The sequence below is a fragment of the Amblyomma mixtum genome, chromosome 3 (assembly GCF_055824585.1).
Source record: "Amblyomma mixtum isolate Tamu chromosome 3, ASM5582458v1, whole genome shotgun sequence".
In the NCBI taxonomy this organism is placed as follows: domain Eukaryota; kingdom Metazoa; phylum Arthropoda; class Arachnida; order Ixodida; family Ixodidae; genus Amblyomma; species Amblyomma mixtum.
Genome location: NC_143014.1, coordinates 96,356,315 through 96,428,403, shown reverse-complemented (window position 1 = coordinate 96,428,403; position 72,089 = coordinate 96,356,315). Strand labels below are relative to the sequence as shown.

At 44.5% G+C, this 72,089-nt stretch overlaps 2 protein-coding genes across 5 annotated transcripts in view; both read right to left on the bottom strand.

Moving 5' to 3' along the window:
• The window catches only part of LOC149351053 (protein O-glucosyltransferase 2-like), a 31,223-nt gene extending 9,686 nt beyond the window's left edge, over positions 1-21,537 (bottom strand). Inside the window, exons 1-8 of one of the 2 annotated variants that reach the window (XM_089580238.1) lie at positions 21,060-21,537; positions 20,763-20,962; positions 18,028-18,236; positions 14,141-14,218; positions 13,788-13,960; positions 4,934-5,171; positions 2,113-2,161; positions 521-724 (exon numbers count right to left, since the gene is read on the bottom strand). In XM_089580238.1, coding sequence (XP_089436364.1) covers positions 654-724; positions 2,113-2,161; positions 4,934-5,171; positions 13,788-13,960; positions 14,141-14,218; positions 18,028-18,236; positions 20,763-20,962; positions 21,060-21,334 — 1,293 coding nt within the window. In that variant the 5' untranslated portion in view covers positions 21,335-21,537 and the 3' untranslated portion in view covers positions 521-653. Of the gene's footprint in view, positions 1-322; positions 725-2,112; positions 2,162-4,933; positions 5,172-13,787; positions 13,961-14,140; positions 14,219-18,027; positions 18,237-20,762; positions 20,963-21,059 lie in introns of those variants that run through there. The other variant, XM_089580237.1, reaches the window with a different exon arrangement.
• A 4,654-nt stretch (positions 21,538-26,191) lies between these two features.
• LOC149351052 (peptide deformylase, mitochondrial-like) lies at positions 26,192-54,954 on the bottom strand. 3 transcript variants are annotated; one of them, XM_089580240.1, is made up of 5 exons: positions 54,647-54,783; positions 49,651-49,747; positions 43,897-44,067; positions 43,682-43,802; positions 26,192-26,463 (listed from the first exon to the last, which is right to left on the bottom strand). In XM_089580240.1, the coding sequence occupies exons 2-5, from the start codon at positions 49,675-49,677 to the stop codon at positions 26,285-26,287; spliced, it is 498 nt and encodes a 165-aa protein (XP_089436366.1). In that variant the 5' UTR covers positions 49,678-49,747; positions 54,647-54,783; the 3' UTR covers positions 26,192-26,284. The 3 variants fall into 3 exon arrangements, 2 of the variants coding, with proteins under 2 accessions (XP_089436366.1, XP_089436365.1); XR_016290492.1 differs by lacking the exon at positions 49,651-49,747 and adding an exon at positions 29,063-29,163 and having other exon boundaries at positions 26,325-26,463; positions 54,647-54,952; XM_089580239.1 differs by lacking the exon at positions 49,651-49,747 and having other exon boundaries at positions 54,647-54,954.
• Positions 54,955-72,089: the final 17,135 nt, after the last annotated feature.

The window sequence follows — 72,089 nt, the reverse complement described above, 5'->3', positions numbered from 1 at the left end:
GAGAAAGTTTGTAACATCCAGAATTCCGCACATTGTGCACAATGCACTCCGGACGGGGAATTTTATGAATTCGTATAATCACGAAATTCGTATCAACCATGTGCATACCACTGAGGTTCTCCTGTAGCCTATCACTGAGATTCTACTGTAGTACCAACGCAAAAACTACAATGCAGACGCTAATAATGTAAACCAAACAGTCTCTCCCTGATGCACCTATTACTGCAACAAAGGTTACTCTGCACACTGAAAATTGCTTTTTTGCATTATAATATGAGACTCCTTTTTTGGTGAAAACAATGTAATAAAATTTAATCTTTACCTGCTGCTGCCTACAGTCACATGGGTGGCTGTCATGAGGTTGAAGCACTTCTTCCATGCCTTTAGCAACTTTGGCATGCCTTTTTAGTTTGAATGAGTATTCCTGCAAAAGCTGCGCATAATAACAGAATACATGATGAGGTAAAAGATGATCCAGTGCGAACTGCTGGGCTTCTTTCACAATGCGCTGCGCAGTATCATCGTGTTCACGAGCCCAAACAAGCTTCTCAATTAGGTCCGAGAGGTTGCGCTGAAATGGTACATAATGCACCATGGGAATGAGACGCGAGTAGAAGTGCTCATAGTACTCGGAGTCTTGTTTCAGCACCAAGCTAGACCCAGCCAGGAGGTAAGGCAGCCGATAAGCAGCCACAGTGCCGTCCACGTTGATTTGGTACTTGTACTGCAATACACAGAAAGTGTAATGAAACCAGCTGTACAGTTGTGCTAGGAAGTCGGTTAGCCAGACAACTGATGATCACAAAGCTCCTGGTCTACCATGCTTACCCCCGATCTTAAAGACAGCATATTCAAAAAGTAGTCTACAGAAATGAAATCTGCAAAGGGCATTCCTAAGGTTTGCAAACATAAGTAAAACGAGTGCCCCTTCCAAGTTGATGGCAGCTGAAGATGACACACAAGGATGAAAGTTTCGCACCTGGACACTGCAGCAAATATGTTACTCTGCACTTGTAGGACTAGGGCCAAATTACAGAACAATTACAGTCTGAAAAGAGTCGCAAAATGACCACAAAGCCCCACTCCCATTGGTCGGCACAGACCAGCGGACATATCGACCAACAGGAGCAGGGCTGATGGATCTGGTTATAACAGGTTTGTGATCTGATCATTCTGTATTTGGCTCCTGGTAACATTAATGAACTACGAAACACAGCGATGTAATGATACTTGAATTTTCTGTGCAAATAATAAAAGAAAAGCTAATTTACACTAAACTATCAAAGTGTTGTGTGTGTGTGTACATGTGTGCACATGTGTGTGTCAATGTAGTGCCTTGTTTTACAAGTTAACATGCAGAACCAACTAGCTCGCAACATACCTTACATAATTTACCTCTTAGTGACAAGTTATCAATTACAATAGCAAAGGCTGCTACTATTCTCTGAATTCAGTAATGCCCCATTCCTGTGTGGATTAGCAACGCATCTAGTTTAGAAGATATGCTTTAAGGAGGCAGCAACACCTTTTACTATACTTAAAAATCTCTTTAGTATTAGATGTATTGCTTGAGTAATCCACTAAAATTCTGATTCCTGTCAGAGGAAGTGTCACAATAAAAAGTTTCCTTTCAGGAACTCTGAGGCTTTCCCTTTTCTCTTGCTACTTCTATCACAACAAAAATAATGCATCTGCACAACCACTGTGAGGTGTTCGTGATTCTCCACCTCACGAGATAAGACTTTTTTTTTCGCGGCTATAATCTCGTTGATGCCCTCTTAGGCATGCAATTTGCAGTATCTGCAAAGCCTGCTTTTTCCGTGGCTCTGCTTCCACTGGTACCTGCCATTCATGACAGTGAAGGAGTTCAGTTAATAGCAGCCACTGCTTACCATCATGAGCAAGAATCAGCAATTGACATGGAGTGCACAAAAGACAATAGAGATTTGAAATAAACAAGGAAAAAGGCAAGCAGTCTATGAAACAAGATAGCCCATTGCTATGCAGAGAGTAGCTTTACTGGGTTAGATGCTCATTAGCATTGACTTAATTGGATGGGATATTCAGGATGAGTTTCAGAGCCACTTTAAAGCATGATGGAACATTACTTGCCCTCCTGCACAGTCAAGCACCATATTTGTTTTACTGTGTCAACCAGGCACTGCAACACGAAAAAGACTAAGTTTGAGAACAGCTGGTATGATGCTACGATGCTGCCTCTACAAAAACAAGATAACTGAGAGGAAATCTAATAAAGGCTGTCTGGCTCACTAATGACACCGGTACTTTTCAGTCACCAAGACCAAAAGTTTCAAGCTATTGGTGCAAGAATACAGAACACACAGTAAAACTTGACACTTTGGAAACACGTTCCCCTCTTGATGACGACAAGCAGCCAGATAATGGCAGCTGAACTAACATTCATTACCATCATCCTCAGAGGTGATAAGCCCACTGCAGGACAAAGGCCTTTCCTTGTGAATTGAGTCATTTGTCTTGCAGTCCTTATCCTGCAATACTTTCCTAGTCTTACCACTCCAAGTGAGCCTCTGCTCCCCTCAGTATCCACTCTGTCATTTCAAAAGATTGGTTTGGTTGGTTTTATGGGGTTTAACTTCCCAAAGCGACTCAGGCTATGAAGGACGCTGTAGTGAAGGACTCTGGAAATTTCGACCACCTGGGGTTCTTTAACGTGCACTGACATTGCACAGTACACGGGCCTATAGAATTTCGCCTCCATAGAAATTCGGCCACCGCGGCCGGAATTGAACCCGCGTCTTTCGGGTCAGCAGCCGAGCGCCATAAGCACTGAGCCACCGCGGCGGCTGCCATTTCAAAAGACCAACTGTTACTGTTGCACACATTAAAAGCCCTGCCAGTCCATTTCCTCTATTAAGTATAGTACCATGAACAATCATTTTATTTATTTATTTATTTATTTCAGTATACTGCAAGCCAGAGTTGGCCCAAGCAGGAGGGGCATACAACTAAAAAAAAATTTCTATAAGAGCATCAGCTGCAACACCGCGAGTCAGTAAACAGGACACAAATCCAGAGTCATCAAACAAGATACTAGGAGCCATACAATAAGTTCTCTAGCTCCTTCTCAAAATTCCTAGATTTACATAGACCCGAAAGAAGACCATTCCACTCCGCGACAGTATTCGGAAAAAAACTGTTCTTAAACCTCTAGTTCGTGCGAAAATTGGTGCTAATGACTGCTCATGTACATGATGTGTTCTCCTAGTGCTCGCCAGCTTCACACAATCAGGAAGATTTGCCTTCAGATTTCCAGACATGTAATTATGAAGCAGTACTAGACGGGTAACTTTTCTTCTTATTGCCAAGAACTGTAAATTACTCTTTCGAATTAATGCAGTTGGAGAGTCAATCCTTCTATATTTCCCATAAATAAAACGAACTGCTTTTCGCTGAACACGCTCCAGTTGAGCAATGTCTTTCTTGTTATGTGGGTCTCACAGTGCTGCCGCATATTCAAGTCGGGACCTAACACAAGCCTTGTATGCAGTGATTCTGGTACTGACAGGAGAGTTTCCGAGTTTTCTTTTAATAAACCATAACTTCTTTACTGCTGATGAGCAGATGTCAGCTATATGAGTGGACCAAGTAAGTTTGTTCGTGAGGGTTACTCCGAGGTACTTATAGCTTTCTACTTCTAAAATTGGATGGTTGTGAAGTATACAACTGTGAAATCTGGGCGCTTTTTTTCTTGTGATTCTTAATAATACGGTTTCGTTTGGGTTAATATCCATGCCCCAGCGCTCACACCAGTCTGCAATTGCTAGTACAGTTTTTTGAAGTGACAAGTGGTCAGAATCACTTACTACCTCTTTAAAAATTATACAATCATCGGCAAACAGCCTCACCTCTACATCCTTTTCAACAATGTCCACTAGGTCATCTATCCCATACTTCTCTTTGTGTTTTAAGATTTTGCCGATTACTTTCCTTTTCATCACTTGCTGTGCTGTGCTTGTCTCCACTTAGAATTTTTCATTAGCCTCTAAGCTTCAGCCCGATTGGTGGGTGTTGGCATAATACTGTGGTCACATTACTTTTCTTTTGAGGGATACCGGTAAGCTGCAACTCACAACCTGCTCAGTCTTCTTAGACTGCACTATGTTCCAAATAAATAAATAACTCAGAAATGCTTGCCAAATGCACTCCACTCTGACCTATCATTATTCTCCTGCTAATTTCTTTACTGTGATTACTTGCCACTCACAGACACAGTATGAGTTACGCTGCCTAATCAAACAGTATACATTTCTATGCATGTAATTTTTTTTTTGCATGATGCTGAGCCAATTTAGGTTTGTTTATTGCGGCTGTGAAGACCGCACACTATTTAAAAAAAAAATAACGACAACAACATTTGCCTATTTGTTTTTCAGATTTTTTTTTTCATACCGAACAGATAATAGATTCGATATTCAAAGGTAATTTTTTGCGTATTCGTATTTGATTCATATTTTAAAATTTCAATATTCACACACCGCAAGTTATAAGCTCTTCAATTATAGAGCAATGGCAGAGACCATTGCTCTATAACTGAAGAGCTTATAACTTGGGGTGTGTAGTTAATAAAAATAAATGTTAATAAAAGGCATAATAGCTACAGAAATGGTAACTTAAGCTCTACACAAGGTTAAGGTGAAAAAATATGGTTACATATTTGACAAGCTTTTCAGAATCCACAATTCATTGGTCATTATATGTAACCACAACTCACTTATATACCTTCACAAGTGGACACTGTTCATCTTTATAAAAATGACCCTGTGCTCATGAATCTTTCATTTAAAACAGGCTTTTAATGTGATACGGGAATCGCAAGTCTCAAGAAAACAGTTTCCAAATGTTATTTTTACAAGAAATGCATTCCAAGCAATGAAGCACATCTTGCACAAACCTCAAAGAAATCAAAGAAGGAGATATGGCTGGCCTGTGGTCCATATATGTCCATCTTGTCTCGAAAAAAAAAAAAGTTTGTGAGGGAAGCGTTCAACAATTCCGGGTGGCGCCGTGAAAGGGCCACGAGATCAAGGCGCTCCTGGCGGCTGTCACGACCCCGCCAGAACCCACAGGACTGCTTCTCTTTCCAGACTGGCCCACTGTTGCCTTGTACAGACAAAAGATCCAAAGTTACCCTGCAAGAAATAACAAGCAGCGAACCAACGAGCACAGTGACTAAAGTGGCTATGGCATACACAGCTTCATGCTCTGTATACCAAGAAAGATATACGATATTCAGAAAAAGCAACAGTTTCACAGAAGCTTATTCCACAGTGCATGAAACAGAAAAGAAAAAATTATTTCCTGCAGATGAGGTTATTTAAATATAAAAAGTATACTGGGTGATTTATTGTGTTCTTTAAAGACTAGCATTTCAAAAACCATGACAGATATCTCAGTGCAGTCTATGCAGGTGGATTGTCCAGCAAGGCAGGCATTATGTATGCGATAAAGTTAAATTAAATAATGACTATTAATTGAAATTAACTAATTAAGTTTTAAATTTTTGACTTTAGGGTGCAAGACTGTATTGTGAAATTGAAGGCTGCCAATATCAAAGGTGAGCCCAATTTTTTAAAATTTCTGAATCGGCATATGGTTCAAAATATTGGGCATCAAAAATTACACTTCTGAAGGCTTGCTAAGTTGGTTTTCCCACGCTGCATATTTACCACATTAACTTCTACAATCATATTAAATCGCAGTAACTTCTTTTATATCACAACCTACACAAATTGCATCTATATATTTGCTCCATTAAAAATTCGAGCAACATCATTTTACCCATGTGCAATATGGGAAAGCCAGCTCAATGAGCTTTCAGAAGTGTCGAAAAAGCCCAAGTTATTAACATATATAGTACATGCAGTTATTTCATCACACAAATGCCCAGAATAACTAATTTACAATGCAACATCAAATATGCAGCACTCAACCAATACAGCTTTTTTCCTTCCGGAGTGTACTTGGCAAGCTCACCACTGGTGGCAAAATTATCACTTTGCAGGCAGCTCAAAGCCTGCTGCTAGTGTGCTTGTTGTGAAGCCCTCAAAAAGCTCAAAAAGGTCCACAGTACAATATGTTAAGGCAAGAAGTTTAAAGAGGGGACATGCAGTGCAAGGCTGCCCACCATGCAGGTGAATATTATGCGAAATATTCATTAAGGCGAAAGCCTTAAAGGTGCACTGAAGAGGATTCTGAACTTGTCTTTTTGCCACGGGAACTCGATCTACACGTTCCTAGCATTCTCAGAAACTGCGACTTATTGCCCTCTGTGGCCGATTTCCCTAATTAAATCGAATTAACGTCCGGCTCCCGCCTTTATTTTTTTAATTCTTCCCTGTACGATGGGCGGAGTCGACCAACGCGTGAAGTGCCTTTACAGCCAGCGCCGTGGAGGCTTTGCTTTCGCTTTATTTTGTTTTTAAGGTTTCCATGAATAAATAGTTTCATTCGCAGATAATATAGCCGCAAAATAAGCCCGAAGAAATAAAAATACGCGCGGACTATTTGCTACTACCGACTACTACGTATTACTCCGCCAATGGCAGAGCGGCAAGCCGCCACGGGACTGGGTGAAAGGCGCTCCACGCGTTGGTCGACTCCGCCCATCGTACGCGCATAGTGTCGAACCGGCATTTTTTCGGGTTCGGTTCGGGTTCGGGTTCAGTACCGGGTTCGGCTCCAGAGGGCCATTTCGTTCCGGTTCGAACCGGTTCGGACCGTCCCGAACCGGTTCGGACCGTCCCGAACCGGTTCGAACCGGTTCAAACGGGTCCAAACGGGTTGAGGACAAAAAAAATTGAACGCAGATGAGTTTGTCAACCCTGCTATGCGTTTTCATTTTTCCGGCACATCGGTATACATAATAAAAAATGCAAAGATTTGTTTACAAGAACATAAAACTGGGCTAGCTGGTAAGAGTTCATGCTTAAGCAGCGCAATGAACAGGACAAAGGAAGACTGGAGACGACACAGACGCTGACTAACAACTGGTTGTTACATTCTAGGAAAAGTGTATGAAGGCGCAGGACGCAGTAAACAATGCAAAAAAGAACAAAGATTAAAACTAAAAAAACATACTGCGCATGCCCAGCATAGTCCAGTCATGACATCTTTTTCAATGAAATACGAAGACTATATTCCATAGTAGACAGCAATTCCCTATCTTCTGGACCTCACACAGTTGCCAAGAAAGCCTGACTCCTTCTCTACAAATTGACGGATGGTGAAGCAACACGCCCATCTGCTTCCTTCCTGATCATAAAGGCCTCCACCATGTCCCTACAAATTCGATCTGGGTGAATAAGCAGGAGACTTGTCTTTCTAAATGGGTAAGCAATGAACATTTGTTCGAACATCATAGATGGATGAAAAAGTAGCGGTGTCGTACAACTTGGCTTTGCATTCCAGCGAGTGCAACGATTGCTTACCCCGTAGATAAGACAAGTGTCGTGTTAATAACCCTGTTTGCATAAGTAGGGAGTTGGTCGAGGCCTATATGACCAGGAAGGAAGCTGATGAGTGTGTTGCCTCACCATCTATCAATTTGGTGGATAAGGAGTAAGGCTTTCTTGGCAACCGTGTGAGGTCCAGGAGATAGCGGATTGCTGTCTATTATGGAAGATAGTCTTAGAATTTCGTTGAAAAAAAACGTCATGACTCAACTGTGGTGTGCATGCGCAGTATGGTTTTTAAGTTTTTACCTTTGTTCTTCTGTTTTTAGGGTTGTTCCTTGAGTCCTGCGCCTTTATATACTTTTCCCAGAATAAAATAACCAGCTGTTAGTCAGCGCTCGTGTCGTCTCCCGTCTTTCTTTTGTCGTTTTTACTGCGTTAATTAAGCATGAAAAATTGTTTAATGCGAGATGTTCTCACTTTAGCCATTTTACTTATTGTTCGCAGCAAAGACGAATTTACGGCAAGAGCCGCAAAATGAAATGAACTCAAAATTGATGAAAATCGGCTATGTATACGCTATAATCCACCTTATGAGGTGTAAGGCGAAAAGCCGGTGGATTTTCAATCTACAAGACCCTCCTGCTTGAGCAATTTGGAAGACTCCGTTGCGCGAGTAATAGGTCTCTTTTGAAGCTTGAGTCAGTTGGGACTTTCTCGTACGCAGTGTAATTACGGGGCCCCAGGATTTCCGACGCACGCGCCCTCTACGTTCCCGCGCACTACTGAGAAAAGAAACTGCCATGTATCGGTACCTACATACAGACGGACACCTTTCCGTCGCCCCGAAACTGACTTGCCAGTCACCCCTCCTTTACTAAATGGTAAGAAAATGTGCGAGAATCCCTCCACCGCCCATCTGCCGCCCAACGAGAGCCTCGTGGGAGCACAGGCTCTTCCTAACTTGCACAACTTACCAAACATATTTTATTTAAATCAGCTATTCGACATCACCTTTGTGACTCACGTTATATATCCCGAACCCATATAGCTCAGTATCTTCAAAAACACAGCTAATCGTGGCTTCTCACTATAGTACAGTAAGAAATTACGACATTGACTTATTATGATGTCGTCAACCTCGTCTCTTCTGATAAAAATAGTATCATAAAATACGCACGCTTGGATGGGTTGAGGACCCTTCGTTTTTGCACGGACACAAAATGTCAACAGCCCCGCCGCGGTGGCTAAGTTGTTACGGCACTCGGCTCCTGACCCGAAAGACGTGGGTTCGATCCCGGTCGCGGCGGACGAATTTCGATGAAGGCGAAATTCTAGAGGCTTGTGTACTGTGCGATGTCAGTGCACGTTGAAGGACCCCAGGTGGTCGAAATTCCCGCAGCCCTTCACTACGGCGTCTCTCATAGCCTGAGTCGCTTTTGGACGTTAAAATCCAATAAACCAAACCAAACCAAAGAAATTGGCCACATGTTTGTTGCGACGTTGAGCTGCAGCATTCTTGCAAGTGCAGCATTGTGCGAGGAAGGAGATATACTTGCACTACATTGAATGTTTGAGACTTTTCCTGGGGCGCTATCAAAGGGAACCTTTGTGCCAACAGAATTTTTTGCGCCCTTGATAGAGTGATAAAGAGTGGTTAATCTGGCGTGCACCATTTGTCCGCCAATTTGTTTCACGCATTTATTTTCAAAACTACAAACAACCCCTTTCTGGCAGCTATGCTTTCTGGGCGTGATCACTAACGCATGCCAGCGAGCGCATATATTTCAGCATTGCCCTTTTGATTATCCGGTATGTAATTTTTTTTTCTTATTAGTGCATCTCCACCGTTGCCAAGAACCCGCCTTTCGTTGCTTATTTCCGTCGCTGCGAACAAGAATATGCGGATTCCAAAAAACAAAAGTGCATCAATTTATACATCCTCCTTTTGGTAATACTAGTAGTAATATCGCAGGTTTAACGTGTCGAGTAGACATTGAGGCTATAGGATAGACGGTGTAGTGGAGGGCTCCAAATTAACGGAGATCAGCTGGGGATTTTCGGCGTGCGACAGAGCACGCTGGTTTTTGTATTTTTAGAATCAGCAGCCGAGCTCCAGTCATTGAGCCATTTTTTTTTCTTTGTTGCCCTGCATCGTGAGGGGTTTTATTTAGAACCTGCTGTCTGAGACAATGAGCGCCTACAAAAGTATATGTTGCACTACCCACTGCGGTGGCTCAGTGGTTACGGCGCTCGGTTACTTATTCGGTGTATCCGGGTTCGAACCCGGCCCCCGGGGACACGTTTCGACGGAGGCGAAGCGCAAAAGGCACCGTGTGCTGCGCGATGTCAGTGCACGTTAAAGGGCAACTGCGCCACTTTTTGAGAATATCGAGATACTCAAGGATTCAAACCTATATAGGCTGTAGGTAAAACATGCTAAGTTTTTTTGCACTACCATTTAAAATAGGGACGTAATCGACGATTAAATTTTGCACTTTTCAAAACAATGGAGGAGCGCGGGGAAGTTTAGTGTGACGTCATGGAAGGTATGATTTCGAATTACCGCTGCCGTCAGCCACGCCCTGCCGTGCCTCGTCGGACGCGGCCAAACAACGTTCGGCGGGCTTTGTCTTCGGTGGCATTGGTTTTTTTCCTTCAAAGCAGGCGTTTATGCGGTGGGAATGTACCGATACCTTCGATGACGTCATCATGTGTCCCCCATTTAGCGTTGTACGCTGCGGAGAAGCTTGAAGGCCGTCCAAATTTTAATTGGCGATTACGTCAGCGTTTGAAACGCTAGGCCAAAAGGACTTCGCATACATTACCTGGAAATTTCACACATTCGGCCCTTATTCGATCGTCGATTTCTAAAACCTATGCAGTTGCTCTTTATTAAGGATCCCCAGCTTGTAGAAATTATTCCGGAGGCCTCCCCTACTGCATGTTTCTCTTTTTTCTTTCACTCCAACCTTCCTCCCTCTCTTACGGCACGGTTGAGGTGTCCATCAAGAAGTGAGACAGGTACTGCGCCATTTCCTTTCCTCAAAAACCACCATCACAACGTTGTTGGATCCTCGCGCTAATATTTCATCTATTTGTGAGAAATGACGAAAATAAAAGGAAGGCATTCTCAATCAGTGCTTAAATGACTATGATGATGATGAAAACGTTTATTAAAGCCACAATGCCTTATTTGAAGGGAAGGCTGATTGGGTCCCTAGTCCGGGACGCCATTGGTAAAAGCCGCTGTCCGTGCTCTGGCGACGAGGGCTCGTTGTTCCTCGAGGTCCGAGCTGGACAGCGCCGCCTCCCAGCCCTCCCGCGTTGGCTGATTTATGATGTCAATGCTGTCATTTTTCTGACAAGCCCATACCATGTGGTACAAGTTTGCCTTCTGGCCACAAAATTTGCACTGTGCCGAAAAGGACTCGGGCTCAATGGCGTGAAGCGTAGCTGTATTATTGAAAGACAAAATTTGCAGCCTGCGAAGGTGACATTCCTCTGATTTCCTGAGACCCTTAGCGGGCATCGGGAGACACCCAGTTTTATTGCGTGTTTCTCCTTTCAAATGACGCCATAGATATTAGAACACATGGATCACCGTGTGGTATTCGCCTACTGCCTCTAAATAATTTAGAAACTAATTTTTTCTTCTATGCTGTCCCGGTTTCATCAACCGAATGATGGCTGTGATGCGAATAAAGCTAAAAAAGGCTGTGATACGAAGGCTGTGAAGAAAGGCTGTGATACGAAGAAAGCTAAAAACTGCCCCAGCACACATGAAAAAATTGGCTTACGAAACTTGTGTGCGGTCTTTACTTGAATATGCTTCAGTCGTGTGTGCCCCGTACGCGAAAAAGGACATAATGGTCCTTGAAAAAGTCAATAGGAAAGCGGTTAGGTTTATATACGGAAAATACAAAAGGGAAGACTCTCCCTCGCAGTTAATGATGTCAAATAACATTCCTACACTAGAAATCCGCCGAAAGATTAATAGATTGGTATTCTTGTTTAATAGTTCAACAGGTAAAAATAAACTGAAGCTTCCGGAGTGCATTCAGCATCCTCTAGTGAGAAGGACTCTGAACGTTCATGAACATTCACTTACTCCCCTTTTCGCCAAAACTCACAGTATTATATACAGTTTTTTCCCTAGAACAGTGCAAGATTGGAATTCGGTACCGGAATCTGTTTTTTCCTCGGAAAATTTTTCTGATGCGTTAAATCGTCTACTTACCTGCTAATATTGCTTATATGTATGTTTTGTATCCGTGTGCTGCTAATTTGTATAAGTTTATTCTTTTGGCTTTATTCTTTTGGTATCCGTGCGCTGCTAACATTGTATCAGTTTATTGTTTTGGTATCCGTGTGCTGCTAATATTGAATAATTTTATTCTTTTGGTTACGTAACAATGTAAGTTCACTCCTGCTTGGGCCAAGCAGTGGCCTGCAGTATTCTGAAATAAATAAATAAATAAATAAATAAATAAATAAATCAACATTAGGTCACGTGAGGCACGGGAAAACTAATACAAACACTGATGCGTTGTTTTGACTCACTCTAGCACTTAAATCAGCTGACTTCAAGACCTATAATCATAACGAACGACGTATTAGCAGTTGTATTGCCATTTTATTGCACCTCACGCGACCTAATTTCCTCTACACGTCACAGCCATCGTTATGTTGGTGAAACCGAAACAGGGTCATGAAGAAATTCAAATATAAATTATTTATTATGTGTTTGTGAAATACCACGCGGTGCTCCGTGTACACCAATGTCTAACGCATCGTTTGAAAGAAGAAAGCACGCAAGCAAAAATTTGGTGTCTATAGTCCTTCATTGAGTTAGAGCAGTGCTAACAATTTGATTAAAGATTTACGCAAATAAGTAAAAGGGGAGGAATAATAGCTCAAGATTTCACATAAACCTGAAGTACAAAGAATTGGCGGTAGTACATTACAAAAGCGTCAATTAGGCATCTTCCCAGGCCCCAGACTTCCTGTAAGTTTGCTGTCACATATAATAGGTACCATTATCGCACTTCCCAGCGCAGACAGCTACGGGTGGTTAAATCTATGCGCCAGATCATCTCATTTTGTCCAGAAACAAGACGTATGCCGAGATGCAAAAAAAATGGGGCTGAACCGGGTATCAAACCGGTTCGGAACGGTTCCTTTGAATCGTTCCGGTTCTGGTTCAGTTCCAAGATGGCGAAAAAATTATGGGTTCGGTTCGGTTCCGGTTCCGGGCAAAAATTCGGGTTCGGTTCCGGTTTAGGGTTCGGTTCCGGTTCGACACCCTGCGCGGGAGAATTAAAAAAAAAAAGGCGGGAGCCGGACATTAATTCGATTTAATTACGGAAATCGGCCACACAGGGCAATAAATCGAAGTTTCTAAGAAAGCTCGGAACGTGTAGATCGAGTTCCCGCGGCAAAAAGACAAGTTCGGATTCCTCTTCAGTGCACCTTTAATGGCTCATAGTTGTCCGTCCATCCGTCCGCGATAACTGCCACACTATGGCTGCACCATGTAGTTGGCGACGCACGCGCCACTCCCTACTACACATGTGCTTGGCGCCTTGGCGGTGCCGCCGTTGTGCAGCGCTGACATTCCAGCCAACCGAGTCAGACCTCTCCTTCGAGTCGCACCAGACGGATGCCTCCCAAGAGTTCCCCCGTTTCGCCAACAACCAAGCGTGCTCGTGCTGCAGAGCGTCAACGGAAATCACGAGAGGCCAATTGGGTGGCTCGCTCACCTACCGATTCTCCAAACACCTCGAGCCACATGCGATGGAATTCAGCGAAGATACATCAGCAGGATGATTCAGCCAAATGCATCAGTAGAATGATTCAGCCAGTAAAGTCAGTAGAATTGGCAACAGAAGCGTAGTCTTTCATTCGCAAACAGCGTGCAATCAGCAACAGAGGCAGTCAAATCAGAGCAAAAAGGCTTTCGCCTCGCGCACTTTAGATCGTCAAAGTGCCCCCCTAATTTTTTTTATGCCCAACTTTATGCATGTATATTTTTGTAACACTTCGAAGCACCACTAACACTGTCATCATATCACTGATCATCTCACCAGAATTTCTTGCATGCACAAGATGCACCTTATTAAATCACCTCAATAAAATGCTCAAGAAAAGCCAATCAAAAGAGAACAATCAGTTACAACATATTACTGATTAAATTAAGGCCATCACAGTGCAAAATTGATCCAAAATTGGGTCACTGGTAAATCTTGCATTATGATGCAGTGGAAAGTACATACGTCTCTACAATAAACAAAAAACACAACCAAAATTTTGGTGTCTACACCTTTCAAACTACAAAAATATATATAACCTTACCTGCCCATCATCTCAAGAGATGACTCTGTCAGGTCATAGGTAGGCATTACAATATCAGTGCTATCTTCTGAGCCACACCATGAAAAAAAGGGGATGTGAACTCCTGAGTAACTCTTCCGTTCAAGTGGCCAATCACCAAGGTTCACAAGCATTTCAACATCTGGAAGGAGAACCTGAACAAAATTGCACACCACTTTAGTTGAACTTTCTGCCCAATTAATGCAAAACTGAAATGTTGTCGAATAGTATAAATCAATTAGCAAAAAACTCAATTTTAATTCACACTTGACTAGAATGAACTGTGCATCTCCATGTATTACAGCAAAAGAAAGAAATAAGTAAGATAAACTTGCCTTTCTAGAAAGAAACAGCAGTATCTGATCCATGAACATGTTGAATCCAACATGTTGTCCATAGCATTTTCTGTAGACCTGAAAGAAATGAAAAGTTAACAGCCACAAAATATAACCAGCATGAAAAAAGTAAATACCTCGAACTCATGGAAACAGTTCATTTAGCACTACTCTAACTACTAACGAAGAAGATACGCAAGAGCTAGTGGCTGAAGCTTCAAGGAGCAAAATGGCCATCCATCAGCCAGCCTTTGAATGCATCAATTGCCAAATTTTTTAATGGAGCACTATTCTGACAGAAAACATGAACTTCGCCCGTGAGGCATAGCACTCAATTTCTGTCAAAACAATAACAGCTAAGTTTAATGGGCAAATAAAGAAGTTTTATAAATCGATAAGCAAAAAAGGACGAAGTGTGTGAAACTTGAAAATAAAGCACATGTAAACTTTTTGTAGTAGCATTTTCAATGGTGACTTAATTGCCGAATAAATCCGCAATGGTATTAAAGCTCCTCCGCAGCACAATGATGACATCATGTATAGTGGCGCTATATTTCCAACATAAAAACATACGCCACTGAAAGTAAGCCCTACCAAATGTTGTCTGGCGCCATCAGACGACACACGGCAGGATGTGGACAAAGGCAGCATAAATCTGTTTCAGCAACAATGATGTCATCACCGAGCTTCTCCACACTTCTCCCACATAGCGAGGAGAAGCCTGAAGATCGTCGCGGCTTTAATCAGTGCTTACATCAACATTTTAAATGCTAGCAAAAAAATACTTGGCAGGCTTTACCTAAAAGCTCCATACATGTGAATGCTTGAATCTCATCGAATTTTCAAAAATCATTTCAGCTTCCCTTTATGAAAGCTTGCTCAATGTGGGGTCAGTCATGCAAACAGGACAAGATCAACTAATCTGGCATCACAGGTTATGTGGCTTGTTAACTGTGCCAGGCAGCCTTGTGACACGTTTTTCTAGGTGCGACAACTGCAAGCCATTGTTCGATAACACCACTGTCATCCTAGGTCACAGGATTAGATAGAAAGATTGGTTTTAAGCCTTTTGCAAAGTGTCAGAAAATAAATACACATGCGCAAGTACCTGTCAATCATGTTGACGAAGCGGAAATTCTACTTCTTAGCGAAGTGAAAAACCTAGACCCTCCTGACCAAAAGAAGCTAACTGAACACCCTGACGAGACCATTTCTGATGTGTTCTTTCAGTTCCTTTACCTTTACAACAGTTCATATAAAAATTAATTTCCCGTGCAATAAAATCAGCTGCTAGTTTGCGCCGTCTGTATGTGTGGTTTTTGTGTCTGGTGTTGTTTGTACTAATGAGTCAAGAGATAAAAAAAATAAAAATAAAAAAGGTAATCTAAAGATAATCTATCCATAGTTTGAAGTTCACTCTGAAGATCGCTAACCTATATACTTTTAAGCAGTTAAGGAGATCTGAAGCCTGAAGTGTTTTTCCAATGGTGCTCTTTCAGCACACTTTGAGGCGATATTTTTATGTGAAGAACAATCTGCTTGAGAAAATGAAAACACATGCAGTGTGGCTACAAAACTTTTTTTTTTTTGGAATCCCACACTCACAAATTACTACCGTATTTTCCGGTGTATAAGACGCACTCTTGTATAAGACGCAACCGCCATATATGCAGGCTGTCATTGAAAAAGTTGGTATATAAGAAGCACCCGTGTATAAGACGCCCCCCAGTTTACCCAGTTAGGCGAGTGAAGCTTAATTAAACATGATTGTGCGACGATCGCAAAATGCACCGTACCTGTGAGAAGTTCCTCCCACGTTTTAGCAAAAAAAGAAAAACAAACGAAAGAACTCTCCTTATGTCCATAACAACATTTTATTTTAACTTAAAACCTTCCGAAGTCTTCATCTTCGGATGCGCTACCAAAAAGTTCGCCCATTTCTGGAGGCAACGCGGCTGAAACATTCTCTTAGCACTACGTATGTACTACGCAAACGGAGCATACAAAGTTGCAAAGGGTGACTAAAAAAAAACGCCAGCTTGTCTTGGCTTGTCTTGACAATGGCGAGAAGCGCGATTGTCGCCACCTTTTGGCATTTCACATTACTTTTGCTTGGGGCCTCCGAAACGGCCGCGTGTTTATGACCCCAGAAAGCGTCATCCCCGCCATTTCATAATAAAGTTCACCTAAAAAGGTTGTGCACGGCGGTCCCTGCATTGAACTATTAACCGTGTTACAACCGCATTATTGGTTGTAATATTTTTTCGGTGAAAAAAGCCTGAACATGAACCTGGGTAATTTCTGAACTCGCAAATAAAAAACGAAAAATTCACATATAAGACGCACCCTTGTATAGGACGCACCAGCAAGATTTTTTTTTAAAAAGCCGCATCTTATACACCGGAAAATACGGTAATAAAGGAGTATAGACACCTTACATTAGTAGCATGTTTTCTTCTCTACAATGATGCGAAAGACACTACTATGCATGAATCACGCCGGCTTGTCTTGGCTCGTTTTGACAATGGCGGGAAACCCGATTGTCGCCATCTTTTGGCATTTCACATTACTTTTGCTTGGGGCCTCCGAAACGGCTGCGTGTTTATGATCCCAGAAATCGTCATCCCCGCCGTTTCATAATAAAGCTCACCTAAAAAAGTTGTGCACGGCGGTCCCCGTATTGAAGTATTAACGATGTTACAACCGCGTTATTGGTTGTGATATTTTTTCGGTGAAAAAAGCTTGAACATGAATCTGAGTAATTTCTGAACTCGCAAATAAAACACGAGAAATTCACGTATAAGACGCACCCTTGTATAGGACACACCAGCAAGATTTTTTTAAAAAAGCCGCGTCTTATACACCGGTAAATACGGTAATAAAGGAGTATAGACACCTTATATTAGTGGCATGTTTTCTTCTCTACAATGATGTGGAAGATACTACTGTGCATGAATCACCATGTGGTATTCGCCTATGACTGCTAAATAATTTATAATTGAATTTTTCTGTCACACTGCTTCGGTTTCAGTTTCAACAGCTAAACGATGGCTGTGACGTCAAAGCGTGGCTATAAGTCAAGTGAGGCATGGATAAACTGCGATATAATCACTGCTTCACCATTTTAGTTCACTACAGTGCTGAAGGCAGCCTTCCTCGAGAGCGAAATGACAACGAATGTAGAAGCAGCTATTATATTGCAGTTTTTTCATGCTTCACGTGACCTATAACCCCACTTTTGACGTCAGTCATTGTTCAGCTGTTGAAACAAACCAAAACAGCACGAGAAAGAAATTAGATTATAAATTATTTAGCGGTCATAGGAGAATACCACGTGGTAATCCATGTATGATAATGCCTTACGCACAAAGAAAAAACATGCACCCAAAAGTTGGGTATCTATACTTCTTTAAAAGTTGGAAACAACTGAATGGCATACCTCAAGGCAATAGCATAGCTGCCTATCAGTACACCAGTGCACTTGACCATGCTCCACTACAGTGCTATTTTTACATAGCAGCGTCTGAGGCTTTGCTCACTGTTTGGCTGCGCTGACAAATCTGAATTTTCTCAAGAGTCCTAACCATGCAATTTACTTTGAGGGCAGGCAGGCTGGGAATTGTTCAACTTCACAGAAACATTACCGAGGCATATATCTCGAAAGAAAAAGCAGATTATCGAGGTGCACTCATCAGTATGAAAGCTGCAGTCATATAACTGAAACTCACTGCCAGTAGAAAATGTGAAGTAAAATTCAGCATATTTTAAGTATTACACATACGTGCACACATATTCTATAAGCTGCTGCAACATGCTTTACACAACACATCAGTGCCACGTGAGGTCATGCACATAATTGGCTAGGTGCACAAAAGAACCGCACTGACCTTATTTTTGATAACAGCGTAATGACAAAAGCTAACAGAGCCCGGGCGGTCAAACCGACGAAGAGCCTCACGAAGCATCTTCCTCATGTCTATTTCTTCAAACTGTGACAAATCTTTACTAATCTGAGGATCCACAGCGGGGCATTCCGTTTGCAAAAGCCAGTCTTCAAAGGGAACAGGACAACAGCAGGCATCATTGTATAAGGGGCCTAAAAATGAACAGGTGAATGTATATCAGTTTAGCTCATTGTCACGCTGACTCAGACAGTGACTGTGAACACCAGAAAGATAAAAAAAAAAACTGTTGAAACCTAGCATTACCAAGTCTACACGGAATATCAAAGCATAAGGAAAAACATGAATTTCATAAAGATGGAGATTTCAAAAAATAAAGAAACATGATGTCTCAACAAATAAACTAGTTTTCTACAGAGCAAGTAGCTTACTTTGTCTTGCGCACGGTTTGCAAGCGAAAGCGTTGCTGAGTTCTCATAGCTTCTTGTGGCAATGACATGGGCGGACTTATGGACTCCTCAAGGAGACAGTTGTGAGGAGGGTTTGGTTTGGTTTGGTTTATGGGGTTTAACGTCCCAAAGCGACTAAGGCTATGAGAGACGCCGTAGTGGAGGGCTCCGGAAATTTCGACCACCTGGGGTTCTTTAACGTGCACTGACGTCGCACAGTACACGGGCCTCGAATTTCTCCTCCAAAGAAATTCAGCCGCCGCGGCTGGGATCGAACCCGCGTCTTTCGGGCCAGCAGCCGAGCACCATAGCCACTGAGCCACCGCGGCGGCGCAGTTGTGAGGAGGGGTAGTCGTATTTGCACTGTGCTTTAATGGGGTTTTCTTAAAAAAAAAGGGGGGGGGGGGGGGGGGGGAATTGTGATCTTCCCACAACAAAGTTCTTCCCAGAAAAAAAGAAAGACACAAAGGCACTTCTAAATGTAAAAAAAAAAAACTAACACAAACAGAGGAATAGTCCAGTGATATTCTTCTCTAAAATTTAGAATCACCTTAGACATCAGGCTGAAAAGTGACGTATTTGGACTCGAGCAGTAATTTTTCTTTCCACACCTCATAACTTTGAACATTACTTCTTTACTCAAAAATCTGCGGCGCCGTGGTGGCTCAGTGGTTATGGCACTTGGCTGCTGACCCGAAAGATGCGGGTTCGATCCCGGCCGCGGTGGTCAAATTTCGATGGAGGCGCAATTCTAGAGGCCCGTGTTCTGTGCGATGTCAGTGCACGATAAAGAACCCCAGGTGGTCGAAATTTCCGGAGCCCTTCACTACGGTGTCCCTTATAGCCTGAGTCGCTTTGGGACGTTAAACCCCAATAAACCAAACCAATAAAAAATCTGCTGCCCAAAGTGGGTTTCCTATATTACAATTCATACAAAATCAGCAGAGACTAAAAACAATGCAGCACATATTAATTTTTAACTAATTATAGCTTTTGGTTTCCTTTGTTTACTGTTACTTCAAAGGCACTGTTGACTGACTACAAGCAAGAAAGGTATGGTGTGTTATGCGGTGTTCTAACATCCAAAAGATGCACATGGGCTGTGAGAGATGCCATAGCGGAGGGCTCCAGATTAATTCACTTGAGGTTCTTTAATATGCGCTGACATAGCACAGTGCATGCGCATTTTTGCATTTTGCCTCAATCAAGATTTGCTCACCAAAATATGGTAAACTGCCAATAATACTGTGAAGCAATCTATTAGAAGTTACCAGTACATTCTAACAGTTTCAGTGTGTCTTTCATTGAAACGACACACATGGAAAAGTTTCCATGCACGTGCTTTAAATGAAAGGTAGCACAACACTTACAGGGACACAAAGACAGTACAACAAACACTCAAATAAGAAGTTATTTCATTGAAACAACACACATGGAAAAGTTTCCATGCACATGCTTTAAATGAAAGGTAGCACAACACTTACAGGGACACAATGACAGCAGAACAAGCACTCAAATAAGTTATTCACTGCGACAATAGCAGACAGAGTTTCATCACTGTAATTAGGAAACGCGTAGGAGCGTAAAAATATGAACACGTACGTAGTGTGAGAACAGGATGAGTGAGCTGTACTATCAATAAGTTTTATTAGACGACGAGCGTTTATACAACAACTGTGTTTAAAACATGCTCTGTCCTTGCTTTCATACTTTTTTTTTTTCCGATGAAGGTGTTAAGTCTGCAATTAAATAGGTTTGCACAAAGATATGCAACTATGGAAAAAAAGCGGGAGATGCCTGTAGGTCACATCCCATGCTGCGTGGTGCCTGACAGCCCGCACATAACAGTGACTGACATAGTGCATAAAACAGAAAAAGATATAATGTCAGCACTACATCGTGGCCATTATGAGGTAAATGTCGGCTGCATCAATAACAATACGCTGGCAATGCAAACTGAAAGGATACCAAAAATGTGGCCTTCCAGTAATGCAGGTTGTGAATTATTTTCGTGAAACATGTTTCCTGAATGTTGTGGAATAGAATCCCCATTAGCAGCATTGTTCACCACATCCTTCAACGCTGTGGCAGGATGACAAAGGCTTTATCCCCTAATTTATTCAGCAAACAATACCGGAATCCAGGCTTTCAAAAGTAATACCAGTTACAGTAAATATAAAAAATGTATTTGGCAGAAGTTTTTAGAGATGACAGAAAACGTAAAAGCACGTTGCAGACGCGCAAAATAACACGGCAGCAAATAAGTGATACCTTTAAGCAGGACAGGCGATTCCATGAGCGGAGATCCATTGAATTTGACCTCTAATTTGGCTTCAGGGCAAGTTTTGAAAAGTTTGTAGCGGACAATAAAAAGCCCATCTCCTCGACTCAGTACCTGGGTCCAAATGCTGCACACGCCTTGGGTTCCCGTGATGGTCACAGTCAGATCCCTCGACGACGCTGCCGTAAAACTGCAATAAGAATGCATCCGACGGTTCGCTCATCTTCTTCCCTTACCGATTAACCACATTTACTATACAAACCACTAGCATGTTGCAGACTGCTTACTTCTTGCCACTAGCATCGACAACGTGCACGAAGAAGTATCTTGTTGGCAGATTGAAGCACCCTCGGAGGCCCGGGCCATACACACGGGCCGACACTTTGGGTTCTGACCGACTACTCGCACCATTCCTCTCGCCGCATGCGGCTTGTAGGCGACATTGGTCCTGGGCAGCGACTACAGCTACCAGCAGTACTGCAGTGCAAACCTGCCCCACAAGCAGCATTCTGCAGTGCAGAAACGTCACGTCGCGAAAGCGCGAATCGTGCCTCTTGCCCATGTTCGTTCAATCAAATCATGACACTCCTGGGAGCACCATCCTCATGCACCGCTCCAGCGGAGGGCTCCGCCTGGACGGGTTTATCAAGGCAGCCACGACGGCATTATCGCCTTCATCACATACGCACTTCTGCAAGGATTCTCTTACGCGTATTTGCATGTGCGCTTAGCCGCCCGGCTACACGCTCTCTCTCCATCTCTCTCTCCCGGCACCTCGTGACTGACACCGCCTTTCCCTTTCCCTGGCTCCACACGAAGACGCAGACCGGCATTTTTTTTACAATCCTTCATTTTTTTTTTTTTTTTGCGTACTGATCACTGCCTGTCCGACGGTTGCGAGTCTACCTGTTCACAGTACGTCCGCATCGTGTTCATTTTTTAAATTTTTCTTTTGCCATAGTAATTTAGAGACCTTATCGTGGATGCATGCAATGTACAGAGAATTCCGTTTTTATGTGCGGGAATTTAAAAAATTCCTGTGAGCAAACTACTGGCCTAATCGAGGGCAAACTTCGCTCACGGGGTAGCATATTACGGTCTACGTTATTTGAGATGTAATTAAACGTCGGTACTTGCCTGCATTTCCTGAAATTAAGAAGAAACTGCTGTCAACTGCGAGTAAAGCTGTCGCAGACGAGAGCTATACGCGAGCCGAGCAGCTGGTTTGACAGGGCGCGCCATCTGTCGGAAGCCGACATTCGACGAGCAGACGAGCCGGGACGTCGTTTGCCTCGTCTTCCGGCAGATGGCGCGCCCTGTCAAACTAGCTGCTCGGCTCGCGTATAGCTCTCGTCTGCGACAGCTTTACTCGCAGTTGACCGCAGTTTCTTCTTAATTTCAGGAAATGCAGGCAAGTACCGACGTTTAATTACATCTCAAATAACGTAGACCATAATATGCTACCCCGTGAGCGAAGTTTGCTCTCGATTAGGCCAGTAGTTTGCTCACAGGAATTTTTTAAATTCCCGCACATAAAAACGGAATTCTCTGTATATTTTGCAGATGTGCCGACCGTTGCGTAAATCATAGAAAATTTAAAAAAAATTCTCTCGGTCTAACCACACGTTTGTTCGGGCTCAAATTTCGCACAGAGGTTGCATTTGGTGGTCAGTTTTGTTCTGTACTACATTTAGGTGGGATACTTGCCTGATTCGGTCAGAACTATTTAGAAATCCCTATCGTCTGCGGCTACAGAGAACCAAAACCGAAAGGCTTCGCAGCAACAGTTGCGCGCCGTAGAATGCTTCTCCCAGCTAAACGGGCGCATTGTTCGAGCTCAAATTTCGCACAGAAATGGGATTCGATCGGCAGAATTGTTTCATCCAAAATCTATTCTGGTTACTTGCCTGAATCGATAAAAAAAAAGTCGCATATTCGCAGCGTTTGCGGCGACGGCGAAGAAAATCAAGCTGTTCTGTCAGCAATCCAGGCTCCCTATCGCACTGTTGGCGCCATCTCGTATGTTGGCCGTGAAGATTCAGCAAAGGAGGAGGATTCGGGAGGTTTGAAGACGCTCTTTCAACTGGTTTTTTAATGGTCACAGAAAACTTAGTTTGCTGAAAACTTAGTTTGGCTAAACTAAGTTTTCTGTGACTATTAAAAAACCAGTTGAAATAGCGTCTTCAAAAAATAGTGCCTCCCACAGCTTCATATTAAGGCGAACGCCTTTAATGCCTCATACTGTCGTTAGTAGCCGTGTCGGCAGATGTGTCCGCGTTTTGACAGGTGTCCACCGAGATATGCGAGACAGTTACTGCGTAATTTCCTTTCCTCAAATACAATATTCAGTTTCTTCGTTACGGCCCCTCTCTCTCTTTCTTCTTTCACTCCCACTTCCTCCCTTCCTGTACGGTGCGGTTCGGGTGTCCACCGAGAGGGCATTTCCGTTCCTCAAAAAGCGTTGCGTTCAAAGGGCAAGGCATCGCGCCAAACGGGTGGTGGCGTTCCTCCCTTCCTGATTTTGAATTTTGGCGAGCAGTTGCCCGATCTGTGCTCTAAGCTGCTCATTTTGTCTGCGGCTTTCGACATCTACGCCGTAAGCCGAGGAGGGGGAAGTGGGCGAGGGGGAGGGAGGGAAGGGAGGAGAGGAAGCAACCCCTGCCCAGCTGCTCACCTGAGTGTGTTGTTGCTGCGTCGGGGCCCGGGCTCCGGCAGCGCCACTTGGTTTGTCCTCAATTCGACGGGCGGTGCTCACACTGTGGGGAGGTGTCTGACACTTATACCACATATGGTGTGGGCCTGCCAGCAGAACCCATCCCTACCCCCTATCCCAAACCCCACCCGAGAGGACTGGGAGGCGACCCTGTCCGGTTGCTGCACCCTCGAGGCCCAAAGGGCCTTAACGCGGCGCGCCCGGGCTGCGGCAAACGCCAATGGGGTAGCATCCCACCTAGTGGTTTTAAGGGCGTGACCCTTCAAGTCACGACCCCCAACACCTCTCCCTATGATTTAATAAATGTTTTCACCACCACCACCACCTCCCTTCCTGTACGGTGCGGGTGTCCACCGAGATGACAAAGCTGCGCCATTTCCTTTCCTCAAAAAGCGTTGCGTTCAGTGGACTGCCTGGCAGCGCTACAACACGCTGTCGCGAAGCTTAAGCGTCATTAATAAGTAGTTAATTAGTATTTAGTCATCAATCAGTAATTAGTCATTACTTCGTCATCAATTGTGTGACGTCACCAGTGTCACATAGGCAAAATGGTGCGGAAAACGCTTTCGCCTCTACGCACTTTAGACAGTCAAAGTGCCCCCTGAATTTTAAGGCGAAAGCGTTTAATGCCTCATACTGTCGTTAGCAGACGCGTCGGCAGCCGTGTCGACAGATCTGTCCGCCTTTCGGCGTCACTGCTTGAAAAACTGCGCCGAGGGTGGGAATCGAACCAGGGCCTTTGGCATTTGAAGAGGAGACGCTACCACTCCGCCACGAAGGCTCAAGGTTCCAGCATGAATAAAGGCGCATCTAGTGAATGCTTAGGTTTCATAAATAAAATAAAAGGAATAAAGGCAAGAAAAGGAAAAAAAAATAAGAAAATAAGCAAAAATAAAAACAAAATAAAATAGGATATGAAAATAAAAACAATAAAACAAAAAAGGAGCAAAAATAAAAAAAAATATGAAAAATAAAAAAGTAAATAAAAACAAACAGTGCGCCAGGAAACGCTTTTGCCTTGCAGCACTTTAGAGAGCCAAAGTGCCCCCTGAATTTTTTTTCAATGTTGCTCCCTTTGCCCGGTACGCTAGCTCTCAGGCGGTGTTGTGGGCGGATTCGTTGCCTGGAAGGGAGGAATGAGCGGGTGCCCAGATGATGCTGACCGTGTGTGAGAGGGTGAGGTCTCAAAGGATTCTGGCCGCGTGGGGTGTCACTCGACCCCAGGCGTAATTTTGAACGGCTCGTTTGGAGTCCGAGATGATAGTGGTTTGAGGTAGGGTGAGGGCTAAGGCTATGGCCGCCTCTTCCGCAGTTTCTGTATTATTGGTATTGATCGTGCCGCCACTGAGAAGGACCCCCTGTACATCCGTGACGACTGCAGTCATGGCCCGTTTTACGGCATGGTCGGCTGCGTCCATGTACACCGCTCCAGGGTCTTTGTGGTAGCGTTCGTGCAGGTGTTTGCAGCAGTCTTGGCGGCGTGCTTCGTGGTATTCGGGGTGCATGCTTTTCGGCAGGGGAGGGACCGGGAGTTTCTTTCTAATTTCCTTAGGGAGGCTTGTTTTTGGATGCGTTGTGTTCTTGTGATGTATTCCTATGGCAGCGAGGATGTACCATCCCGTTGTAGTAGTGGTTAGACGCGTATATTGCGAGTAGAGGTTGCCCTCAATAAGTTCTTCCACTGTGTTGTGGATGCCTAAAGCCATTAGTTTCTTGGTAGAGGTGCTGATGGGGAGTCCTAGAGATGTCTCGTATGCTCCTCTGATAATTGTCGCGTTCCATGGCTTAAGGCTTCATGTACGAGGCCACGTAGTTGATGCGGCTGGTGACGAAGGCCTGTACGAGTCTAATCAATTCATGTTCTTTCATCCCAGAGTGCTTGTTAGATATCCGTTTGATGAGGCGAGATGTTTGGTGCGTGACGCTGTCCAACTTTTGGATCATGTCGCCATTGTGACCATTGCCTTGAAATACCTAACATTCCTAGGATGCGGATAGTGCCAATCTCTTTAAATTCTTCATCTTCTAACTTTAGGTTTAGATTACAGGGTTGTCCGCGTTTGGTTTTGCCTGTGCGTATTGGCCGGAGCACTATATATTCAGACTTTTCTGTGGAGCATGCTAGGCCCCGCGTGCCCGCATATTGCTGCACCGTGTCAATGCCTTCCTGCAGCATGGTTTCTAACTCACCGGCGGTGCCTTGCAGTATATTTACAGTTTGTCCAATCACCAAGCTCCCGCCCGATGATGTCACGTTCACTGCTGAAAACCGCCAGTGTGTGGTGATACCATCAGCGCCATGCATTTGTTTTTGCGAGCTAATTAAAATATTAAAAACTGGAATATATGCGGTACGGCCAGTGCTAATGGCATCACTATAACTCATTCTATGCAACCAACAGACAAAACAGTGCACTGAGAATGTGTTTCGCGGCCCCTTTAATTAAATGTCAGTAGTTTCTTGTACTTTTCTTACTTTTCTTGTTCTTGAAAGACGATATTGTGCGTTAAACCTTCACATGAGCTCCGTAGCTGCTCTCCGAGCCATCGTAAGGCTTTTTATTCTTGCATCTTCGTTTCATTTTCTTGAAAAAAATATTGAAATATTGAAAAAAAAGTGAAAGAAATATAGATTTGGGGTAGCTCCTAATATATACATCCAAACTTGTGCTCCTGGCAGTAAATTCACTAATGCATTATGCAAACTTCTTTCAACAGTTCTTTGTGTTTATTATTTTCCCTTTTCCAAAGAATTTACTTCACGCTATTTCTTTAACAATGCAACAATGATCATCACTATCACTTTAATCTTGACTTGGGCAGCTTCTTAATCAAATGCCAGTAGTTGAAGTTAAAAGTTCGGGGGTCCATGAAATCAATGAACAGACAGCCTTCAAGGTGGTCCATCTCATGCTGAATGATTCTGGCAGGCCATCCGTGTGTCTGCCACTCATGAGCCTCCCCGTACTGGTTGAGACCTGAAAACAAAGCCAGGACAGCCAATCAAAAATGCAACACTGTGCATAGCACTGTCATCTACAAACACCAAATAGCTACAACAGCATCCACTGGCATATAGCCTATTGTAACAAAATCTAGATGATACCAGGACCTTCCAATACTTTTCTGGTCATGAAGCCCATGTGAAATGCTAGACCACATCATGCCACAGTGTCTATTAAGAGACAATCTTCTATATGAAAAGATTAGCATTATTTACTACACACAGAACTGGCACACCTCAAATCATGTACAGGTGCGGACATAAGTAAATGGAGCACACTACTGTCTTCGAATATTTTTCCCGAGTTGCCTTATTGAAATTTCCAATAATGGTATGCATATGCTGGTAGCGGATGTTTACACACCTTGTCAGAGAAATAATGCTTCTTCATTTTCAACAGGGAAAGTGTGATTGCAGTTAGAACGGAATAGCGTGCTCCGTTTACTTACATCTGCACGTGTACTTTTTGTAAAATGTAAATCTGTGTTACCTATCTTTGTTATCTGTAAAATGTAAATCTGTGTTATCTATACATACTACATTCTCCAATTAAACTTAGTAAACTCTTTTCTTTATGGCACTCCAAGCAGAGGGACTTCTCTCAATATGCAAAGGTATGGCTAAGGAGACCTCCAACATTGGGCGTTTAGTCCCTACTGGTGTGCCTGGATGTGCGGCTTTTTTGCTTAAAGTAATGACTACTACTCCATTTTGAGCTGCAGACTAAATTTTCAGCCTGGAATGTAATACTGAAAGGTTGTATTTTCGCCTGTCTGAGCCACAAGAACATCCAATAGCTACCATGCAAAGACGCTTCTTTAAAGTGGAATTTTACAAGCTTCATGTCCACTATATGGGTCTAAACAGTTATGAAAGAAAAAAAGATGTCACCTCGCAAACAAACAGTGGTTGCCTCTATACTCCATTTCATACATCAGGCGCAACACTGTGAAAGGTACAGAAGTGGACCACATGGAGAAGTAAAGGGAGGCGTGTTACTTCCCACTTGTTCTGTGGCCGATTGGTCTAAGGCACAAGAAAGCGTCAGCGTGCTGTCAGCAGTAAGAGTGCATTTAATCAAGCTCATGACAAATATGTCTTGTAGTAAGCCTGCAAGTAAAGCATTCACTATGTTTCGCTCACCACAAGGAACGCACTACTTTTTGGTCGCGGATGCAGGCAGCGCAAACAAGAGCGCCAGCTTTGACAGCGTTGCACCTGATGTATGAAACGAAGTATAGTACACATGTGAAACTTTGGGGAAAGCTTCTTGGATGTTCCATAAGCAGAAAAAGCCTATTAAAGCCTGAAGATACTAGCATAATAGTGCACAATCTCAATCATAGCTGGTTTAAAAGTTGAGATATGAATTAAAAAAAAAATCCTTCCCAAAGTGCATTACGCAGAATTTGTCATGTATCGGCATGAAAAAACACACCCTCAGGCAGAGGTGAATGGTCAAAACTGGTGAGCTCCCGACCATTGTTGACAGGCAGTCAGGACTGGTGACAGAAGAGGATAGAGCAATCTCTTGTGTACCACTGCATCCATTTTTGCAGAAGTGTGTAACATCCAGCAAACTACTGCATGTTACTTTTAGTGGACTTCCTGATTCACCCATTAACTCAAAGACTAAAACAGAAAGCAGTACACATTGTGCAGGAGAAACATGCAAAATGGGACAAATATTTTGAGATTTGAGACCATTGTATGAGGAATGGTCAACATTAGCCTCCTGGGATACAGCATTTTTTTTTTAAGGAGTACTGGAAACATGTTACATTCAAATGAAAGTCTGGAATGTTTTTCCCAGGTGCACGAAACTTTTCAATACAGTTTCCATCAATGGCAATGCACTACTGTAAAATACTAAGCATCCCTCCTTGCTCGAATAAGTCCACTTTTTCTTGAGTTTTTGAATTTTCACAAAAACAGAACAAGCGCATATGCAATTATGCCCCATGTCTGGGAGAAGTCCAGAAACACGGCAAAGACGCATAAGCGCCCATTGCTCGGTATCTCTGTGACACTTATCACTGAGGGAAGTGGGGGTGGCGAAGGCAGCAATGAGATTATGCAGACAATACACCAATGCTCAAGGTCAAGCAGTTTCCAAAGAAAAAATTGGGAGGGTCAAAAGAAGGAACCAGAAAGATCTAGGAATTCCATGAACATGATGAAAGGAGCATAGAAAAAGGGGAGCTAATGAACTGCAAGCCGCATGCAGTGGTGCTGACGGAGGGTCTCCAATCATGTGGTCACGTAATCTGTCGAATTACTTTCTCCCCAAGCACATTCATTTTCGTTCGTTCGTGTTTGGCTGCCATCCTGAATTTAATGACTGGTCTTGGGACCAAGCAAGGGCCCATTCCAACTTGTGTCTGTCCTGGATTTTCAAGCCTGGACCTAACAAGTACCCATCACGTAATATAATATTTTGTGATTATCTCCAAATTTTAGGTGGGCATTTTATGGTAGTCTCTGCAGGCCAACAAAGAAGAATGAGGGCAGCTGTTGATGACGCCAGTAGTGCACTACACTGGTGACCTCTTTAACAGACGCAAAGTGCGTACCCTTCAGATGTTCTGTCATCTTGGAAAACAGCCTGAAGTCAGGAGGCACGCAGTTCAGGCTACAACGTGGGTAAGGTAAAACAGCTGCTCTCATCCTCCATCTGCACACAGACAGAAACAGACAAAGAAAAATTAATTTCGAATGGCCAGTTCAGCACTTTAGCAAAGCTTCTACTAGGTGGTTCCACGTAAGATCGAACAAAGGGTGGCTGGTCAATCTCTTAAATTTATTTGAAATTTTTATATAATGTTGCCTAATCACTGGAAAGAAGTGAACCACAATTAATTTTGCCCCCTCCCCTCCATTCCAATTTTTTAGAGTCATGCGAAATTATTAATGACGGAAAGTGGAGTTCCGCACATAAGTGCTCTGCCGTTCTGGCCAACTTTGGTTATGAATTACGGTTATGGTTATGAATTAAGTTAGGTACCTGGAAACTTTATTTGTGCTCCGTTATTTTTGTCTGTCGGCAAGCTATAGATGTTTTTATAAAATTGGTCAAAATCCACTTGAAAAATGTTTCTGCATCTAGTTTGCAGGTTATGTAAAAAACGGCTTGTAGCAGAGTGGTAGTAATGGTGCATTATAATCCATGCAAACAGACCTATCAAACTGCTGAAGCTTATATTTATATGTCTTTTCTATAAAAAAATATGGTGGTGTTAACTTCAAGAAAACACAAAACAACGAAAGCTGCAGATGACAGTTAAAAAAACAACAACCATTTTTTATATTTTTTAACTTTGTCCACATGTTCTCCTTTATATCAGATTTCACAATCAATAAAAATATGCTGCATAATTTTGTTTCTCTAGTAGTTAATACCCTTCCAATCAGATCCTTAAGCAAGAATTGACAAATTATGTATATTTGTCTTCTTCTTGCCTGCTATGTCTATAGAATGCAGGATGGATTGAATCTTTTTCTTAGAAAAGGTCTGGAGTAGCGAAAAGGTGTCGGCAGCACCGAGGGCGTCAATATTGAGACGATTTGTGCTCCGCAGCTGCCATGAGAGCACGACTACTATGCATACGCCTGTGCACCCTAGACGCTTGTTTTACGAGGCATTGCTTTGAGGGTTGTTTTCGCGTCCTTAGGCAGCGTGAGCTAGAGGAAACCGGTAGAAGCTGGTCTTTTGTCCCCAGACATGGTAGCGGCAGATGGGAATAATGCACGCTCACCCGCCGCCACGGTGCTCGGCACGCCGAAGAACCACCGAAAACGTGGCTTTTTACGCTCGAAAGTCAGCATGACGTTCTTTTCGGTTGACGCCCTTCATTATTGACCAACGTTGTATTGTGATGTATCGTTTTTCATTTTATTGTATTGCATTATGTTTTGTTGTATTAACGTATTATTCTCAGTTGCATTTGCTTTGTCCCCCCCCCCCCTTATGTAATGCCTCAACAGAGGCCTTTAAGGGTAAAATAAATGATGATGATGATGATGATGACGATGGCCGCACGGTGACACGGCCCAGCACGATGATTGGAGCGATAGACACTCTGGTCCTTTCCGGGTGATCCATTACGGCAGACCTTGGGAGCAATCTTCATCAAGTTGACAGAGGATGCACCAGCAAAGCTGTGCTGGCTGATTCGAGCGGAGACTATCTGTTGCCGTCGCCGCAGTGGCTAAGCCAGACACGTTCTAATCCACTCAGGGTGGAGGGGAGCTCAGGCATAGCACTCCCTATCGGTTTTCGGATGTTCACTTTCATCGCAGATGAGCGAGAGGCGTGCTTGCGTTTTGCTCTCACTGCATGTGCTTCTCACGTATGTCTCATGGTGACAAAGTATAGCTCTGACTGAGTGCTTTGTGCAGATTACCTTTCCAAGCACAAGAAGCTCATTCCGAAGAAACAAAATTTTCGCAGCGTCACTGACCTAGACATCAAGGTTTTGAAGCAACTTCTAATATCCGAAAGACCTGTGAATGTCAATGAGACAGACTACTTGTGCTACCCGCGCTTTCGTTACTTCTGCAATGAAATATCTTCATGGAAAGCACAATTTTGTGACGACATTTTGATGACACAGTGTCGGAGGGCTCGTCAAACACCAAGCAATGCTCACCAACCTGAGAACAAACCCTGAAAGCGCAATTCGGGCAGCCGGAGACTTTGTAAGTGTTTTATCGAAGAAACTGAAAGGTGTGCACCTAATACATGTGGAGGTAAAAGACGTTGTTGCCTTCCGCAAGTTAAAAAAGGAAAAGTGGATGACAGTGCGCGCCTTCCATGGCATTCAATCTTGGCATGTGTGGCAGCCAAGGGCGTCCGCAGAACTTTTTCCAGGGGGGTGCACCCGATGTCTGGGGATGGGGGAGGCGGTAGGTTTGTAGTTGTTTTCTGGTAGGGCATAAATAATATCCGTAATTCCAAGGGGGGGCAACCGCCCCCCCTTGCCCCCCCTTCCGGACGCCCATGGTGGCAGCTATCCAAGTCACCAACAGAAGCATCCTCTGTATTGTACGTGGCACACACAGCTGGGTTTGCATGGAAGAAACGAAGCGTACAAGAGCAAAGACATCGTGCATTGTCGAATCATTAGAATAAAAGACTGCAGCCCAGAAACAAATTGTTTCTAATGAAGCAGGTCCCCATGACCTTTTCGAATCATTCATTTTGTTAAAAATTATTTGAAATATGCTGGAAATATACTGAAATATTTGAAATGTAGAAGAAAGGAAGGATATCTGGGAAGCTTCTGTATGCAGTGCATGTGCTGGGAGAAAGGGAGTCATTAGAGTTCATGCTCATTCACAGTACAATCTACTTACTGTCCTCTCTGCATATGAAGTTTGAAAAGGAAGACAGGAAAGCCATAGCATATTTTCACAATTCTTGGAGGATAACTGTCCTTCGTTTGTGTAGCTGCTTGCAGTGTTAACATGCATCACAGAATCTGGCCAGAGAGTGTAGAGCAGGAGAGCACACGCCGTCTCAAGTTCCCTGCCATACCACGATGGCATGGAATCTGCTAAACTGTCATGTGCAGATGGGAGTGAGCTGTTACATATTTCTCGAAGAGCGTGCACGTGTGGATGGAGCTCAACACCTTGATTATCAGTCCAAATGAGAATTTGCAGCGATGTGTGGGAAGAGTGGTGGTCTCCACTATAACTAATGTTTTGTCTGCTGCAATAGAGGGCACCTCTCTGTGCAGAGTAGAGAGAGAGAGTGTGTGCGTGGCTAATAAATTAAATTATGGGGTTTAACATCTCGAAGTGACGTGTAACGTCTTGAAGTGACATGTGGGCAATGAGAAATGCTGCAGTGGAAAGCTCCAGATTAGTCATTTAGACCACCTGAGGTTCTTCAACGTATGCTGACATCATGCAGCACACAGGCGTTTTCATATTTTGCCTCCACTGAAATACCACCGCTGTGGCATGAGACCGAACCAGAGACCTTGAGCTCATCAGTCTAACAACAAAGCCACTTACCGATCGTAGCGCGTTGTGTGTGGCTACTGGATGCTGTGCGGCAACCATTCACAGTGAGAACATGCATCAGTGTAGTATGCATCTTTGAGCAGCCACTTAATACTGCACAAACAATAACTGATTTTCTTGCTTCCTTCTCTCTATATATTTCTAGAGTTTCGCCTTGCTTGGCGAGATGCTGATACAGGAATTACTGGACTGCCACTGGAGCCGACTAGTGTTGTGCAATAGAAAAAGTTAAATTCTAAATTTTAATTTTATTGTAACATCTTTCAATTTTTTTTTTTCCTACATACAACAAAGCTGCAGCCATCTAGAAAAACTTATTGAATACCCCTCACATTTCCCTCCTACATACCTCACAGAAAGACAGCATAGCGTCTATCAGCACCCTTTTCTCTTCTATGTCAAGTATTCAAGCCTTGCAGCTCAAGAAACCAAGAATTATGAAAAGCAGGTAGTTTGTTGCTGCTATACACTTACAAGCACCGCACATGACTCGCCTTCCACAGATTTCACTAGTCAACCGGAGGCAGAGCTGCCCTAGCCTACTGCCCTAGCCTGCTGCCCTAGCTTCGCTAGTAAGGTCTCCCAAAGCAAGGGCAGCAGTAAGAAAGATAAAAGAGACGAAGAAATTGAGGAACTGAAGAAAATAATCAGGAGTCAAAACAATGCGATAAACAGCCTTATGAGCATGGTTGAGAATCTCAACGAAAAGATAGAGAAACAGAATGCAACCCCCAAAAAACCACGAAGTAGTACGAGCAGGGTGGCCAGCCTAACGAGAGCACTATCCCCGGCAGCCGCTAGTGCACAGTCGCCGCCAGCAAACGTTCAGGAAAAAAAGAGTGACATGGTGGTCGAAACCGTGACCCCCACCCCCCACGAAATGAAAAAACAGGGACAGCAATCCGGAACAAACTCTGGAAGAAAGGCTGGCCGAGAAAGTAGAAAACAGGCTAATGAAGAAACTAGAAAGTAGGATTGACGGAAAACTCAAAAACTTCGCAAATGAAATAGAATCCAGAGTAGAGGATAAACTAGAGAACTTTGTAAAGAGAATAGAGATCCAATTCATAAGGGTAGCTGAAGAGCTTCAACACATTAGAGAGGAAATTGCCGGCATACACGCCTGGCAAGCCAAAGCTGAGGAGGAGAATTTTGCATGGCTTCATAATGTATTGCAAGCCCAGTAGCGCTCAAATCTGGCAGTGGAACTGTCGAGGGTACCAACGCAAGCAGCCGATATTGCAACAAATAGTGCAGCAACTCGAAGACCCTCTGCTAACAATGGCTCTACAAGAAACGGGAGGTCTGGAGAAATTGCAAGGCTATCAGGTGTTTTACAGTGACAGAGGAATCAAACCTAGGGCACTGACATTAGTCAAAAGAAACGTAGCAACAACAGAGCATGACCTAGAAGAAAGGACAATAGAAAATGTTTTCAAGGAGATTTTAACAGGCAAACGAGGGGAGTCAAACACATTCCTCCTAAATATCTACAGCCCGCTCAGCCAAAGAAAGGTGAGATTAAGGCTCTAATAAATAAAGCAATAAAAGTGGCTAACAACCAAACCACTCATAATAATAGGTGACTTTCATGCTCCTCACCCAGAGTGGGGCTACCGACTGGCGAACCCCAAGGGCAGACAAATATGGGAAGATACACACAACCTAAGGCTCACACTGCTAACAGACCCGGAGTATCCCAGTAGAGAATGGAACAGCGTTAGCAAAGATACCTCGCCAGATTTGGCCTTTACTAAACACATTGCACAGGCAAAATAGCTAAACACGGAACAAAATGTAGGGAACGACCATCACCTCATAGTGATCTGAACAAACACCAAAGAAATCCCCCTTTCCAAAAGTCATGGAATGGGACAATTTCAGGGAACTCAGAGGGAAAAGAGAAGAAGTAGACATTGATAATATTAACAACTGCTGCGAGGTGATTAAAAGGGACGCAAAAAACGCAACCAAGATCATAGAAGCAAAGAAAGCCCCGGAGGTAGCAGACAGTCGCCTACTACACATGCGGGAAGCCAAACAGAGTATGGAACGCCAGTTAAAAAAGCAAGGTAGAAACAACCGCAACCTCAAAAGAAGGATAGCGAGGCATAATAAGGAAATAGAGGACTATACATTTAAACTATGCGAGTAACAATGGAACAATAAATGTGGCGAAATGGAGAGGAACATGAATCTCCCGCAAACCTGGAGTATCCTTAGACACCTGATCGAACCAGAAAAATCCAAGATGAAGGCGAGGACTAACGAGACAAAGGTCAGGCACACATGCAAAAAGGATAGCGATGAAAGCTTCATGAGCAAATGGTGGAAACCTACGTAGGGGATACGAGTAAGAGCCAACTCCCCGACTACGAAGGGGCGCCAAATGAAACCTTCACAGAGGCAGAAATTGTGAGACTCAAAACCAGAGCAGCCCCCGGCCCAGATGGGGTCATGAACAGGATGCTAAGAAACCTAGACGATAACTCCATAAGAGCCCTAACAGGGTACATGCGGGAATGCTGGGAGAAAGGAGAAATTCCTCCTCAACGGAAAACGGCCAAAACAGTCCGCATTCACAAAACAGGAAAGAAGCCACAAACAGAAAATCTCCGGCCCATATCTCTAACATCCTGCATAGGAAAACTCATGGAACACATCGCTCAAACTAGAATATCGAACTATAGACCGTTTACAGCACGTAGTTCTTCCGTTTGAGACCAGATAGCGCCACGGGTGCGCTCGGAACACGGCGTCATTACTTGCCTCGTAAGTCGCCGGCGTGTATGCCTCGACGCAGCAGTGGAAATGTGAAAAGAGAAAATACATGCTCTGTTGTGGGTTGCTAGAAGTGCGACAAACAGTTAAAGGGGCGGGATGCGATCGTTTGCGAGCTTCACGGAACCGAACTGCACAAGGACGTACTGCCCCTGTTCGCGCCCGTTGGACATCCACCCTTTCCGAACGGGTGAACGCAACACACACGTTCGCCAGCACTAGACAGCGAATATAGAAGGAAATGTCTCGATCTTGGAAAATCTGCGAGGGTAAGTGTGCAACATAGCCGCATGAACAAGCTGTCCCGCCACCGATACGTCACAAAAAAAAAATGACTTACGCTCCTATACCGCTAGTGCATATTGTGCAGTGCATAGCCGTGCGAACGGACAACGTTTACCGTCAGTTCGCGTATTACACACCGCCTTGGTGTTACTGTTGAACTTCGCTCCAAGTAGCGCGGTTTTTGTGGACCACAATCGAAATAAAGCATTTGTGTTACGGCTTCTGTGCTCTGCGGTTGGCACTTCCTCGCGGTCCATGCGAGACAGTCACTATAGAAGTGACTCCGGCTGATTACTTACAAGCAGCGAGACCTCGAGCATTTTCATGTCCGCATATCGAGCATGGAGCGTACCACAATTTTATACTATGTGAGGCTGACATAATTGTGAACTTCGTGTAGTGAGAGCTCTGCCATGTGCGCGTTATAACAATTATATCGCAGAATCCTTGTAAACGATTGCATCCAAACTTGTGAAGGCTGCTTGATGCATGGTACTGCTTACATGATTGGGTAACATTTGTTTGTTTACTTATTTTTGTCGCCTTCCTTTGTTTAGCAAACCAACAGAAAATATTTTAGGCTTCCTAAGCACCTTTAACAAGTTGTAAACAAATGAGTACGATGTGCATGTGAGCGTTTTAGAGTCTCCGCAGTCTCCGCATGCATGTACACAATGCGACAACGACCTGCGCAGCCGCAGGGTCATTAAACCTTGCTGTTTTAGATAACAACAATAAAAAAATATTAAGCAAATCCTTCAGCGGCATTCAGGCGATCCACCCGTTGCCTTGAACAGGAGGAGAGCTCAGCGGCTCTTCGCGACATGAAGCCCGATCACGTTTTCACGCCTAAAATGAACAATTAGGGTTTTCACATGTCCTTCGAAGCTTCGGACTAACCACAGTGTCGTCTTGCCACTCCTTTACAACCGCATCAGCCGAAACACTGCCTGTCGGAACCGAAACATCAAACGCAGCAGCCGTCGCGACGAGGCGTGCGTCGAGTGGTCAGGAGGCGAGTAATGGCGGCGTGATCACGTGATCAAAGATGGCAGCCCCCATGATACGCCACTGTAAAGCGTCTATATGAAAGAAGACAGTCTGTGGCCAGATGAGATGTATGGTTTCTACCCTCTCCTCAGCACACAGGATGTCATGCTGCTACTAAAGAACGACATCATTCACTCTAAAACCAAAGATGTGAAGGTCATCCTAGGGCCTGGCCTAAAAAAGGCCTTCGATAATGTTAAGCACGCAGCGGTACTAGAAGGGCTCAGCCGGGCTGGGGTAGGTCAGAAGACCTACCGCTACATAAAAAACTTCCTCACAAATAGGACATCAAGTATAAATTTTCAGGAAACCCAACCGGATGAAATACAACTGGGAAGCAAGGGTACCCCACAAAGGGCACTGCTGTCACCCCTTCTCTTCAACATGGCCATGAGAGAACTTCCCGATAAACCAAAAAGCATAGGAAAACTGAATTTACAATTCAGTATGTATGCAGACAACATTAATCTCTGGATAAATCAGGGCAGTGATACAGAGATAGAACAAAAAGTGGAAACAATCAGAATCCTAGGCCTACACATGCAGTTGAATGGGCAGAACACAATCACCATCAGGAAGCTGGAGGAACATACGATGCAGACCCTCAATCTAATCAAAAGGGTAACAAGTAAGAGAGGGGGGCCTAAAAGAGAAAAACCTATTCAGGCTAATACAGGCCTTCATAATCAGCAGAATCAGCTACGCCACGCCGTAAATAAATTTAAAAGCAGCAGAGAGAAACAAGATTGACACTCTCATAAGGAAATGCATCAAGAAAGCATTAGGGCTACCCCTATGCGCATCTTCGAAGAAACTCCTAGCCCTCAGGATGCACAATACTTTGGCAGAACTAGGAGAGGCAGTAAAGATATCACAACTAGAGAAGCTAAGCATAACACATGCGGGCAGAGCCATTCTAGCCAAAATCGAACTCAAAGCAGACAGGGGCATAGATGAAAGGGACGAAATTAACAAGGAGAACAGGAGCTGCATTAGTATCCCCCATTTCCCCCCAAAAAATGCACCCAGAACTAGATAACAAAAGGAGACAAAAGAGGGCTAAAGCGCTGGAACACACATACGGCGAAAACCAAAAGAAAAGGTTGCCTACGCAGACGCGGCAGGCGACAGAAATAAAAAATACACGACAGCCATGGTGGTGGACAGCCGGGGCAACCCAATCACAGCCACCATCATAAGGAGGACAAATATAGAAACAGCAGAGGAAGTTGCGATCGTGCTTGCGTCTGATCAAATGCCGAATATATTATAAGCGACAGTAATCCAAAATTTTGGTACAGGAAGGGTCTCTCCTCTCACAGCCAAAATTTCAAGACAAAGAAAATTGGACAGGCCAATTAACATAATCTGGACCCCCGCGCACGAATCTGTCCCGTGGCAACGAGGCTGCCCATGAGCTGGCTCGAGATCTCTACCACCGAGCAGCTCAAGAAGGGCCCCACCTGGAGAACCACGGAAGAGAAGGGCGACTAATATCATATCAAGAAGTAACTCAGCACTACAGGCAACACCGCAGGCAACTTCCCCCGCCCAGTGTGAAGCTTACTAATCAGCAACCGGTGGCGTGGAGGCGTCTTCAAACAGGCATCTACCCGCACTCAATATTAATTAAACACATTATCCCGGGCATTGAGGTTGACAAATGTAAGAAATGTGGAGCAAGAGGGACCCTCGCCCATATTATTTGGAAGTGCACACAATCCCCAGGCAGGGCGAATAAAATAGATAGTGGAGACGCCTGGGAGACCTTACTGTGTAGCCCGGACCCTGAGCACCAGCTACTCGCTGTATGACTGGCTGAAGAGGCCGCTGGGATTCAAGAAATCCAGGCCAGCATCTGACGCAGCGACCCTGTCCCCCCCAATCCCTCCTGGCTCTTATTTCTCGACGGGAAGGGGAACGTTTACAGGAGTTTTTTTAATAAATGCAGTGGTTAGCATCAACAAATCCTTGATGACTCCAAGTCAGCATTCTGCTTCCAGTACCTTTGGTACGAAACAGCTCTGAAAAGGTGCTGAACACTAAAGGCGCATTTATACTTTGCCAGAGCGTGTGCGCGGCATAGCGACGCCACATTGGCAAAAGCATGACCCTCTACACTCCAGCGGCAATGGTCGACTGGCGCGTTCGACGGCCTCCAGCACAGAATGGAACCGTCTCTATTTCACACGCCGGCCGCCACCAGCCCGACCGGACCGCTTCCTCCTCTCGTCGGGGCTGCGCTGCTTTGCGAATCTACAACAGGTGGCACGTCGAACGTTCTGAGCATGCACTTCTCCAGGCACAGTCGCTGCACTGAGCCAGAGCGGTTGGACTGTAGAAGCCGAATTTGTGCCTGATGCGGGGTTGCCAGCCTTACATGACAGACCACCACCGGTGCTCATCCCCGCCGTGGAGTATAAATGCGCCTTAAAATGCATCAGTGTTCTGCTGTGATTTCATACTTTACAGCAGCAGGACATATGGCTGACTCGCGTTTCCGTTAAACACACCAATTGCCAAAATTGCTTGGCTCTGTCAAGATGGTTTGGTTTGGTTTATGGGGTTTAACGTCCCAAAGCGACTAAGGCTATGAGAGACGACGTAGTGGAGGGCTCCGGAAATTTCGAACACCTGGGGTTCTTTAACGTGCACTGACATCGCACAATACACGGGCCTCGAATTTCTCCTCCAAAGAAATTCAGCCGCCGCGGCCGGGATCGAACCCGCGTCTTTCGGGCCAGCAGCCGAGCACCATAGCCACTGAGCCACCGCGGCGGCCTGGCTCTGTCAAGAGCTCAGGATCAAAAGATGTCAGCAACTCTAGCTATACAGACACCTGCATCAGCCATTTTGATGTCACCTTGAATGCACTTGCTGCATCAGATCTCAGCCAAGGAGCTCCAGGACAACGAAAGTGCTGATGTCCAGCCGACATTCTCGATACAACTAATGCACTAGATAGTATGTTCCTTGCAGCATGGGTCCTTACTACTGCATTCACTTGTGCTGACATATATCCACAAACTCAAACCTGGAATCACTTACACCGACTCACCACGGCAGCACCACACTTGAGCAATGGTGCATCAATGTAGGAACTAAATCAATTAATCACAGTGCAGGCATTTCAAAAGCGGACACACAGACAGCCACCAACTGACTGCTCAGCATAGCTGAAGCTGAGCTAGAGCAACTAGCTCAGCCATGGTGGCTGCAACAGAAAATCTGGATCCGGACAATACTTCATCAAACAATAAATGATGCATGTTTGAGAACTGCAGAAGCATTAAATTTGTCATCACACTTTTTCACAGGTGCTGTGAGTGCTGGAAACTTCACAGCAAGTTTTTGAAGATAGTGCACATCAGGAGAATAGTTACCAATATTTGGTCAAAGTTCAAATCCACATTCCACTAGAGCTGACAAAATGGGCTTTAGATCCAATGTATTTTTCTGAATATATTTTGTTCAATATCCATAACAGTGAATTACTATCAATGACTCGCTTTATGGAGAGCTTTATTCATGCAATAAGATGTCTCTATTAGCAAGGCACAACTGGGTTATTTCAGATAAGATCAAAAAACAGGTGGCTGGCCACCATCTACGATTTACCTAATATAACTGATCTGCAATTATTTTTGTCCAGAAAAAAAACCCCCAAAACTTAGAAGCTAAAAAAAATTTTTGATCATGAGGAGTTGGGCTCTTGCGCACTGTTGTCTGTGCTGAACCAAACATTTTGGCGGGCTCGCTGGTTCATGCTGCGTAAAGGGGCTCTGAAAGGGGCTCTACTAAAGTTGCGGTACGCCTGGGATGTCAAAGCACACCGCTTCACGAATATTGTCCAGCAAGAATTTTTTTAATGCGCCTTGTAGAAGCTGAGTTATCTGTAGTAAAAATTTAGCTCCTCTTGTAGCTCAGCTTACAGATAACTCCCTCTCCTATTGTCACTTTTGCATGCTGGAAGGTTGGTGCTCCTGCGCCGGCCCCACCTCCAGGGGCAGAGCTTTCTCACCCGCTGGAGCTACGCGGCTTATTGGCCGCAGCCATGGTACCCGCCTGTTGTCTGAAAGAACCTAACAAATATCCACCTCACAACTTGTATACGCAGGTGCGAGTGACGGACGAGGGGGCGAGCAAGAAAAAGTCGCCAGGAAGGGCTCACCAACTTTCACGTGTGATTGTGGGTTTTCTGCTGCGTGTAGAAGTGTATTATTTGGCTCAGGTGTTCATAACAACAGTGCAGTGATGAGCGAGTCGATGTGCTCTCCTCGGAAGGTGTTTCAGAGCCCCCTTAAGATAAATAAGAAATGTGGAAAGGAGACCACGCCAAAAAGATGCTCTGTGCCAATGTGTGAGTGCACATGTCTCGCTGTGTCCTGGTCTTCTTTGCATAGCGTAGTTTCTAGCGATCTATAGCATAGTTTCTATCAATCTACATCTGCCAACTTAGGTAATGAATAACTTAAAATATAAAGCAAAATGATGGAAATTTTTTGTACAGAATTACCATACCATACCATACCAGAATTATTATAGAGTGCACCCAATTATTTTTGTCACTTTTCAAGCTACACCATTTCTTCTAAAATTTCACATTTTTACTGGTAGCCAACCGGAATCCTTTCTGGTTAACATCCCTGCCTTTCCCTATCTCTCTCTCACACATTTTTACAAAGTATTAAAGATATCAATCAACAATGTTTTCTTTTTTAATTGTTGTCGTAATTTCTTGTGATTCTGCACTTTATCGAAGTATGTGCAATTATATTTTCTTATCCATTAAAGATATGTCAAGCCGCCGCAGTGGCTCAGTGGTTATGGTGCTCGGCTGCTGACCCGAAAGACGTGGGTTCGGTCCCGGCCATGGCGGTTGTATTGTGATGGAGGCAAAATGCTAGAGGCCCGTGTACTATGGAATGTCAGCACACGTTAAAGAAGCCCAGGCAGTCGAAATTACCTGGAGCCCTCCCCTACAGTGTCCCTCACAGCCAGAGTCGCTTTGGGACGTTATGAGGGGACGAGGGTCTTAAAACTTACCTTTTTATTTGTGGCTCGAATCTCATGAAATTTTACACACATATGTGTTTTTCTCTTCTGATTTCAAAAATGTAGTCATAATTGAGCTGGTGGTCTTGGATCAAACGTTATCCTAAAGTCTAGAGTGCAATTAGGCAATTTCTTACGCAGGTTTAATGAACTTTCTCACCCCATTTTGCTGCTTTTAATTACATGAGTTGATAGCCAGCAAATTCCCATACCCAATGACATTCTTACTTTTTTGTTTAGGCCACATATAAATAGCAATTTACAATTAGCTTAACAAGTTGCAGTGCAAAATATTGCGACCTTTTACTCTCGACATAGTACATCAGGATGCCATGCCTTTAGAGAAAAACGAAGAATGTCATCGGGTATGGGAACCCTCTGGCTATCAATTCATGCAAATAAAAGCAACAAAATGCAATGAGAAAGTTCATTAAAGCTGCGTAAGAAATTACCTAATTACATTCTAGACTTTGTAAGATTTAAGATCACCAGCTCAAATATGATTGCATATTTGGAATCAGCAGAGAAAAACGCATCTGTGTGCAATATTTCATGAGATTCTAGCCATAAATGAAAAAGTTAGTTTTAACACCCTCGTCCCCCCTTAAGCCCCATAAACCAACCAAAGATATGTCAGTGAATCAATATTGTTGAGAAGATAAGTTTGCATAGACTGTACTATTAAATATATGCAGCTATGGTTTCCTTTTTTAAGACCTGTATAGTTAAAAAAAAGTAAGTGAATTCGATACTGCTTAATAGATAAATTGACATCGCACGTACTGTTAAATATTTGTGGCTATAGTTTCTTGTCTGAGGCCTCCAAAGTTAGCAAAAAAAGGTTCCTGCATGCAAAGATAGCAAAATTTTAGAAAAAAAAAATTTAGAAAAAAAAAATTAGAATTAGAATAACTGAGCACACATACTCTACGGTAATCATCAATTGTTTAAAAATTTTCAGTCATCTCCTTACTTTATATTTTAAGTTACTATTCCTTGCAGTGTTTCTATGTGCTGTTTCTCATCCTGTTCTAGTATCATCAACTGGCCCAACTTTCAACTGCCACAAGAAAAGTTGGCAGAAACAGTAGTGTGTGCAGGAGCGGGAGTCCACCTATTCATGATCAAAATTTTCTGAAGTTCCAAATTTTTTTCTGTACAAAAATAATTGCAGATCTGTTATTCCCAGTCAGCAAGCAATGACAAAAAAAAAATATTAGGTAAACAGAAAATGCTGACTGCCACCCTTTGCATGATCTTATCAGAAACACCCAATGTACTGCCAGCATCAAATGAAACACAAACAAGACTAGTGAAAAAGGAGCAGCATAATGAAAGGATTTTAGCTGAGGGAGACTGAATATTAGCACTGTAAGAAAAAGAGTTGGAGTTCGATGCCCCAGCAGCTAGCGCCGACGAAGGCGAGGAAGAAGATAGGCGAAGCTGACGAAGTTCGGGTTTTGCGCTTGCGAACGCTGGCCTGCTGAGCGGCACCGCTGGGACAAGGACTGTGCCCATCCACGCTAACTGTGCGAGTTTCCACCCTGCTGAGCGGCACCGCTGGGACAAGGACTGTGCCCATCCACGCTAACTGTGCGAGTTTCCACATTACAATATATATATATTGTATTGTGGAAACTCGCACAGTTAGCATATATTGTAATGTGGAAACTCGCACAGTTAGCGTGGACGGGCACAGTCCTTGTCCCAGCGGTGCCGCTCAGCAGGCCAGCGTTCGCAAGCGCAAAACCCGAACTTCGTCGGCTTCGCCTATCTTCTTCCTCGCCTTCGTCGGCGCTAGCTGCTGGGGCATCGAACTCCAACTCTTTTTCTTACAGCACAAATGAATTTCAGTTAGATGCCACAGGGACCACTAGGTGGAAGTGTTAAAGAACTCCGCCTATATTGTTTTTGGTTGTGTTGCTGTGCTCACAGTGCAGTTATCCTGTTTGCGTTTCATCGCACACTGAAACGGATCCAAAAGTGCTTACCTGACACTTTCACTTCGTAGTATCTTGGCACATCTGCTGTGAAACCTCGAACACTCTCACATCCTTCAGGAAGCACTATCTTTTGGCTGTTAGTAACTTCCATAATGGGATTGATAAAGATCTATATGTGTAAGGACAACAAATAAGGCACAGTCAAAAGAACAGAAGAGGTTCAGGCATCTGAGCAATAAAAGTATGTGACAAAATATACAAACCTTGAGTGGAAAAACCTGATACAGACGTGTCTTTGCTTCATCCTTCTCTGCAAGCTTCATGTATTTGCTAGGGAACTCCATCATTATGATCCTTAGTGGACAGCCCACCTGAGGTGCTGATATGCCAACTGAATGAGAATTGACCATGACATTCTTCATCATAGCAATTATCTGAAAAAACAACATCACAAACTAAGTTGTACAGGTGCAAATGTAAGTAAACAGGATAAATTGATTTCTCGCTTGACTCACACAACGTACTGCAGGAATTGAGAAATGTGCTTTGTGAATGCACGTTTAATACGCTTTCTCATATAACAGTATTGATGATCACTTTTTATTTCTCCCAGAAGAGATGTGTCTGAAGTTACAACAGTACAGTGCACTCTTGTAGGCTAAAAACAAAAAAAAATAGAGAGGGCGAAACACAAGATGTGGGTGAAAAAGAAGGTAACAGGATAAGTCCTCACATATAAAGTGTATTCAGAAGTATGGTTTGGCAATGACTAGATTGACTAAGAGGCAGAAATACATGCATAAACAAAGAAAATAAAAGTCCACGTACATATGCCTAGTTCATCAAAGCGCCTTGCTGAAAGCATTTAACGTTTCAGCCCCTTGGTCAATATATTAAGTGCTGAGCCATTCTTCCAAATAAACTGGTTTTATGTGAATGCCTGCTGCACAGCTATCATAATCATCATCAGCCTGAGTACACTCACAGCAAGACAAAGGCCTCTCTTCCATATCTCTCCAATTAACCGTCCTGTGCCAGCTACAATCTTATTATTCCTGCACGCTTCTTGATCTCACACAGCTGTAGGAGGAGTCAAAGACAGCTGTATGGGAAAAGATGGTGGCTGCCATTAATGACAACAGATAATTCCCACCAAACATAACTACGTTAAAAAGCCGCCGCGGTGGCTCAGCGGTTATGGTGCTCGGCTGCTGACCCAAAAGACGCGGGTTCGATCCCGGCCGCGGCGGCTAGAATTTCTTTGGAGGAGAAATTCTAGAGGCCCGTGTACTGTGCGATGTCAGTGCACGTTAAAGAACCCCAGGTGGTCGAAATTTCCGGAGCCCTCCACTACGGCGTCTCTCATAGCCTTAGTCGCTTTGGGACGTTAAACCCCATAAACCATAAACCAAACCATAACTACGTTAAACAGAACCTTTGAATATACCAAAGAGCGTGGAACATTTAGGTTGTTGCCAAAAAAATAGCTTACAAAAAAAAAAGACTACCTCACGTGTAGCAATCTGCTAGCAGTAATTGATGACCTAAACTTCAATGATGTTCACTGAAGAAAAGCATTGTCTGGAAAAGAATGGGGGGATCGACTCTTATAAGCTGCAGCTGAAATAGTGAGCACTTAATCCCAAAAACAGAGCCAGAGGCATGCAACACGGCCAATGTTCCTGGGAGTTAATTGGTGAAATTTTTTCAGTGTCATAGAGGCAGACAGGTAGTGCATTAGTAGAGAGCCAATATACATGCAAACCACCAGTTTTGTCAAGCCAAAGAGAAATCTATTGAAGTTCAGTATTCAAACTTCTAATCAATAAACTTCACAATTGTTCATTTCTCACTACTTCTCATTGTAGGTCAAATTCATGCTTTAAGGCGTAAGCCTGTCTTGGCTGATGAGTGGAGTGGACAAAGTCGTGGACAGAAGTTGTGGAAGGCACAAAACTGTCAATCATAAGTTTATGGTAAATAAAATAAAATTTAAAAGTTGATTAAGCAACAGTTGATAAGCAACATGTATGTAATGAAAAAAAAAGAACAACTAAAATGACAAAAATAAAGATACCTAAAAATATTTTTAAAACAAAACAAAAATAAACAAATAAAAAATGGAGGACGAAAAAAGAGGACAGGGAAAGGCTTTCGCATTTTCGCTCTTAAGCAGGCTTAAGTGCAATCCTGTAATTTTTTTTTTTTTTCACTGCTTCATGGACATACAAGGCACGTAATGTCTGATAACCTTACCAAGGCAAACTTTTAACAGGTATCAGAAATGCTTTATACGGCTTCAGTATCATTTAAACACTTTATATCTATGTACTGAAAGGCAGAAGCAACTTCAGCTATTAACTATACAGCTATTTTCTTTCCCTATTTTTCCCTATTCCTTTGATTTTGAATGTTGTAGCGTCTGATTTTGTTCCAATCCTAATTCAACGCTATTTAATTTATCATAGACAAAATTCTTCAGAAAGAGAGAAAACGATTTTGGTGCATAGGCACCATGTAGACTAACTTTTTTTTGTTTAATATTCTGAAGCAATACGGACTATGAGGGACGCCAATAGAGGAGGGCTTCGGGATAATTTAGGCCATCTGGTGTTCTTTAACAAGCATTGAAATCACACAGCCCACAGGCGACTTTTGTGGTCGCCTCCGTCAAAATGTGGCTGTCACAGCCGGGATGAAACCCGGGTTTTCTGGCTCAGTCCGGGGCCCGAGAGTTACGGATGCATGCATAAGCTGGAGCTTCGCTGTGAATGTTTGAACATGGCCTTAACTAGTGAAACTCCCACTAAGTTCTAGTTGTGTGCTGTTACTCAATTTTTGCAACAGCAGCGTCATACCACTGTGAAAATTCACCACAGAATGAACAGTCCGTACGGCGAGCAGTGACGACAATGTGCAAGAGTGGTGCAGGAAGTTTAGGGAAGGCAAAACAAATGTTCGATGAAAGTGGGTAGGGATAGAGGTCTAGTGGGAGAGCTTGTATATTGAGTGGATCAAGTGGTTCACAAGAAGCATGGGCTCACAATATCTAATGAGTTCCCACAAATATTGAGGTCAGCCCTACACAACAATGCGACACAAAACCTGAGATACCGTAAAATGTGTGTGGCAGTAACCCTTGATGCTGACGGGCAGTGGCTAAAGTGGTAACTGCATCAAGTAATGTTCCTTGCGACATGACGAATGACAGCGACGACCATCACCCAGTGCCACATGGACACCCGCATGAAGTGACGAGACTTGGCAGCAGAGCGGCACATTTAATGCCCTAAGTGTGATGTCCATAACAGTGCTCCGGCCACTGTCCAAGACACACACCGCAAACAAGACCATCCAGTGCTTCCTGTGCGGTTAATCCACCCATGCACGTCGGTTTATCCCTGCCTGACATCTAGTGCTCCAATCGTGCAGTATCCTACTGTGAAACCCCCTTCGGCGCATCACTACCCCTAACCCTTTCCACAAGATTTCTCTGCCAAGCTCCCATGCAGCCTGCCTGGTGAGTGCTGTGCCCTCATTCACGGACCCCTCTCCGCTAGCTGTGAGCAGTGATCCCCGGAGAGGGTAGCAGAAGAGAGATCCATAATCATCTCCCCAACAAAGCGACCACCGCGACATATTTCAGCAGCGTTGCTCAGTTTCAGCCACTTCAATGCTCAGTCACCTCACATTATCAGACGAGTAGACTTGCGCTAGATAGGTTTTTAAGACTTTTAACATGAAGCACAATAAAGAGGCTCCCTACAACACCCTTTTCTGTCCCACAGCCCCTACCAGGCTTTCACTGAACTGTTTAGATGCATGAGTATTAATGAAGCAAGTGTCGTCAGCTTCTTCACTGAAACCGTGCAAGAAAAATGAACTTCGCTTGCAAAATATTGTGACGAAGACGAAGCTGGCAGTGACGCGGGACGGAGCGCCCGCGCTAGGCTCAAAGACCCTACTTCGCTCAAAGACCCTACAGGCCGGCTGGGGCGCTGGGCTCTTCGCCTTCAAGAGTACACATTTTGTGTCGTCCACAAGTCCGGCTGCTTGCACCAGGACGCGGATTGCTTGTCCCGTTACCCTGTCGATGCGCCTTCCTCCAACGAATGCGAGGCTGACGCCTGCGTCTTATCCATCTCGGCCTTCCGCAACATTGCGCAAGAACAGCGCTTGGATTCTTCGCTATGTTCCCTCATCGACCGCCTCACTGCCAACCGCTGTGATGCGTCCCTCGCCCCGTTTGTGCTCCATGAGAACGTCCTCTACCGGCGCAATATGCGGCCTGACGGCGCTGACCTCTTGCTCGTGGTCCCGCAACACCTGCGCCGCAGCGTCCTTGAGCAGCTTCATGACGTTCCCACGGCCGGTCATCTTGGAGTCTTCCGCACCTACGACAGCGTGCGCAGCCGCTTCTTTTGGCCCGGTCTATACCGTTCTGTCCGCCGTTATGTGGCCGCTTGCGCGCTGTGCCAACGACGGAAGACGCCCTCGGTTCTCCCTCCCGGACACCTTCAGCCGATTCCCATCCCCGAAGACCCGTTTTCCCGTGTCGGCCTCGACCTGCTCGGCCCTTTTCCGGTGTCTGCTATGGGAAACAAATGGATCGCGGTCGCGACGGACTACTCCACGCGCTACGCTATTACACAAGCGATCCCAACCAGCTGCGCAACTGATGTTACTGACTTTCTCCTGCACGACGTCATACTCCACCACGGTGCTCCCAGTCACCTGCTCACCGATCGCGGCCGCTGCTTTCTTTCCAAAGTGGTCGCCGAACTGCTCCGCTTCTGCTCCGTCCGTCATCAATTCGCCACGGCCTACCATCTGCAGACGAACGGGCTCACTGAACGTCTGAACCGTACCCTCACCAACATGATTTCCATGTACGTCTCCGACCATCACCGCGACTGGGATATTAGCCTCCCATTTGTTACATTCGCCTACAATTCTACGCGTCACGATACAGCCGGTTTCTCCCCTTTTTATCTTCTCTTTGGCCGCGATCCTTTGCTGCCCTTCGACAGTGTGCTGCCCGCCACCGCCTCCACGAGTCCTTACGCTCGGGACGCCATCGCTCGCACCGACGCTGCCCGTCTTGTCGCCCGCCAGCGGCTGTCAGCCTCCCAAGTCAATCAGAAACGACGTCATGACTGTAGCCGTCGTGAAGTCACCTACTCTCCTGGCTCTCTTGTTTTACTCTGGGTCCCTTCCCGCCGTGTGGGCCTTTGTGAAAAACTGCTCCCCCGATATACAGGCCCTTATCGGGTCGTACGTCCGGTGACCGCGGTGACTTACGAGATCACCCCGCTACATCCGCCATCCCCGGCCGCTGCACCCCGCACCGACATCGTCCATGTGTCCCGCCTCAAACCTTACAACTCGCCGTCTAGCTGGCCTGTGTAGTGCGCACCGGGACGGTGCTTTTGCCGCGAGGGGGGTCATGCTACGGACGCTGGGAGGACGACGAAGTGGTTTTGTTACGAAGACGACGCTGAGGTGCGAGCTTGTGTGCTGTGAGACTACTCCAAGCCGTCGGTCCCTTGCGTAGCAGATTACCTCTGCTGTTTCTATTGTTGCTTCTAGCCGCCACGTATCATTATAACAGAAGTCACATATGTACCTGCAGTGCCATCTGCTATTGGCTAGTCTCACTAGCCACTTCCGGGCGATGGGCGAAATTTTTTGCGAAGCCAGAACCTGACCGACAGTGGTTCGACGGCCCACAGCTCATTGCGTGAAGCCAATGTGCAGCATCTTGCAGCAAATTATTGCTACATGCAGTAAGTGCTTAACACACAGAGGTAACATTCTTTAGCATATGGTATGAAGTGCCTCAGCAGTCATGGTGATTATGTGAAGTAGGTCATACTGTGGGATAGATTTACTCTAAGTAAATTCTTGTTGATATTCAAGTTTGCTTTAATTCCAGGCCTGAATGCTCATGGGATGTCCAATTAGCAGTGATAACAACATCCAATAGGTGCTCAGTGCATTTGACTTATGAGGGTCACCTGTGAATGATGCTGAAAAGACATCATTCTACGTGTTTGACATTTGGTTCCTTGAGGTACATCCAGTCAATATTTGCGGTTTTCTGGAAATTATTTCCTAGTGAAAGAAGAGAAACCAACAGTCTTCAAATAAATAATGGTTTGCTACACGTTACTACATTTGAAAAATCAACTTTTTTAATAGTGACAAAAAAATAGTTAAGTTTGGTACTGTTCTGAGTAAGTACTCTGCCTTATGTGATAGGCAGGAAGCGGGCGATGAATAAAGCCGTAGTTTCCTGTGATTCCACGAAAAATCATGGGTTTAAGCACTCTTCATGGAATTGTGTTTAGCAGCCACATTCTCTTTTTTTGATGCTATTGTTGCAACAAACATCAAAAGGAATGACAGTATGATGGAAAAATTAATATTTTAACTTATTTGCACCAAGATAATGCTATGGGGGAGTCTCAGAACTCGAGAGAATTTTAAAAGAAATATTAGTACACTTATAATACGATCTCAAACCGTTCAGACCAACAATAGCAGAGCCCCCACCCGCTATAAGAAAAAAAAAATAAATGCAGAAAGAGAGGACACATCAGCATTATTTAACACCTTCACTGCGGCGCGGGTCACTGGTAGGTCTTGTCAATTATCCATGCTGTGCAGCCCCGAATACTGGGTCACAAAATGAACCCAAGGGTCAGATTTTGTTGTGAGGTCTAAGAAGGAAAACGTCACTATACAATCTGTTCTGCACCCATGGCTTCGTCATGGGACCCAGTATTTGTGGCTGCACAGCATAAAAAAAATGATGTGCCCCACCATTGACCCCCACGCAATGAGCGTGTCAAGGGTGAATGAGGGTGTTAAAAACTAGTTTTTTATTTGTCAACATAACTTGCTGAAACTTACCATGCAGGTATATCATAGAATGTTGATTTCAAATATGCATTTAGGTTCCAAATATCTCACCTGGAAGAAAATATACAGCAAAATAACATGCTAATTAGGCCATTTCTTACGGGCCTTTATGATAATTTTTTCAGTTCAAGCGTTTATATAGAATATTTATAGACATTTTCAAGTGTCCATCGCACAACCTAAAGCTTTCCTTTCTCCTTTAAACATGATAGATTTGCAATTAGATCAAGTGTGGGCTAATTAGTGCCAGTTTTTTCTTTCAGACTTTGTTAATTATTATAATGAACAAAATGATTTAGAGGCATTTTGTTAGCTTTAGGACATGTGGCGGGCCTTTGCAAATGTCTGCTTATTCTTAAAAAAACTTTTGTTAACTGAGAAATTACCATACGGCCCCATAAAAAATGACCTAATAAGGATACGTTATTTGATTATGATGATGATTATGATGATGATTATGACGAATTTTAATGGCGCAAGGGCATCTATGGCCAAAGAGCAGCATGAGGATATGTTATTTTGCCAAACATTTCCTTCCAGGTAAGATAGATGAAATATAAATGCATATTTGAAATCACCATAGTATGATCCTGCATGCTAAGTTTCAGCAAGACATGTTGACAAAAAGAAAACTTAATGCCCTTGTTCCCCCTTAAGAGGAGACGCTTCAAACGCGCACACCACAATGGAGCAAAGCCAAGCCTCCAGTACCATAATACATGCAGCCTCCCACAGCAGCACCCGCTGTCACTGCCACACTGGCGCTGCTTGGCGTTTTGAGCTGCCTAGCCCTGCGCCCGTTTGCCCTTGTTTGCTTTCCGTGCTTTGCTCAACTCTTTCAGTGCCTTCTCCATCTCAATGACCAGCACTGCTTTCTTTGTGTATCCATAGCCATGCTCCCCTTTGCACTTGCACACTACACACTGCCCCAACATAGTTTTAAAAAATGACACTTAATTTGAGTAGTTAGGCCAAAGACGAGTTTGGTACACTAGCACTTCAGTTTTCACTTCAGTTGTGGTGTTCGGATCCAATGTTCCTGAATGGAAGATATTTGGATAGCGATAACGAGTTAACACTCATATACGCGGAATTGGTCATTATCTACATTCATAGATAACTGGGAGTCCTCATACAACTCTTGGTGCAGCGGTTAAGTGATGCGGCTCTGTCCTGTGATCGCAGGTGCCCAAGGTTGCACTTCCCAAGCAACCTCCTGCGACCAATCATTAACAAGAAGGCAACCTGCCAGGTGTGTGTGTGTGTGTGTGTGTGTGTGAGAGAGAGAGAGCACATAAGGGAAGGGAAGGGGAATGAGGGGCTCGTTATACACGACAGAAGCCAACAGCCACAGAAACCAAGGTAACACAGGGGATTATTATTTTTTTAATACTTATTTACTTTGTGGTGTTGAGCAATGGAGAATATTACTGAATGTGTTATTGCTTAAATATAATTGATTAGCCAAGCAGAAGAAAAAACAACCACATGCCGCCGGTGGGAACCGAACCCATGACCCAATACCGGACGCGTAATTCGGAGGTCGTGGGTTCGGTTCCCACCGGCGGCATGAGGTTGTTTTTCCTTCTGCTTGGCTAATCAATTATATTTAAGCAATAACACATTCACTAATATTCTCCATTGATCAAAATAAATATTAAAAAATAATAATGATCCCCTGTGTTCCCTTGGTTTCTGTGGCTGTTGGCTTCTGTCATTATATATATATATATATATCAAAAGTAATTTCTTGGCAGCTGATTGATTAATATAAGATAAAGTAAAGTCACCAGAACTTGAAATTTGCGACGTTTCGGCTGGAGGACCAGACTTTTTCGAGTGACAATATATATATATATATATATATAGAGAGAGAGAGAGAGAGAGAGAGAGAGAGACACACAATGGCTAAATGTGGGGAATGCCCACTATAAGTGCTACTGCACTAAAAACTTGAGGGGACACTTAAGCTTTACCTTAAGGGTATGCTGCGATAGCGTTAAAGGGGCTGCGAAACACTGCCTGGGGGAATACCGGCTATACTTCAGGTGGGTTCTTTATGTCACACAGATGCTGACTTAAAAAGAATTACAGGAATCGATGCACAGGAACGGGAGTTATTCAGTGAAGAAATTTCAAAATACAAGCAAACAAAACGCTGCCCTCAACTCGATTTTGGCGGGGCTTCCCACTCCTATTTCGCTCTCCCAATGACGGTACGTGGCGCAACCAATCAAAACAGCCAGCCAGAGCACGTCGCGGAAGTTTGTACTCCATGGTTGCCTGCTCTCTGTGAGACTGGCAGCGTTGTTTCCATGCCAGAGCGCCCCTGGTGGTGTATTTTTATTTTACTTGCCTTGCAGGGCTTCTATCTAAGACAAACAAATTGTCTTTGTTGATATAATATAAAACGCAGACAGGTGACAAAATGTTTCTCTATTTATTCACACAATTTGCAGTATATTTACTGTTTGTCCGATCAAGCTCGCGCCAGGTGATGTCATATCCGCTGCTAAAAACCCGACACCATCAGAGCCATGAAGTTGTTTTTGGGGGGACATTAAAATATTAAAAAACGGAATATATGCGGTGTTACCGACGCTAATAGCACCATTATAACTCACTGTATGCAATCAACAGGCAAAACAGTTAACTAAGATTGTGTTTCTGGGCCCCTTTAATGGGTCCCTTCAGTAGCCTCGGATCCTCTCTGCGTATCACTTCACAGACACGGACACTGTTGTTTTGTTCACTATCATATAATGCATAACTTACCATAAGAGTACAATGCGGCAGCAGTACAGATCCCTCCCGCACAAGTACTCCTTCTCTTTTGCCTACGTTCTGCCTACATGCCTGTATGCGCAAAATTGGTCATGCTCTACTTTACATTCACAGATTGCTGGCAGTCCTCATACCACTATGGGCGCAGTCGTGCAACAATTAAGCAATGCGCCACAGCTACAGCAGGTGGTTGCTTCAAACACCGCCACCTGAGGGGCTTGCATTACCTGGACTTCTCTTCCCGAGCACCCATAAAGTTCATGCGCAGCACCACAGTGGGCAGGTGGCATGGCAGGTGGGCCACCTGCTTTTCTCAACATGGCGACATTAACATCGGGTTTTGTCGCTGAATGGGACCTTTAACGCTATCGTGTGAAAAGCTGGCTTCTCCAAGCGGCTTTCTAGTCTGTGGTTCATGTAGCGCAGTGAAAGGCGGCAAGCCTATCTAATCAGCTTGTGGCCACCTGCTCCAGCTTGTACTGCCGAAGCTGCACGCTGTACCACAAAATGGCACCCATTATGTGAAGTGAATACCTATTCACACAACATTCATACCTTGGATCCGAATGTAGCGCAAGATGCATTCTGAAGCATTGTTTTATGTCTCCAATGGAATTTCGCATATTCTTTGTTCTCAATTCGTTCAAGAGCCCTTGGCACATTAGCACAGAAGACACCACACTTGGATTTCTTTTGTAAATAACAGGTCAAAACTGCACCCACCCATGGTTAAGCAAAACCCCACCGCCAAATTCCACCTATGCGTGAAATCTACGCCCGGGAGTCAGTAGCAGCCCTGGGCGACGAATCATTGTGGTATTATGCCTAGATGCCAGTAAAGCCCACACACGATTAGCGGCACTGGAAGCTTTGCTCTAAACATAATAATAGCCCCATCTAAGACCAAGAAAATATTTTAGCGTTACGAACAAGTTCCTTTAGTTACAGTAAACCAGACATCCAGTTGGTGACGACATGTTTACAGATTCCACAGGCTCCAAGCTTCAGTTCATCCTTCGTGTCCTAGTGCTTCCAGCATTTTTATCACAACAAATTCAGCCGCAGTGCTCCGAATCTGTTCCAGATAGGTGGCCCGACAACACACGAAGTACTCAAAAATACCAGTGTGTGTGTTCATGGGCGGCCCAGTTAGAGAGAGAGAGAGACTTTAATGAAAAAAGGAGAGGTCTGCCTGGTTTTCAGCTTAGAATGCTACTCTGTCAGTAGGAAAATTTAAAAGTACTGCACCATTTTTGCTCCGTCCGTCAACTTTATGTGGACTAGTGTACACAATTAAATGTTTACCTTCTGAACTTCGGCGCTAGTGACCTTCACCGGGTCGACCGGCTCTGCACGGGCTCGCAAGACAGGGTCTCCAACCTGACACATGAATTCGTAAGGTGGAGTAGGAGTTGTGGTTGCACCGTAATCTTTTAGTTTGCTCACGTATCGAAAACAAGATTCAAAAAGTTTCTTAACCGTCATTTTTATCTATTAACTCCTCTCCTATGTCTCTTCTAACAATCTCAGCGGAGAAATCCGAAATACACGCCGCTGCAATGTTGCTGCGGCTACCGCACCGCCGCCACCGACCACTAAAGATTGGATTGGATTGGATCTGGGGCCCATTCCCAGTGGGCACTAAAAAAATGTGGCAGTGGCTGGAGACACGCGCGTGTCACCAGCCAGGTAGGGGGGCTAGATGGCTGTTGACACGCAGATACCCACGTGACAACATAATTAAACAAAAGGGCGCATAAAATCGACATAAACTTTTTATAATATTCAGTTACAGCTTAAATACTCACCTATAATAGTACAAGTGTTGGGTTTTGTTTTAAAATTTGGTTGAAATGTTTTTAAAGCGCATGAGTTGAGGCGAGGCGGCGGCCATGGCTTGCGGCGGAGCTCGCACCGATGAACTGCAGGAAATTAATTGAATTCGGTTCGACGGCATTTAGATCGCCCATACGGAGATACTCGATGCCGAGCAAGCGTACGACAGCGTACCCCATGCCGTGCTTTTGACCTTGTTTTTACCTCCCTGTCGGACTCGGACCTGGGGCCTCCGGAGCGTCTGCTGGTCGACATTCTACGTCTCTGTGAGGAAAACACGGTCGTCGCGCACTTCGGGTCCTCGATCGGCCCCATCGCAGTGAAGAAAGGTCTGCGCCAAGGGTGTCTGTCTTCGGCGAGCATCGAGCGAGAGCTGCTTAGGTCGCACATCGGTTTCCGCCTCAGCTGGCATGGATGACGACCGCTGACTGCCGGGTAAAACTTTCGCGGACGATCTAGTACTGCCTGTGGAATACCCGCCAAGGATTTGCAATTTCTGCTGAGCGACTGCCAGAATGTGGTTACTCGTTTGAACCGACGGCTCAGCTCCATGAAGACTGTGGTTGTCGTTTGGCTGGAAGCAACACGGCGGATTAAGAATTAACCTTGGAAAATAAGACCTTCGCCCAGAGTTTATAGTTCCGATGTCTGGGAGTGGAGATGTTCGCCGAAAATCCGTTACTGCCTTCACAAGGCTACCGACAGGCTGCCCTTACCTTTCGTGGCGCCGATTTCATCAGATAGTGGAGAGCACGCTATGCTGAATCTGTGAGCAAGCAGACAAAACTGCGGAACACTTGGCTGCTGCCAAGGCCTGTCTAGTCCACCGCGGATGACAAATTCTACAGGCGTTTGGGTCTCCATTTCCCACCCAGCTAGAGGAACTGGATCGCGATCACAGCAGCAAACGTAATGTCCGAGCCTCAGTGGAAACCATCGAGAAGCACCTTCCTGGATGGTGGGTGCTGTGTACCGACGATACTAGGAGCACCTCAATAAACACTGGTTGGGGGTGTCATGTGGCAGCAGTCACTGAAATGGCCACCAAGCTTACGATGTGCTGCTGTCATTTCTGTTCCAGTTGTCTATATGTGTGTTCATGCGTGTGCATGCGTTATGTGTAGGGAGTGACTAGTTGTGTGTGCTATGTGCATGTGTTTGTGTACTCTGGCTGGGCACCACACCAGCTGTGCCCATCTCATTCAAAGGACAAGGCCACAGTCATCATCAGGCTGTCTCGACTAACTCAGCTCTCCACTGTTCCACAAGGGGGAAAGAATTATCATGCAGGATCTCAGAAGATTTGGCGTGCATAGCAATTTCATTGAGTGCAATTTCTAACTACATACAGGGCTTCGATGGCGCACTGTGCTCGATGCCACTGTGATGCTTCAAGCTATTGAAAGCAAAGAAAGTTCCCTGTGCCCGCCCCCTCAAAATTGTTTTTTTTTTTTGGTGGTTATGAAGATTCCATGAGGCCTTCAAATACGAAAGACCTGAAGTGCTCTGTAGCCAGACTGTTTGTCTGGCTTCCAGTGGTTACTGTCACATAAAGAGTAGTGCATGTCTGCGCATGTTTCTGTGAATAAGCTCTCCAGCAGTGTGGCCTGGAATAAAACTCTCCTACTTGTGTTTTTCAAACGAACAGATCAGCTTCGATGACCAGTGCTCTAGAGCACTATGCTGTCGGCACAGCCGATCACGCCTCGTGTTAAAGTACAACACACTCTTGCACTATGCACTGCATATTGTCATCTTCATCAGCTTCCAGGCGTGAATAGATCGGATCACCTTAGCCTCGATCAGAGCTTAACCTAGTCTAATATCCTTGCCAGACTTGCCGACGACCTAGCGAAACAAAACCATGAGCCATTCAGGCTAAACACATGCTTTCACATGTCTGTTCAGGTGAACTATGCGAAAACCCTATCCTTCTTCGTCTAGAATTAGATCATTATTTCTTATCTGACAGAGTGAGAACTGCAGTTGGAAATGGTGCATTGTATATCTTGGTTGCACATATGAGGATATATGCACTGATGTAAAATGTGTAAACTGTGTGCAGATAACTTTGGGTTCTGTTTTTCGAAATGCTCGAGCAGATTCTTATAGGATATTAACAGGTAAAGATATGTACCGCATTTTCCTAGCTTTGTCTTTGCAAGTTTTTTTCTTTCTAGAGTCCTTTTCGCAAAATTGTTTTTCCTGCCGCTGTTCTATCTACTCCTCCAATTTGAACCACTAGGTCAGCGGCCTTACCGCGGCATGTGGCTAGGTCAGTAGGACTTCAGTAAAGGAGAAATTCAGAAATCCTCAAGTTCTTTGCATTGCACGTGCACCCTTAAGAACCCCAGCTGGTCAAAGTTAATCTGGTGTCCATCGCTACGGTGTTCCTAATAGCTTACGCGTCGCTGAGGGCTGTGAAGTCACAAAGTTTACAATTTAATTTTTTTTTCCAATTTCTAAGGAGCTCAAGTTAGTCTTGTGTCTCTTAACGTATATTTCCCTCCATAGGAGAGTAGGGAGACATTTACACCCATTCACGCTTAATTGTTATATACGGTGGGTGAGTGGTGCCATAGGTAGAGCACAAAACTGCATGGGAACACTTCAATTCCTCATCCTCATTATCCTTTGAAAGGATAGAGCAGACCAAAGAAAACGGCTGAAACATCTGTGTTCTAAGGCACTTTAGCTGAGCCCCAGAGCCAAAAATAGTGTGCCGATATGACTTATTTTGCAGTTCTTATAGTCACTTCAGTATGCCTGCAGTGCCAAATTTAAGATAAGAGCGTTGCTCGGTTGGCGGAAAGACTCTTGGGAAAGGTGAAGAAAAAGGCTACACCTTCCCCTCAGGGGCACCAGAAAGAGACACAGAAGAAGGTCGTGTCCATTCCGTATCTGCTCGGTGTGTCTCATCATCTAGAAAAGATCGCGGTGCAGTGTTCCGGCGGTGTTCTCCGCCGATCATAAAGTTGGGAAAGTGAGTGCTGCAGTGAATGAGAAGCTGCAACCGGCCTCTTCCTGAAAGTACGTTCAAAAGTGCTCTCTATCACATGCAGATAAGTTCATTAGTTGTAAAGAAGGGGTGGTGTGTAGGGTTCCTGTGTCGTGCAGAAAGATATATTATAGGCAAACGGCTAGGTGCTGAAACGTCAGATTGGAAGAGTGCGAAAATTCCCTTCTTCTAACCTCGTGCTACACTGCTACGAATGCAAAGAACATGAAGATCATCCTTGCCTGCCGGACTCACATAACACGTCGATAGCATGCAAGAGTAGTAACCAGATAGGCAGGGAAATTTTTGAAGCATATTGCATCGCTAAGAACTCGGACACGTGTGTAGCAAAACCGTCTGTTGCTTTGCAGAGAAAGAAGACAGCATTCCTTAATAAGTGCCTTTCCTGTGCAGTGTAACCCTTGATGTTTTTCTGTTTTTGTTTGTTTTAAGTTTCATGCGTTTTCACCTTATATATTTCCTGATTTTTCCATTAAACCTTCAATTGTTAGACAGCGCCCGTGTCATCTTCTCTTTTGCCGGTCCTTTGTCTGTTTTTGGCTGGTCTTGAAGATGAACTACATCCTACTCGCCCAATACAGCGTGGTGGCAAATTTAAAGCCTGAACAATTTGGCTGCAGAAGCAATCTTTTGTTGTCGGGTTCAGCCCAAATTTACGGAAACTCGGTGCCTTCAGGAAAACATCAACAACCCACAAGTCTACGGACACGAAGCAAATTTTTATTTTGAATAAGTGTTGATGTCTATAAGAAGAAAATGTCTGAGTTCACAATACCATTTTGCAATTTCTGTGTAAAAAACAATCGTGATGTGACAAAAATAAAATGCTGTTTTTTTTTATTTGGTTTCACGCCCCTTCGTAAAACAAAAATCACATCTGGCATGAAGAAAGCTCTGCACCCCATTGGCATTAGTTGTTACAGAAATGGGCATGGGCCAAGCAGTGGCAGAGTTATGGGTCACTCTTGGAGGAGGTGGTTTGGGGGGAGAATCCCATTTGGACCATGTATTTACGGGCGCTTTTTTGTCTAAAAGATAGGGTTCAGTTTGGTTTGCCTGTGTGAAATTTCTTGCTTGGGAAAGATTTTCCTCCCCACCCGGCATAAATCCGCCACTGGAGCCCAGTTTATGTGAACAGAGGCAGTTCTGGCAATTTGAAAATTTTGGGCATCAGCAGCACCCTTTAGCCCAGATCACTTCCACCTTCTAACATATTGTGTGAACTGTGGCGGAGACCATCCAGCTTATTCTTGTCCATGTTTAGTGTGGAAAAAGGAAGACAATACAATAAGGCTGAAAGTCAGAGAAAACGTTTAATTTTCTTAAGCACGCACAGGCACATGACACAGTCTTCAAAACGTGCCTCTCGTGATGTGTTCATGTGTATAGAATAGTAAAGTGGCCCAGGGAGTCGAACTTTTTTTGAGATCAGTAGTGAAGCGTACCTGGCAAATATTCTGAACTGAGCCATGAAAACCAGGCAACCTTTTTTCCTCAAGAGGAAAGCATGATATCTTGTTTGCACTCACTGATGAGGGAAAAACTCTGAGAGTGATAATGAGGGTGGTATTTTAATTAAGGACAGCACAGTGAAGCATGGAAAGTAACATGGCAGGGCAACGATAAAGGGTTTGAGGCGATCCTAATGGGTTAGGGAGCAAGTAGGAGGTAAGGAAATGCTAGCTGAAATCAAGGAAATGTACACAGTGAGTATGTGGAGGACGGATAACTGATGATCCATTATACTAAAGGAATGGATTCTGAGGCAAGAAAGACATAGCAGAGAGTCAGGTGGGCAGGTGAGATTAGTTTGATTGCAGGGATAAGGTGGTCGCATCTAGAGCAGGAGGACATGGTTAAGAGGCGGGATATTGGAGGGGACTTCATCTCGCAATGGATGGAGTTCACCAAGCGATGTTACATCAGGTGCTTCTAAGGATGAAAGTTATGTGCCTAGAAAAGGCATGCTTCCTTGTGCTAGCTTTACTCGTTAGCAATGGAGGCTCTGGGAAGCAGATGATTTCAAGCATCAGCATTTTAATGGCACAAATATAATAAGTTTCATAACTAGCGAAGTTTGACATTGAAAAGGCAACTGCATAGGTTACAGAAATTCGAAGAGCTTAAAGGGGGTGAATGTATGAAACTTGAAGGTAAAGCATGCAAAGTCCTTTCGGGCGAGTGTTTGAAATGATGATTTAAATGCTGTCTGAAATCCTGACGGCGTTGAAGCTTCTCCACAGCGCATAGCACCAAGTTGGGGTGTGCATCATGATGTCATCGAAGGTACCGCTACATTTCCAATGCATCAAGGCTTGTTTTCAAGGAAAAATAATCTAAGGTCGTCGAAGGCAAATGTCGCCTACCGTTGTTCAGCAGCACGCAACAAGGCACGACAGGGTGTGGTCGACGACAGTGAAAATTTGAAATCTTGCCTTCCGTGACGTCACACCAACCTTCTCTGCACTTCTCCGGTGTTGTGAGGAAAAGGCTAAAACTTAATCTTTGATTATGTCAATATTTTAAATGCTGACTCCAGAACTGTTGGCATGCTTTACCTACAGCTTGTATAGATTTGAATCCTTGAGTAGCTTGGAATTTTCAAAAAGTGGTGCAGTGTCCCTTTGAGACCAGATACATATCAAGCATAATTTTGAGTGTACTCTAAACACAATATGAATGCTATGCTTATAAAAGAGTCTAAAGGTTTCACATTGTTTGGTAAGCACGTCAGAATGCGTTATAATTTTATATTAAAACTGTACCACAACTCTGTATCAGTCTGATGCTTGCCAGTATCGGCAACATGAGCAGTATTAGTTTATAAGACTACTAAGTCATCTGTATCGGTCGTGTTGCGTTATGGTAGGATAGTTATGTCGAGTCAGATTTCGTTACATCACTATGATATGAGGTGGGCATACAGCAAGCGCAAGCAGTAAAGAAAAAAAAAATTAGGTGCAGAGCACAAAGCGGAAGAGGGGAATAAAATTGTCAAATGCAACCATTTATGGTAAACGCTCACGAATGTTCATTAACACACATAGGATGTTTCGCTACCAAAAGACACGTGCAAACTGAAATGCATATATCACATAATAGCACTGAGGAAATAGAAAGACACTTACAGAAAATATTCTTGCAGTGTTCAGAGACTAGGTTTTTGTACTGAAAAACCTGTTGAAGTTAGTTTATTAATTAATCATGGGGCTGCGTGGTGCATCATTTGTCAGCCGCGTCCTGCAAGGCTGAAGCAAAGGTTCCAATTTACTTATTTTCAAAATTTATAAAATGGTGCCAAGGTTGGCTTGAGGTGCGACAGTTGTAGAAAGATGTATGGTCACGGTGAGAAATAGATTTTGTATGTTTGATGGCTTTGCTGTGTGTAATGTAAACCAACATTAGCTCTGCAACACACAAATGTTCTCTTGCAAGATGTAAATTTGATTTTGCCTAGGGTGGCTTGAATAGTACTTCTTAAGACAAAGGAACAGTAGTCTTCCTGTCCTAAAACATTGAAAAAAGGGCCACAATTGGGCTTTATCGCACGAAGCAGATTTAAGTTATTGGATAGTGGACCGAATCACCGGCCTGTTGAAGAAATTGTCTGCTCAAGGACTCTTTTCCAAAGCATTTCATGGCACAAAAGCTAAAAGCAAGGCCTGTAGAAAGCTGGCACCTACACAGCAGCACTGGGGATTGAACCCGGCATCGTCCACATGCCAGGCACATGCCCAAACTTCTAGGCCACCGCCTAGCAGTCTTAAAATTTTATTTGTTAGGGTAACTGATAATTCAAGCAGTGTACTGTTTTTGAAGGAAAAAAAATTTGTGCCAGTTACCTTAAGAGAGTAACTTAAATGAACATTTCACTTCTTGTCAAGGACATGTAGATGTTGTGGCACTAGTGATGTTGTTAAGGGGCAGGAGAGATTAGCCTTGCAATGAAAATTGCAGAGCTGGTCCCCCTGTATCACGTAGTCTGTAAACAAAATACAACTCCTAGCATTGCTCTATCACAAAAGGAACTGTGAGATCATACGGCTCGAAGTGTCAAGAACAGCCTCGTCACGTTAAATAATATTTACTTTTCTTTCCCTGAAATCAAATACCAACTGATCCTTTAGAAATGACACAGAGTATTTTATGTGCTGCATGGGACCCTTGTTTTCCTGAAGGGAGAGAGAGAGACTAATGAATACAGGAGAGGTCTGCTTGGTTTTTAGCACAGCATGCTACTCCAGGTGAGGGTGAAAGAAGAGAAGAAGCTGAGAAGAAGAGGGTGAAAAAGTGAAATATAGCATAGTCAACACTAACGCACTCACAAACACACATAATTATCGAAGTGTGTCCACCAACCCATCTCCCTAAGAAAAACTAATAATGCTTTTGTCCCTAGCGCAGCCAAAGCCACATCACTCCAGGGTCCAAGAAACTGCTCCAGGTGCACGGGGTCATCCTGACGGAGTCCTAAAGCACTTAACAGTGCCTTGCAATGGTTAATAAAGGTTTGGCAGCAGCAGATCAAGTGTTGAAGATCTCCGCGCACACCACATGTCGGGTACAGAGGGCTACTTGATGCACCAATTTTATGAAGATGGCATTTAGTGAAGCGAATGTCCATGCGGATTCAGTGCAAGCAATTGCAATCATGTATATTTAAATTGGGTAACATGTGGAAGTCACAGGTTGGGTTGATATGAAGAAGGGGTCTACATTGACACTGCGGATTACACCAAAAAGAGTGTTGCATATGCCATCATTTAATAAGTCAGAAGACTCATGTCATCACAACAAGAAAAGGGTACGTGTGGGAACAAGGATGTGTCACCATGTGCTGACCTCACTGCACCGTCAGCATGATCATTGTCTGCGAGGCCGCAGTGAGCGGGTAACCACTGAAGCACAACACGGTGACATAGTTCACAGGCCTCGGTGTGTAATCTGTTCAAGTCATCGACGATGTGCTCCTGAAGGCTTCGTGATGAGTTTATCAATTGTTTGGAGAGGCAATGGCACCGATACGGCCCTTAATTGAGCATTGATCTTAAGCCAGAAAGCATCCACTGCATCGAGATGAGAAATATTCGCATTTACTACTATGCACTGGAAAGGTTTTAGTGGCGCGGGCTGACCTTAGAAAGGGAATTCCTGGGATAAAGCTTCGTGCAAAAGGATCATAATTTCCCTGGTTTCTGTGCATGCCTAGCAACAATGATGTCTTCTCTATAATTTGTCCTGCAAGCTCGTCTCTCTCCTGTGTGGCGAATTGCTCAAAGTCGCTCATATTCAGCATCTACAGTTGAGCACACTTTTGGCAGAGTTATAACCTTAGTGCTGGACGTTTTAGCATGTGCTACAGCACCAATAAGTTTTCGTGATCTAGGTTCGAGAGCTCCAGTTTTTCAACTGCGTCAGGGAAAACTTCCCAATTCATGTAGTGTGCCTTGCACTGCTGGGAACTTAAAAAGCACCACCAAGCTGAATGTACGTAGGTTGGTGATCACTGCCGTAAGATTGTATGCCGACACTCCAAATTGTTGAAGACGACAGGTGCGCTGAAATCATAGAAATGTCAAGGGCACTGGATCTTGCATCTTGATAAAAAATTAAAAGTAAAGTGAAATTGCTGCTCTGTGCAATATCAAGTAAGTGTCGACCTCTGGCTGTTGATGTGATGCCTTCCCATGCAGGATGGTGTGTGTTGAAGTCTGCCGTTATGATGTGCAGTGCAGGGGTACTGCGTACAATATCCTGAAGGCGGTCAGTGTCAAAGTTTACACGCGGGGCTATGACACGACGATCACTGTGAAGGACAGGTCCATGATCTTTTCAATTTTTGAGCTTCTCTCAAGTTGAAATTTTTTTGTTCATTGCATGGAGGTTATTACTACCTGGGTGGAAGCTTGGCTTGGCCATGGTGAAGTCGAAGCACTAGCCAAGCCCGGAGTCTGAACAGTTGGAACCATGCACGCAGTGCGGGCTTGATTGAACAGAAGCTTTGGAACAGTTTCTGTTCTTCCGTGTTTGCTGCGTGCGTCCTGCGCAATGTATTGTCATTTGTGTGTGTATGTGTGCGTGCCAAAGATTCTCACCGAGCGCACTTGGTTTGCAACAAACTGCTACTGATGTACAAATGTGCTTTACATTGTGAGCAATACATGCAACTGCCACAAAATATCGAATAGATGGGTATGAAAGCACCAAAAACCCAAACATAAAATCGTATACTATTTATTCATTGCCAACTGCTGACAAATTGAACGTAATGGAATAGCTGCCCCTGTTATTTGAACTGCAGGGTCATTGACTGCATATCCTGTAGATATATGCGTTCATACTTTATGGTTCATGGCAACGTGCAAGGCCTTCCCTGTATCAACTCTCCATGTCTCAACTCTTACCTCTCAGGTGGTGGGTGATAACAGTCTAAGATGTGTAAATGTTCCTAAATAATTTTCATATGAACTATAAAAGACCTCTATCATACCTTGCTTGGTAACGAATCAAAAATATGTCCTGAGGACAGTTTAAGCTATAACTATGCTATTGTATCTTCTGTTCTTTATATCAATCTCGCATGATTTTTCGCCTGCAATTTTTCTGCCATTACCACGTTCCCTTTTGCCACCCGTGCCACCTGAACCATCCAGTTCTGGTGGCACTCGACTGTGTGCTTTGGCTGTGCGATGTTTATGGTTTCTGTATTTTCTTAGAGTTGACCGGCCCATGCAGTTCAGAACTATTGTTTACAACGCGATAGTTTTGGAGTTTGATTTCTTTGCATGTGTTTACAACTCCACATGCCAGCGTTTTTGATAAGATGCTGAGAACACTTTGTGTATACACCTCGTGTTCCTTCGCATGATAAAGTTGTTAGCCTGCGTTTGTGTGCATTTGCCTCTTTGCCGTCTGTTTCTCATTTAAGCAGTTCTTTCTTTGCATCTCATAAAGGACCCTCTCTGTGGACTCATTGCAGTATAAGCCTTTTGGCTGTAGACTATTAGCTCTGAAAATAATTTTGTCAAATTGCATAGCAGTCAAGGAAGTTACAATATTTTTTTTTTGGAGTAGGAAACTCCTTCATGCATATACGAAACAGCAAGAAGTGTATGCAATATGCAAACATGCACTGATTGCAACTTTGCTTTATGTTCTTGGAACTATATGGTGCAGCAATGTTAACTTACCTTCACACCCATCACCATGAACACGCATGATTGCATGTATGCGGCTTAAGGTACCCTCCACATCTTTCAGGGTTCCATTAAGTTTGAGGCAGTAGCACAGTATAATACTATACAACTGCCATCAAAATCACAGCAATAGGTCAGGTAAAAACTATTCTCAGGATTTAAGTGGCATGTCACAGGTATAAATCTGTTTCATTCAAACCTAACATCAAAATACCCAGATTCAAAACATTTCATGAAACTTAATCTCGGTGAGCTTTGCCTAAAAAAAAATGACGAGATTATATTATTTACAGGATACAGTTTTTACATTGTGCTGGTTTGATTGGTTCACTGGGGTAAGGAGAGTCTGTGCTTGCCTTGTCACTGCGTTCTAAAGCAATCAGTGTGCTCAATATGTCCCGGTGGTAGAATTAGCAAGGTGACAGGTTGGACGAGCTGGATTGTTCACCTTGAGAAGAAATGTGAGTGCATGCTTGTCTTGAAGCTGCTCATAAGCAAATTTGCTAGTGAAAAGATGATTAAGTCTCAAAGGTCTCTCGGCCTTGCAGGAGCATCTGCAACATATGCAGGTGTTGGTCAGTTAATGGTGCTTCCATTTCGACTTCTAGCTGGAAATCGAAACTTTCCAGCGGGAGGTAGCTGAATGCAGGAAATACGTACACCAGCTGGATATGATTTCCAGTTCCATAATCTAGCTGTAAATTGAATTTTCCAGCTGAAATTTAATGGTATCCAGCTTTAAAAGGGCATGGTTTCCAGTTCCATAACCTAGCAAGCAATAGAAACATGTCTGGGGGATCTTGGTGAGCAGTACGCCACCACGAACCCGAGCAACCACGCCTAGTCGTGTATGACATAGCCATATCCTGGGAAAACATCTTGGCAATTTGGCCGATGCTGAGCATTTGGACCATTAATTAAGGCCCCTCAGCAGAGGCAACACACCACTTTGGCTCCAGCTTCCCATAGACGCGGCACCTCCGGCCTGGCCCGACTGGAGGAAATCGGCAGTCACCTTTTTCTGTCCTCCCCTTCATCTTTCACCTGTCTTATTGCTGTTGTTGTTATCTTAATACAATGGCACATGCCCACGTAGGGGCACAATTAACTGCCCCATCTCCTGTTCTTGCCTTTTCATTTTGCATGGGTGGCTATAGGGTTAACCTTGTGTGTAGAACTACCCTGGGTTACGCCATATTTTTATTGTTGGGGGGTCTTATATGGCATGCACATCAACGCATATGACATCTACAGCATGCTGTAGACGCCAATGCAAGCACTGCCCGTAGGCGCTTGCGTACAAGTTCCTGTCCCGTCCCTTTGTTTTGGGCTCCGTAGTGGGCAGCTAGAGCTGGCACCGTGGCTGAAAAAACAATTATTCATGGCTTCCATGCATCCATCAAATGATCACCCTCAAAAAAAGAGGGTACCGAAGTAACAACTTCATTCTTTAAAAAAAAAAAAGAAAGTTTCCCCAAGGTACCATGCGGTACGCACATAGCGAAACAGCAGAAAAAAAATGGTGTGGTTCAAAACTGGTGAACATGGTTACAGAGCGAAAGCTATGGCCTATCAGGAAACTAACGGCTTGGCGTCTGTAATGTTGAGTGTGTTCCGAACACTGGTGGTGGTGGTGAAACTTTATTACCAGCAGATATAGAGGAGTGACTCAAAGTCGCCCCTCACTTAAACGACATCCGCTATCCCTTGGGCAGCGGTGGTGTCTACAGCCAGCTGGAGGAGCATGATCTGTGTCCCCGGGTCGGGGCCACAGAGTCGGTGTAATGAATCGACTCGTGGGTAGGGACTGTGGGCGGTTCCAGATCATATGATTTAGATCGGCTTAGCTATCACAATGTTTTCATTTGTCTGAGTAGAGTCCTTCCGAACAGAAGTGCTTCGGGGATTTGGATAGATGTTAGTTTGAAATTTACGCCAGGCTTTGGCCTGTTCCTTGGAGAGTGTTTTATCTGCTGGGGGGAATCTGAGTCTTGCAAGCCTGTAGTGCTGCAGGATTTCTCTGTAAGAAAACAACCTGTCCTTGCCGGAGTATAGGGCGGGTGGACTACACGACCCAGCTCGGCGGGACATTTCTCGAGCTGGGTTATGAGCTGCCTCATTACCAGCAAGGGAGGCATGAGCAGGCGTCCAGATTATGCGAATGCGCCGTGTGGGCTGATAATTTTGCAGAATCCGTGCTGCTTGTGGGGAGATTCTTCCCAACGTATAGTTACGTATTGCCAGTTTTGAGTCGCTGACAATGATTTCTGCCGAGGATCCCGCAATGGCTATAGAGCAATGGCTGTTTCTTCTCCAACATATGTGTGTGCTAAATGCGTATAGTGCCCCCAGTTATGAGTGTACCACGTACGTTCCGTGGTGACCACAGCTAACCATCTTGTCAGCCGAAGAATCTGCTGCATCTACATATACCACAGAGGAATCATTAATTGAAAGCATTTTCCTAACGATTTGGCTCTCTCTGCATGACGTTCAGCGTGGAAATCTGGGTGCATGTTCTGAGGTATTGGAGGAATGACCAGAAGCAGCGGCGTATATATGTTTGGAATGGACACTGGACAGGCAGACCACCCAGCCTGCCACCCTGGCAGGTGGCAGTTAATGGTTGATTGCGAGTGTTTGCTCACCCAATGAACGCTGCGCCCTATTGCAGCAGTGCCACGTGTCTGCCACAACGGCGTCAGCGCGCGCATGCAGCCAACGTCTCTTTCTCATCACCCCACGTATACCTATTAGCGCGATTCAGGCATCCACTAACCGGGGCCAGTTATCCTTTCCTTAAAATCATCTCAATGTAAAACGTTTTTAACGCCACTGAACACAACGAATGCCGACGGCCTCTTCAATGCAGCGTTTCTGCCACAACGTTGTCAATGCCAACGCATGCAGCGCACAACTGTCACTACCGCCACGCCACGTAGCTTGAAGCACGACTGAGGCAGAAACCCATCATGAACGACTGAGGTGTCCACTGTTCCAAGAGGGCAGTTATGCGCCATTCCTTTGCTTTCGAAGCTCAGGGTCATTAAGGTCAATTTTGCATGGTCCGCGATTGAAGTCCGAGGTCCCGTAGCGAAGCTTTCGCTTCAAAACAGCTCGAATGATTTCACTTGCGATCCCAGTAATGTACAATATTCCAAACTCCCATAGCGACCTAGCTTGGAGACATCCCATGCCTCTTTTATGCTCACAGATCACTCAATACAGTCAAAAGTATAATTTCGATCTGATTTCCTGACTCTCACTGAAGAATAAATACATAGGAGGGTCTTAGAGACCAGAACGTCACCGCGATGTCCATCGTATAAAACGATCTCAAAAAACAAGAAGGAAACTGCCTCCAGCCAACTCCCAATGTGCACTGAACCTCCCCTGGAAGTCGACCTGAAGACGTCTTGAACGTCCGCAGGACGGCAAAAGTAGTTTCAATGCCCGCGCGCTCACTGAATCCAAAGACCGTACATCGGGCCCAATTGAATCCCAAACGGTGCTTGAGCCAAATGCACATCTGATGAACACAAATCCAATGTCTGCACCTCAGCACCAAAGTGCACTACTGTGTGGTCACCCTGCGTACTAGAGAGCATGCCCACATATATCCTACGCTCAAGAGAGCTCCGCCTCTGCTGAAGCGAAGGCAAAATTGGCAGACCATCGCCTCCCTAGAGCCTAGAGGCGTTCGTTGGAGGTCCGCACAGTAGCTGCGGGTGCATGAGTTAATTGCTAGGCCTCTCCCGGCCGATTGCGAGAAGCCTTCAGAGCTGCCAACCCAGGGGCCTTTGTCAGAGGTGGCGGAGCAGTCTTTGCAGCGTTTGCTGGGGGCGCAATATGGCCTTGCCTCCAGCTCAGTGTATTGGTTGGTGTGGTTCCCCACTCCGTTGCACCGCATCGGTATAGCGAAACCTACATCACTCGCAGTCTCGCAGTTTCAGTTGGCCTTCGGCGCCACTTGTGCGCATGCGCGAGGAGTCGAATGACGTCACAGCTGCTGGCGCCATGCGCCGACGCTGCTCGCCTCCGACCGAGACTGCACATGCGCGACACACAGTTGGCGTGTCGTGCTCTACTGCAAATGCACGGCAAGGGGAGGAGGAGTGTCGCGGTATATAAATGACGGTGATGCGGCCGTGGAATAAGCAAAACAACTAGACATAACAAGGGATATACCGTACCTCTCGCTACGCATAGGTGAGCTAAGCCACTGCCACTTTTTTCCTGTGAGCTAGAACATTCATTGTGTTTGTGTGAACCGTCTTCGTGCTTCCTGAAACATTATATTTTCCTTAGTCTTAATAGTTATCTCTTTTCTTCCAGCTGGAAATAAATGTGCAAACCGAAATGAATGTGTAAGTGCCAACCCCCTTTGTCCTAACTGCGGTAAGCCCCACGAGGCGACGTTTTTCTGCTGCACTGTTTACCAAAAGAAGAAAAATCATCTACAAGTACACTCCAACAATACAGACTATAAGGCAGCAAAAACTGCTTTAATTGAACAAAATCAAATCCAGGGAAGTTACCGAGGGAATGACTAGTTCACTGTAACAGCACACACACATTAGCTCCAAGCATGGTGCCGGCCACCGGGCAACTGGGCAACTCGCCGCGCTCGTTTCCCGCCACTCCGTGCGTTCGCCCCAGTCTCCACACGGTATGGTGGCGCCATCTCTCGCGCCCGCCCTCAACCACAATACACGACAGGAAGTCACTGCAGGAAAAATTCATCACCGGGGAAGAAAGCTCCTCAACCGCCAGACAAAAATAAAGGCAGTCATCTGCGCATTGAGGGCGTGGCTGAATTCCCTCCTCTGCCACCGCATCAAAACATTGAGCCACCTCCTGTAGCGAGTACACATGTGAACACTTCCCGGCAGCCGCAGTATGCAACCTGAAACCACCCACGCGAAGCATCTGTTCACCAAAACTTTGTTTACCAACTTTGTTCATCTGTTGAGCAAAACATGCTAAAACATCCAGCACTAAGGTTATAACTCTACAAAAAGTGTACTCAGCTGTAGATAGTGAATATGAGCGACTTCTAGCAATTCACCGCAGAGCAGAGAGACGAGCATGCCGGACAAATTATAGAGAAGACATCAGCGTTGTTAGGAGTGCACAGAAACATGTTCAGCGCCATTTGAACAAGCTCGCAAGATGGGAATGGCGATCCTTTTGCGCAAAGCTTTATCCCAGAAAGCCTCTTTCTAAGGTATGTAGCACTGTATGCAGCCAGTCAGCCCGTGCCACTAAATCCTTTTAAGTGCTTAGGTGTAAATACGAATATTTTTCGTCTCAACGCAGCGGAGGCTTCTTGTTCTAAGATCATTGCTCGATTAACAGCCATATTGGTGCCATTGCCTCTCCAAAGCTTTACCCCTTCACCTAACACTGCCCTCCTTGACAAACCGGTCTCAACAGAAGAACTCCATGCGGCTCTGGCAGCTACCAATAAAATGTGTAAGCTACCCTGACCTTTCTCACTTGAGAAGTAAGGCCAAGGTTCAGCTGCTCACAGTTTATAACACTTCCTGGGAGTTCGGCTGCCTTGAAACATGCTGGAAGCATGCACATGTCATACCTATCCTCAAGCCTAGAAAACCATCAACTGACTTAAGGGCCTACCGTCGCATTGCGCTTCCAAGCTACATCGGAAAGCCGATGGAGAAAATGGGACACTCCCGCCCTACCTGGGACCAGATGAACAGGGAAATTTACCCTCCGACCATGTCTAGTTTCCAAAAAGGATGCAGCAGCATTGACAACATTATATTGCCCATACCAATTGTGTCGAACGCAGCAGAGCAGAGTGGTCTATGACCATTGCTGTGTTTCTTGACATAAAGGAAGCCTTTGATAATGTCACACATGAGTCAATTCATTCAGCCTTACAATCAGTTAGCATTGGTGGATGAATGTATGACTGGCTAGGGGACTATCTGCATGAAAGATGGATTTTCACGTCAGCAAGTTAAGGTGGCACAGTTCTGCATCAAATATCGTGCGAAGTACCTCAGAGGGGGATTTTAAGTCACACCCTTTTCAATATCTAACTACCCGCCGCGGTGGCTCAGTGGTTACAGCGCTCGGCTGCTGACCCGAAAGACGCGGGTTCGATCCCGACCGCGGCGGCTGAATTTCGATGAAGGCGAAATTCTAGAGGCCCGTGTACTGTGCGATGTCAGTGCACGTTAAAGAACCCCAGGTGGTCGAAATTTCCGGAGCCCTTCACTACGGCGTCCCTCATAGCCTGAGTTGCTTCGGGACGTTAAACCCCAATAAACCAAACCAAACCAATATCTAACTTGTTGGCTTGGAAAAATGGTTACCACCTAGAGTTGAACCCGGATGCAACAGGCGCATTATGGACGTCCGACTAAAGAGGGCAAAACGCTGCATTGAATCATTCTTAGGTCAGCACGGTCTCGCCATGCAGCTGCCAGATAAAAGCTCAGCTTTTGCATTTTCGAGGCGCGATCTTTCGTGCTACGTGCTGAAACTTGCTGGTACCCCAATACAATACGTCACAAGCAATAAATTCCAGAAGGTGACGCTTGACAGGTCGCTATCATGGTCCCCACATGTGCAACAGCTGAAAGTCAAGCTCAGCTCTTGCGTCTTTATCATTTGTATGCTCTCCACTATCAGAAGAGGCTGTTCTACACCTTCATTACTACGGCTG

What these genes read in the sequence shown, in the direction of transcription:
- LOC149351052 (XM_089580239.1), bottom strand. Translation starts at nt 54,826, where the DNA reads ATGACGGTTAAGAAACTTTTTGAATCTTGTTTTCGATACGTGAGCAAA. An exon ending in CTAGCGCCGAAGTTCAGAAG is followed by an intron (nt 44,068 to 54,646) that starts GTAAACATTTAA and finishes TTGTTTTTTCAG; the next exon opens with ATAATTGCTATGATGAAGAA. An exon ending in ATCAGGTTTTTCCACTCAAG is followed by an intron (nt 43,803 to 43,896) that starts GTTTGTATATTT and finishes TTACACATATAG; the next exon opens with ATCTTTATCAATCCCATTAT.